We start from the raw sequence: 71,423 nt of genomic DNA on the forward strand, positions 1-71,423 counted from the left end.
TGGTACTTTTTACCTTTGTCGACAAACGTTTTGATCCCGCAAATCCGGCTTTTTGAAATAATGGCGCCTCTTCGATCTCTGAACACGCCTCTTCGATTTCTGAGCAGGCGCCCCTTCGATTTCTGAACGACGCCCCTTCGCTTTCTGAACGACGCCCCTTCGCTTTCTGAACGACACCCCTTCGCTTTCTGAACGACACGTGGTAGTGCAGATGCGGCTCCTTTTGACAAAGCTGCACGCGTCTTCTGAAAAGCTGAGAAAGCGTCGCCGAACTTTGCGCTTGTCGGCTAAAGATGTGTAGTTGCGATGATGGCCTCCACGTGTTGTCTGAAAAGAAGAAATCTTTTGACAAAGTTGAACGCGCCTTCTGAAAAGCCGAGAAAGCGTCGCCTAAATTACGCCGGAAATTCTGGCTTTTTGAATTGGTGGACGCGTTGCCTTGGCTTTTTTATTGAGCTATCGATCACCACAACAAACACACTCTGAAGATTTCCCATTCTTGAAAATTGACTCCGGCCCTTTGAAATTTAACTCCATCCCTTCTCTTTGAACACTTTTGAAAAATGGCAAACTCATCGAACCTTAGCTTGGAATTGAGCCTTAGCAGTGATACGGGCGCGCCGCGTCAAGGTAACGTATGGCGCCCTTCTTTCTTATCTTCTAACGGTCCTCTTTCAGGTGAAGACTCTGTGATGCAGGACGCCACAACAGCTACAATAGTAGCTAGGAACCTCCTCACACCAAAAGATAGTAGGCTGCTGTCAGGACGGTCCGATGAGTTGGCCGTTCAAGAGTCCCTTGCACTTAGTGTTCAGTGTGCGAGTTCTGTGTCCAACATGGGCCAACGCCTGCTTGCCCGCTCCCGTCAGGTGGAATCATTGATGGCAGAGGTGGAAAGTCTCAAGCAGGAGATCAAACTGCTTAAGCATGAGAATAGAAGTTTGCACGTACTTGCCAACAACTATTCGACGGGCATGAAGAGGAAGCTTGATGAGCTGCAAGAATCTGAGGGTCGAATTCACAATGACCGTCAAAGGCTTGCGTCTTATCTCCAGAGGCACCTTTTTCCTGGGTCATCCAGCGCTTGGCCAAGTATTGAGGCCTGGAATGCTCTAGCTCCGATGCCTCCCGCTCCGATGGCTTCCGCTCCGATGCCTCCCGCTTCTGCGCCTTCCGCTTCTGCGCCTCGTAGTGGGGCTTCACGTAAACAACCTTTGTGAAGCTCCACCTTTCTCCATGTTTAGTATCTTTTTTTTTTTTTTTTTTTTTTTTTTTTTTTTTTTTTTTTTTTTTTACACATAAATAAAATCAAACGGCATGGAATTTATCTTTGAATGGGCGGTGATACTTGAAATGATCCGATAATAGTTTAAATTCCAGATTGGGTGCCTGAATCATTAACCACATGTTAGTATAAAAGAAAATTGAAATTCGGGGAGGCGGCTTACCTGTGTGCTCCAAAATGAACTCCAGAATAAACACCCCTTCGAAAGTTATGACTTGTCCTGTGTCATAAAATCCAACTTCCTTGGGAATTGTGGTTTCAAATATGTCCTCTTTGATGCCTTCTACATCTTTTCCAGCCACTACCTTCTCTTGAATCATTCTTCTTGGTGTACAAAGTCCTTTGAAGAATTCAACACCATCTAAAACTTGCTGTGTTGCACCAAGAATTTGAATAGCATTTTGCTCCTTTGGGAAGGCTTCCACGATGTCCTTTTTACTCTCTTCTTGGTTGGGAATCAAAAACCTGCTAGGAAAAGGGACATTGGGTGGAATAACATCAGAATAACATGGAATTGGGACGTCCTTACTGGTGGTGGGTGGTTTAGAGGGCTTAGGGGGCTGCGGCAAGGGTTGTTCTACCCTTGCCGTGTGCATGTCTTCTTCCTCCTCCTCAATTAGCAGCTCTTCATCCACTTCTAGGCTATGTTTGGACATTTTTAGGTCAGCTCCAACCTCCATAGCACTTCCCAAAGTGATAGCATTATGGATTTCAAAATCTTCCTTCGAGTTTTCAATAGTTGAGTTGGAAAGTTCACTTTGCTCTTGAATTTGTTTCATGAACTCCATAATCTGCCCAAATTGCTCGTCCAATTTACCCAACTTCTTGTCCTGATTTTGTTCGTCCTGCGTCAAAGAGGTTAGTAATTGAAAATTTTTATCATTATCCATGGACATACTTGAACTTGATTGGAATTGTTGTGGGGGAGGTTGTGGTGGCTGCATAGGTGTTGTATTGAACTCCTCATATGGTTGCCAATATGCTTCTTGTTGAGCCTCCTTGGCTTGATTTTGTGACCCCTGCGCCAAAGAATTTATTTCATTAAGAATTTGAATATAATCTATTGGCGAATTTGAATTTAATTGAGCATATTGCATATGAAGTTGTGGTGGCTGCATAGGTCTTGAATAGAACTCCTCATATGGTTGCCAATATGCTTCACATTGAACTTGTTGATCTTCCCACCATATAGAGTTTGAATGATCCCTCCCATCTCTTTGTGGACATTGATTGGCTTGAAATCCTTGCCTATATGAAGCACCAAATGTAGGGACACTCTGCATTGTGGTCCTTTCGGCATATGGCAACAATTTAGAAGTAAGATTTGCCAATTGAGCTTGAATGCTAGCAAAATCCATATCTTACTTCTCTAGTACCTAAAATCAAAGAAAGAGAACTAAATCAAATATCAAAAGTAACAACAAACAAAGAAAACAACACTAAGTTAGAAACTAAAACGAAAACAACTAAACCAAAAAAAAGAAAAGAACCAAGGGATTAGCAAAGTTGCTAATCCCCGGCAACGGCGCCAAAATTTGATGCGTGATTTATACGCACACAAATTAAACCCTCTTTTTGACAATTGTAGTAATGATATAAGTAGGGATCGTTCTGGACCGGGGATTAGGAGGGATTGTTAATCACTTGGAAACTGACTCAAAAACGTAAAATAAAGTTTAAAACACTAAACTAGACTCAAAGAATGCAAAATTAAAGTTTAAAACACTAAGACAAACCAAAAACTCAAAATGCTTTAAAAACACAAACTAAATTGAATTCTAACTAAAATGAACATTAAAGCAAAAGGGGGATTGAGGTTTTACGAAAATTGATATAACGAAACAAGTTAATAAACTAGACAGAATGTAAATATGAAATTTATGGATGAATGCTAGCTAAGGGTTCTTTCTCTACACATGATATTTATGCATATGAAATTGATTTCCAGTTGCTTTTCGATAAACCATGAACCTCAACACCCTAGATTAACCGTGACATCACTAATTAACCCTCAGATTTTCCTTAAGTTATTGGATTGGATGACATCATACGACAACCCAAAGCATTCTTCAAAAGTCCCCTACATGACATCATAATAGAGATACAATCAAAGATCATTACGTTCTATGAAAATCATAAGTATTGACAAAGCACTTGTAACTATGACATCATGATACTCATGCTAGGAATTTACTTAACATGATTGTGAAAACAACCTTAACTACTTGTGAATATAAGTTTGTAACGATTATGTGAAACTCCCTTATATTCTAGCCCCAAATTCATGCATGCAAACTAAGTGTGCACCCTTAATCAACAAACAAGAATAAGTTATCCATCAAACGGTTAAGTAAATTGCATTCACAATTTATGAAATCACAACTGGAATTAATCAATTCATATTGCAAATATAATCATGGTTTCAAAGTCTCCCCTAGCTAAAACAAGTTTAGCTCCTCATGTTTACAACAAAACAAAGAGAATATAAATTAAACATTGAAAACAAAGATTGAATACACCTAGAAACGCTCCAACAATCCAAGCTTGAATAGCCAAAACGTCCAAGGCTTCTCCTCTCTTCTTTCTCCTTCTTTGTTGCGGCACAATAGCATAAGGTCTAGGGATAATTGGTTTGGGGGATGGAAGTGTGGAATGGAAAAATGGTGTTTGGATTATAAGGGGAGAGATGGGAAGCTCACGGCTAGGGAAGGGAGAATGTGTTTGTAATGTGTTGTGTATGAAAATGAGATGTTCCATGAATGAATGAATGCAAGGGTATTTATAGGAGTAGTGGAGGGAACATATGGCTATGTCATTTGTAGGTGAAGTAGGTGGATGTTGTAGGTGAAGTAGGTGGATGTTGTAGGTGAAGTGGATGTTGTAGGTGAAGTAGGTGGATGTTGTAGGTGAAGTAGGTGGATGTTGTAGGTGAAGTGGATGTTGTAGGTGAAGTGGATGTTGTAGGTGAAGTAGGTGGATGTTGTAGGTGAAGTAGGTGGATGTTGTAGGTGAAGTAGGTGGATGTTGTAGGTGAAGTGGATGTTGTAGGTGAAGTAGGTGGATGTTGTAGGTGAAGTAGGTGGATGTTGTAGGTGAAGTGGATGTTGTAGGTGAAGTAGGTGGATGTTGTAGGTGAAGTAGGTGGATGTTGTAGGTGAAGTGGATGTTGTAGGTGAAGTGGATGTTGTAGGTGAAGTAGGTGGATGTTGTAGGTGAAGTAGGTGGATGATATGTTAAGTGATAAGTGATAAGTGATATGATATGTGGTTATGATATGATAAGTGGTTAAGTGATATGATATGTGGTGATGATAAGTGATAAGTGCATGTGGGTTAACTAATGAAGGAAATGCATGTGCAATGACAATGTGTTAGAATGGATGTGTGTTATGCATGGCATGATTGGGATTAGGAAAGGTTTAAATGTCCTAAAACTAAAGAGAACAAGGTTCCAACACTTTGGCTCCAATTAGGTCTTCAATTTCGTCCAACACTTTGGCTTCAAGCATAAGCTATCCGTCCTTAGCCCAAAAGTGCTCCAAAAGTCTCCAAAATGCATCTTTTTGCTCCTTTAGCCCTTTGGACCTACAAACACACGAAAATAGCTTAAAGTACCAAAATAACTAAAGAAACATAACGTAAATGTACGAGAACAAGCCATTTAAGTCGCATAAATATGCTCCTATCAATAGGTGGCGTTTTAAATTTCTATGATCAAGAGTTTAAAAATAACATAATTCGTATTCAAATTTTATTATTCTTTTAGGTTAATCAAATAAGAAAATTCACAAATTCTAGAAAATAAAATTCCGTCATTTTAAAATTCTTGAATAATCTTAAATTTTCTCATCCAGACAGAGTGTTAATTCTTTTTGTGTGAAATATATATATGAGAATGTTCTGTGTAATTATTATACTTGGTTATCTTTTAAATCTCATCATTGCACGCCTATTAGGGTCGAGTTCCTTACGTATGCAGGAGATTAAGGTGAATGAGATTGTCACTACTATGTTTAACATTTAGAGCGACGATCACAAATTGGTTGTGCAAAGTGTATTTTCGTCGCACAAACGTCTGCGTGATGAAAACTTCGTCACGCATAATGCATTGTGCAAAAATCGTGAAGAAGGACTTTGCGCAACGAATGAAGACATTGCTAGCGGACAATAAGGCGTAATGGTTTTGCCTTCATCGCACAAAATTTTTAGGAATGGCTATATTTGTCGCACAAAATGCCAGGATACATACATGGGACAACTAATCTTCGTCTCTAAAATTAAATTGCAATTTTTTTTAAATTTATTTATTTTTTTCTGGTTTTAATTTTGTAATAAAATAATAAAATAAAATTGCAATTAAAATGTAATGAAGAGAAAAATAATTTATTTAAAATAAAAATAAAATGTATGTACAATGAAAAAGTTTAAAAAGTACGGGAGTAAAAAACTAAGAAAAGAAGTGGAATAATTTACAGGGTCGTCATTCGCAGGCGATTGGAAAGCTTGGGGCAAGAAGGTCTTAAGGTTGAGGACAGGCTTAGAGGTCGAAGGGGCGGAGTTCTGGGCATGCTCAAGTTAAAGCGGCTCAAACGTTGACGGGGGACAAATATTCGGGAGATGAATGCTGGACTGACTAAAGGCTTGTATGATCAGTGACATATGGCTCTTATATGAGGCGAGCTTAGTCCTAAGGCTGGCCACCTATGTTGTCAAAGATGTGACCTCGCCCTTCAAGTGCAAGGATGAAGACTCTCTGGGTTCTCGCTGCTGGGCATTCCCCATCCCCCTACAATACGTCTCTGGCCTCCTCTCGAGAGTCTGATCCAAAGTGTTTCTAAGTATTTGAAACCCCGCATCCTTGGGGGTATCCATAGACTCGATCAGAGTCTCGGGAGGAAGCTAGGAGGTGGACTCTTGAAGAACCGATTGCCTATTCTCCATCATTGTCGCTTGTGTAATATAACATGAAATATTAATAATAACATTGAAATAATAGCCATGATACATGAACGCATAAGATAGTAATTACAATTGAAGAATACTTACATGAAGGGACTTGGCCAACTCATCCCTAGGTCGAACATAAATGTCTGCAAAGACATGGATCTCTGAGAATTTTGAACCCCCCCTGAATAGAACAAGCTAAGAAAAATGTTAGTAAAAAAAAAAAATTAATATTATTGACATATTAAAAATGGAATATGAAAAGCTTTATTATTACCAGCTGCCGCGTCTTTATCCTATATAAGAAGGGCCTTAAACCCGAATGGTGGAGAATAGTCTTCTTCTCCCGATTGATCTTATTGGATTTTGCCTTCTTCTAGGACACGCTCCAACCCATATATCCAAATGACACCTGGATGGTACGTGCTGGCTGACACCCAAGGGTGACGAAAGCCATGAATGAATGAATATGCGAAAAATATGGAAGGATAAGTAACCAGAATTAGGCAACAACAATAATCACAAGGAATTTATAAACATAAAGAAGCAATTATAACAATAATCCAATTTAAACATGAACAAGACAAAGTATCCAACAATCAAAAATCTAAATAAAGATGTGCGGATATGTTCAGAGCATACCACTAAATGAAAATGCCAGAGAAAGGTAAGGCATCGAGTAACAATGATCATAAAAGGAGGCCATACGAGGGATGTAAGGTCATTGGTAGGGAAATGCCTCGATGCTCGGGTCGTAGTCCTGGTCATTATATCCTGAGGGGGCACAAAATAAAAAGGTGAGTGGACCATAATTTATATTAATACTAATAATAGGAAAACCATTTTATTGCGGAACATACTAGCCCCCTGTTTTGAAAACATATATAATACTACATATAGTAAGTTTTCTGAAAACTCTAGCTGCCATGAAATCATTTGTAAATAAGTATGAGTAAAACCATGCTCAATAACAGTGCTATCATCGTCCGAAGGCAAACATATAAATCTCAACAATACTGTACTCTTTAGGGGTATCATAGTCGCCCAAAGGCAGTACCTGTCCATCACCCGAAGGTGAAGCTATACAACATTGGTTTACGCCAGTGAAGAAACATGGTAGGCCCCATCACTCGAAGGTGAAACTGTACGACTCCAAGTTATGCTTGAGAAGAAATATATATATTATCACACACTGACACTAGCCCCCGGGCTAGTGAAGCTAATGGTATATCATCAATATCATCAACTCCTCATTTGCCCGAAGGTAGTACCTGTCCATCACCTGAAGGTGAAGCTGTACAACACTGGGTTACGCCAGTGAAGAAACATGGTAGGCTCTATCACCCGAAGGTGAAGCTGTACGACTCCGGGTTATGCTGGAGAAGAAATATATATAACTATCCTCAACTGTGTCTTACGGCCATAGCCATCTACATACCCGTGTTATGTGGATGAGCTGTATGATAACCCGCTAGATAAGCACCAAAAACATATCTCAAAAATCTCATATCCAAATCCGAAGCTCGCAAGCTCAAAGCCTCATTTCATAAATCCAAGATAATTCACATTCGTAAAGCCATAGATTTCTATATATGAAAATCCCATATGTCATAACCTTTAGTAAAACATAAATTCGATAAATCATCAATATGTATAAAAACAATTTTGATAAATCATAAATCCTTCATAAAGCATAAATCCAACAATCTGTAAATCATATCATAAAATGTAATTAATTCATGAAATATGAAATGCATGTGAGCCTAATAATTTATAAAAACATGCAATTTAAGAAGGATCCACTCACAAGTATTCCACTACCAAAGAGCCGCTTGAATTAGGGAGGACTAAATCACTTCCAATAGATGCACCTAAACATAAATGAAGACCATTTAATAAAACTCTACTAAAACAGTAGCATTTAGGAAAACAGACAATGAATTTGGATTCAGCACGTTAAATAACCTAATGAGGGACCTCAGATACCCCTACTCGTTGCCGCACACGTTACCACGGGGCCACCGCGGAGAACAGTACCTCCAATGGAGACGCGTGTGCTCCACGCACGCCCACGCGCCTACCGTGGAATTGGGTTTCAGACTTGGGCTTGGTCGAATCTGGGCTTGGTTTGCTGGTTTGGGCTAGTTTTAAGATTGGGTTTGGGCCTAGGTTATAGGGTAAATAGGTTGGGCCTGGTTTTGGTTTGGGCTTGGGCTATATAGGCACAAGGTTTGGGCCGAGTTTTGGATTGGGTCTCTGGGTAACGGGTCAGATCGACCCGGTTTCAGGCCATGGCTTCAGTCGGAATTAGAGCAGAACTCCCCGTTCTCCATTCAAGCTTGATTCTACACCATTTTCATTTATTCAAAATTCAAAATGAAGATACAAAGATAAAGAATAAGAGTATACCAAGATGAGATTAAATCCAGGTCGAGATCAGCCGGAAAATGGCCTACAACTCATGATCCTTCGTTGGAAAAATAGGAGAATGATTCCCAAGTTGGTTTCTGCGTCAAATGTCACCAAAATGTTTCAAAAACTACCTAAATTTACTCCTTAACATGATCTACGAATATTTAGAGTTGTTATCAAGCTTACCTTATCGGAAAATGGCGAGAACTCGCCGGATTTACTTTTTGCACAGTGAAGGTATTGTGCAATGAATGAGAGAAAGAGAGAGAAGTAGGGGGTTCTCCTCGTTCTGGTCACGTAGAACTCATAGGGGAGGAAATGGTGGTGGTGTAAGGGTCGTTGGAGGGAGAAAGGCTGGTGAGGGTGGTCTCGGTGACTGTTCTCGGAAAGGGTTTGAGGTGTGTGAGAGAGAGACAAGGATAGAGTGAGAGTGTTCTAGAGAGAGGCTTCACAGGTGGGGAAGAAAACACCCCATAAATGGGGTGGGGAAATGCCATGTGTCAGCCATGTAGAAGCCTAAAGTGGAGAAATATCTTTACTGGTGAATTTACCAAAATGCTCTTGTCGTTCAAAAATTCGTAAAAGCGTCATTTTAGCTCCGAATTCGGTTCCGTTCATGCCTACGCATTCACATCGACGAGAGCTATGAAAATAAAATAAACAAAAAATTCTAATACGTCAATGGACGAAAGTCAACGAAGATCAACTTTTTCGTCATTAGGGGTATTTTTGTAATTTTAACTAGTTAAAATGAAATTTCCAAAATGGGTCGTTACATTCTGTTATACACAAAATGAATGTATTAGTTGTAATTTAAATGACATATAAAAAAAAATCAATAAACATTAGTAAGAAAAGTATAATACTTTTAGACTTAATAAAAAAAAAAATAATACCACATAGTCGGGCTCCTGAAAATGACTGCACAGCCACACCTAATTTTCTTCGTGGTCCTCGAACTCCTTCGGGCAACCCTCCTCAAGAGCGACGTACGAATCATTAAATGTCTGAAAATATTGGTGCAAGTCAATTAAATGTCACATTTTTTTTTTCTAATATACCTCTGTGTGTTTTATACTACCTGTGTCATGGATAAATTGTATTATCTACCTATCACACATTATTGATAATCTATCCTCAAGTTAATTGTGTTTATCTACCTGTATCATAGGTTATCTTGTTCTATCTACCTTATACCATGGATTAATAGTGCGCACACACATTAGTTCTTGATATTTTAATTCAAATTAAAAGTATTTATCTACCTATACCATAGGTTTTTGTTCATTGCTTATATTACAGGTTTTTGTTCATAGTCTACCTATATCACAGGTTTTTGTTCATAGGTTTTTTATATATCATTCATTTCAACTTAAGTCGTGGGTTTATAGTCATACACATGACCTCACTTTTAAATTTTTTCCTTAAATTGTGGCTAGACTGAGGAATTCGAAGATTCAAATTTTGAAATTCAAATTTGAGTAAATAATGCATAAATTAGGAAATTTAAATATATATTTATTTTTACTATAAAGGCAAAATGGGAATAAGATGAGATCAATTAGACCTAAACTGGTAAGAACATCTAACTAGACTCAATCCAAAAGTAGCTGATTTTTTTGGACTTGGATCTAAATGCCCCTTATTTTTTTGTTAAAAATAAGAGAAAAACATAGAAGAAATGGGGGATATAGAAAGAAGGGGATGGTTAGAGACATACTTTGTTTTAATGGGATTAACGTACTGTCACACAGTTTTAACCACTAATCCCATATTATATAAATGGTTTGTGGACACATTTTCATATATGATAAAGTGAATGAACAAAATAGTGTTATATATGAGTTGAGTTGATTGATTATATAGTCTGATTAACCAGTCAACTAGTACTACAATTCAGTAATATTTTTCTCTAATTAAAAGGACTCGGATTCGAATCACATGGATAACAAGTAAGTATTATATTTGTTTGAGTTCAATATGTAATTAGTGGCTGACACATTGTATCCCTAGCCCAATCCTAATTTCCATTCGAGTACAATATATCGTTGTCACATCTGTTTGATTGGTAGTACATGCCTATAAGTTAATAAACATGATCCATAAATTACGCAACCTATATGAGTGATGGCAAAGCCAGAATAAGAGAACTGAAAAAGTGCCATGAGAGGTTGATTAGTAGTCGCATGATTTTGAATTTTGACAAACAAGCCACAGAGATAGTTGAGATTCCGCCATGTGTGTAGGTTTGTTGCGTGAAATACTGGCCGGGCTACCGTGAAGGAGATGGAACAAGTACTAGAAGGCTTGAATTGTCAGCTTCGATTTTCCTCATCCCCATCCATTTTCAATAGTAACTTATTCGCTGTGTGACTTGGTCTGCAAAGTTTTTCTTTTCTTTTGACTTTTTGATATTTTTCACTTCATTAAAAGGGTGATTGTCGCTCATATATAAAAAGTAAATCAAATTTCAATTTGTAGGGAACAAATTCCACATGTCCGTAGAATTACTTGAACATCCTTACAATCAAGAAATGATAAATCAGACCTGTGGTCGTACCATTGAAGATATATAGACTTATATTACGTAGTTTACTTTTAATTACACTAAGTTTTATTTTTAATGATAAAACCATCGCCCCATATCGTACCATATACGTAATAAAATGAAGATTTAGAGACAATATATGTGTGTGTAGTTATTAGTGAGCCGCTAATTCATTCCTCTCAAAATTTCATGGCATTCCTTTTGTAACATGCATATATTGTCTCTTACTTAGTAATTACTGCCTGTAGAATCCGTCAAGTGTGATTTTTATCATAAAATACCTCAGTATTAGTTGGTGTGAAATTGTATTTCAAAATATATACCAAGTAAATAAAATAAGAAGAAAATGTTGATTATGTTTTACGCGGTCGTATGGTTTGGCATGCAAAGACGTGGTAGCTTATAATCCCCTTCGTTTTATACATCCAGTAGATCCAATCCAAAATCTGTTTTATTTTGCATTTCATGCCAAGACTGTCTTTGTATGTTTTTATCATTAAGCCTCACAAGTCACAGAAATGTTTGTTTTTCATCCGGAATCTTTCTATTTTCACATTATTTTGGGGAAGGGAGAAATACATTCTGACCAAAAATACATTATTTTCACTTTATTTAGTGTAAATAAATATATCGCTGTATCCAAAAATATAACCACAAACTCAATGAACATGAAATATTTGGGGGGGCGGGGGGTTTTGCAACAGTAGAGTCGAGTTCAGCTTTGAAACGCATGTACTAACTTATGTATAATGCAATAGTTGTATTTGGAGAAATTTGAGGTTTCACAATAAAATCAATTGGCAATATGGGAGGAGGGATGGTGGAATCTCAACTTTCTTCATAGTATCAGAGCAGGATGGCCCACGTGTGAAGCCCAACGCCCACACTTGCTCTACGTCATCCCGTTTGTGTTATCCACATGTTAGGCTTGAAAATTCACTATACGTAAAGATCGGGGCATGTTGAGAATGTATCCCACATTGATGAGAGGAGGGACATTTCATGCACTTATAAGTAGCTGTATTACTCTCCATATTGCCCAGTTGATTTTATGATGAAATCTCAACTTTCTTCAGTATTGTACCCAATTAAAACCTATTTGACAATGGTCCTTGAACTAAAACCCTTTGAGCAGAGGTGCTTCTTCAAACAAGCACGAAACGTGAAGGGAAATCTATGAGGATGTGAAAGGTAAGGTCACACTATGGAGAATGACCAAGCTTTGCAATTACTTATAAAATGTTAGACCACTCCTCTTATTCTGAATTAATTTTACTGTAAAACCTCAACTTCTTCTAGAATCTCTAAAGCACAAACAAACAAGCATATGAATGGAACATTTGAAAGCAACAGAGCCGAAAGAATCAATCTAAGCTCTGGAGCCAGAGTCTTAAAGCCAAAATTAGGTAACACATTCGTAGTTAAGTTCCTTCACCATATATATAAACACATTATATGTAGAATAAACACATATGCTGATGACAAAAGAGAATAAAGATGCCTGCAATGCATATAAAGCACCGCTCATGTTAATTCATCTATATAGCCCTAAGTGAGAACTACCATTCAGTAGCTCAGAGAAAACCAAGAATTAACTTTGAAGTCAAGTGGTAAATTGTCTTAATAGATAGAGTATTTTTCTTCAATTTATTTTGTTATGGATTTAAACTCTCTTATCCTTTAGTTTAGACAAATTTAGTGTAAATTATTCTATCATTTGGCGAAATTTTTTGAAGAAGCGTATGACTAAATTTTTTTAATTAGATGGTCGGATTTTGGCATTATTATCTAAGGGTGCTATCCGTACAACCTTTTTACTTATCACACATCTTTCTCAATTTTTGGTCATCGGATTGAATGAAATGAAGAAGATCAATGACAAAAAATAGTAAGAGTATATGAGAGGTAAAACTAAGTGTGTACACTTTCCTTATCCAAATGAGCGTTCCAAGTCTGGTCCAACCAAGAAAATCTGTGAGTATGTGTTTAACAGAGTCGGGCAAGAAGAAGTAATGAATTCTCCACCATATAAGAACATCTTCGAAAGCCTATGGTACCATTATCCCTAATTTTCTAATCATTTGAAAGATTTTAACTGGCTCATTCTGTTTGAATGTTTTTGTAGAAACACTTTTCTTTTCAATTTTTTATTTTTTATGTGGGAATACTTTTGTGAGAAGCGTATCGAAATTTCAATGCATTTAGCGTTCCAGTTTAGTGATACTTATTTTCACTTATAAATAGGAGGTCTTAATTCAATTCTCATAAATAAAAAGTTCAGTACCAAATTATTGCGACTACCTTATTATGTGGCTTTGATAGGGATTTTTACGACCTGCGAAAATGGAGATAAAAACACTTAAAAAATATTTGCAAGAGTACAAGGTTGTCGTAGTATAGAAGTTCAAGCAAGGTCGTTTTCCATAAGAATTGAATGAATAATTTGTATTTAGACTAATCCTTAGCTAATTATTTAGAACAATGTTTGGAAAAAGTTGATTTTGAATTTAAAAATAATAAAAACGAATTTATTAAAAAGATTAAAGAAATTAGCAAAGTAAAGAAAACAAAGGAAAACATTTTGAAAACCAAATTGTAAAAGGCTAGGGTTCCGCCTACCAATTACTTATGAATTTCTACATCATGCTTTGAAGGTTAGGTTTTCCTAATGCATATTTTCCTCGTGATGTTCAAGCGAAAACGTATATCTAACATGCAACCCATCTGTGATATTCAAATCAAATATAAACATGCAAGACTCATTAAGTTTTGTGAAAACCCTTTGAAAAACCATGCAACCCTTAAGAACGTGATGTTCGCCTTAAGTGAACTTACAATTACTAATCACAAGAAGCCCTCTTCAATTTCAGGGTGATGTTCCACCAGAAATTGCATCAAATTACTTGTCTAAAAACCCTAATGGTCACGAATCACTAAGACAATTAGATAGTTTAATCACGGTGATTAATAATTCAAAGCAAGCATGCATCCATTCATAAGCAAATTAATAAAATCACATATTCATGCTAAGGCTCATGGCTTCGCCCTAGCAAACGGACATTAGTTGCGAACAACTATAAAAACTAAAGAAAATATATTAACTAGAAAAAAGATTGAGAAAAGTTTGAAGTTCTCTAAAATAATGCATGCCTTCTCCCCCAAACCCTAATGGCTAAAAAGCCTTATTTATACTACTCCAAATTAAAACCCTCATAGAAATGGTTTTCTAAAAACTAGGAAATAAAATAATAAAAGGATAACTAGGAATTACATTCCTATTATGACTAGGAAATCTGCTCAGCACAGAGATAGCCATGTTTCTGGACCTTCAGAGCACCAAAACAGGCCCAAAACGACTCAAATTAGAGATGAGGACCTCCTCTTCAAGTTTCAAGAAGAGCCCAAGTTCAAATCTTCCAGCCCAAAAGTTGCAAATAAGCTTTGCAACTCAATCTGCCAGCACTGCACGCTGGGCATAAATTAATTCGTCATGATTAGATGCTTGGGGATAAAATTATGAAATTTTGAGACAACCTTCTTGACAGATTCATGAACCCTCTCCAATTGGAATCACTAAAAATTTCCACCATTTGATTACTTTATGCTCCAAACAAGTTTGCATGTCCTACATTAAAAATACATATCAAATCATCAAAATCTCACAAAAATAATAACCAAAATATAACAAGAATAGAGAAATAATATATAATATAAAATCAACTCATCAGGCTTAACTCAAATTTGTATCCCTTAGTATAAATATATATTGTATAAAAGAAATTTGAGTTTTTTCAGCACTTGAAATGACTATTTCATGAATTGATTTTGAAATTTCTCCTCACAAAAACATTGAAAGTGTTGTATAACTTAACTGATCATTTAGCATTTTACGATGAATGTTCTAAAAGGCTTGTATCTTAGTCAGTTAGAGCATTTACTTATACACTGAAGATTTTAAGTTTGATTTCCCCTTCTCAATACTTCTACAAAAAATAGTTAATCTGGTATCTGATTTAGGAATTTCTCCTCCACATTATTCCTAAAATATATAAAAAATTGTTTAATATGGTTTCAAGATCCGACGTATGTCTTATTTCAGTTTAAATGAAATTAAAACGAAGGTGTGAAGTAAAGAATATTTGAAAGAAAAATTCAAAATGCGGGAAGAAAAGAATAAAGCAGATGGGTGGCGGATGGCGGTAGTTTCAATATCAAGCAATCATCAGGAGTTGGATTGTGCACAGAACCGAAGCCAGTCCTTCCTCTTTTATCTTTATTCCCTCTTTAAATCGGAATAAAATTAAAACTGCCTGACAACTACCAAAGTTTGCTGTCTCTCTGTGCCTTCCAAGCAAAAATTTCACTCTTCCAAAAATCGTAGCCAAGCCATGCATCTCAATTATTTGTAAGATTTTTAATTCTTAATCTCATGCTTTCTGTCTCTAAGAATATATGTATATAATTATATTATATATACACATACGTATATATTTGTATATGAAGATGTTAATGTTAGCTGCTGAAATTACTTGCATTTTGTTGAGAGTTTGAATCCCACATCAGGGTTAGAATGGATTTTGCACGTGCTAATAAATAATTGAAATTCTTGCAATTGATGAAGTGTGTGTAATTAGATTCTAGTTTTTGCTTAGAATTTTTGTTCATATTTGAAGAATAAAGTTTTATGGATTTTTGAAGAAATTGACAGAGATTGTGGTGGATGATAAATAGAGTGGTAAACAGGTGAATGTAGGAGAGTTTGATAATTGAAGAAGATTATAAAAGCCAACAATGTGTATGAAGAAGATAGGATTCTTGAAGCTAGTCCTTCCCTCAAGAAATCCCAGATAGATATATCCAAGGTACATATATAACCCCGAAATTTTTTAATTTTTAAATTTTTATACAAATGTTGTTGGTGAGTGAGAGAATCAAACTTGGGACCCTGCAAAGAGTTGAATGTTTTTAACCAACTCTTGAAACTACGGAAAAATCTCATTTCATAATCTTAGTTTTATTCACTATGTAAGCAAAAAACCATCTGCATTGCTTCTGATCTCCCCTTCTCTCTGTCTGTCGACCAATTTCATGTCAAGTCTTCAGCAATAGTGAGGGAACTTCATATGGCACGCAGGGAAATAGGTCGATTCAAAGAAAACAGAACGGACACAGACGCCTTAAGAACAAAGCGCAATCCGAGATGCTTGATGTGATGAAGAGAGCTAAGGATCTGTCTTCTGTAATTGAGGAATCAAGCTCCAAGGTGAAATCACATACACAAGAGATTGACGTACTAAAGAAATCGCAAAGGCACATAGGTAGGCGTGAAGACCAGGTATTGGCTATTGGGGATGTGGACAACAAAAAATATACAGAAGTGATGAGAGAATTGGAACTTGTGAGACAGGAACTAAGCATGCTTAAGCTTGATATGGCGTCGATTTTAGAAGAGAAATCGCGGGCAGAGAAGCAAACTGAGGCCTCAAATGCGAAGACGTTGTTTTATACAAGTTCAGTGGAGGCAATCAGGGACGAGATTGAGGAAGCAACTGAAGAGCAATTGCTAGCTGAGTTGGCCCAGATTGAAGCTGCAAGAGAATTTGGAGAAATAGAAGCTGAGAGAGAAAGGGAAGCCAATCAATTCTCATCGGCAGTGGACAAAACCAGGAAGAAAATGGAAGATGTTGTTAAACAGGTTGATAACTCAAAAGTCCTCGAAACCAAGTTAGCTGTCACAATGTCTGATGTGCATGTGTTACAGAATGAACTAAAGGTAGTTAAAGAAATGGACAAAAGGATTCAAAGGATTGACAGCTTGAGTCGTTTAGAACCCAGTTTTCGGAAAGAGGAAGACTTGGAAGGTTCAGAGCTGTTACAGTCAGTTATGGAAGAACTTGAGGAGGCAAAGACAGAATTGGCTGCAGTAAAAGAAGAAGGTTTTCAGTACATGGCCTCCATGGATGTTATGAGAAATGAGCATAAGCATTTAACAAACAAGACAGCTCGGTTGAGGAAGACAGAAGAGAAATCAAACTTGAGGGTTCAAAATCTTAACTCAAAGCTTCTCCGAGCAAAAGCCAAGTTGGAAGATGTATCTGCATCCGAAGAGAAAGAAAAATCGATTGCGTCCAATCTATCTCTCACTCTTGACAAGCTCAAGGTAGAAGCAGAAGCTGCAAAGAAAGAAAAGGAGCTTGTCTGCGAAGGGACTGCAAGCATCAAGTCCGAAATTCTGAAAATGGAATTGGAGATAGAATCAACCGAGGAAAAGTTACAGGCTACAATGCAGGAGCTCGAAACAGTCAAATCATCCGAAGCTGTAGCGCTTGAAAATCTCAAAACTCTGATTGAGAACACCGTACGAGCTAGAGCTTTTGAGTCACAGAGTAGTTCTTCAATAACCATATCCAAGTTTGAACACGAGTACCTGACTGGACGTGCGGTTGCAGCTGCAGGAATTGCGGATAAAAAGGTAGCAGCAGCTCAGGCATGGGTTGAAGCTCTAAAGGCCAGTGAGAAGGAAATACTGATAAGGACAGACTTAACTATGAGAGATCTTAAAAAGATGAGAGTGGACGAAAAGCAAGGAGAAGTACAAAACTGGGGACAAAAAGGGGAAAGAATTGTAGTCTCTGGAAACTGGCAACAAACCACACCTAGAAAGGCTATGAAAAGTACTGGATACCAGACTCCATACAGGCCGGCGAGGTATAGAAAATCTGCTTCTCCTGGAGCTCGGAATAATTTCCCCATTCAAAAGAAAAAGAAGGTGATGCCTAATCTGACTAAGTTATTCAGTGGTAAGAAAACTGCCAAAGATGAGTGAGCTGTTTGAAGTTTACTACATCTTAAATCTTAATATGGCAAAGTGAATCCAGTCCATCAATAAAAAAAATCGCACTGTCGTATTTTGCCTTGGGAGCTTGTAGCTTTGCTTTTTCTCCAATAAGTGCCGCTCCTAAAGCATTTGATTTACCCAAAAAAACATGGAACTCTGGATCAAGTGAGCTTTGGGCTGAGAGTGTAGATCATTCATGCTGTAACTGTAATTTGGAATGTTTTCATATCAATAAGTAGAAGAGACGGCCGTTTTTTGTTCTGTATCTCAATTTAAAACATGCTTTGTATACATTTTCGGTCCTTCTCGTAAGAGCTTTTTGGAGTCCAATTGTTGTCTAAGATGGAATCACAGCCTTCGGTAATTCACAGTGTGTTTCAGAACGTCCAATCCCCATTCTCTACTTCTTGTTAGCTTGTGCAGGATGTGATTGCACCTTCGTGCATTCACTTGAATCAAAGCAAACAAGCTTAATTCTCTCTTCATGCAACCACTACCATCCTATATTGCCTATATTGCTGTTCAGCCATATTTTGATCTCGGGCCATGGCTGCTTGTCTTGTGTGGCGGTTTCTGAGGGGGCGTCAAATATGTTCAAGGGCTGCAAAGCGATCCTCCAATCCATACATGTTGAATGCAACAACCAGCCAATAGCTTTCTGTATGAATTGAATTCCAAAGAATACATTAAGACCATACCTTCCAGCGGTTCCTCCTTGTTCCAGAAGGGTCAGTGTAATTTCTACCTTTTGGTGTTGGCGTGCCAACAGCCTGGTAGAAATTGTACCGGCAACAACTTCACAAGCCTCATCTCCAATGTTAACAACCTCAGCAGAAATCATGGTGAAAACACTGCCTGCAACTCCATGCCATCAGCAACAAAAGAGAAGAGAAGAAGCGCGCGCCTCTGCTGTTTTGTAGAATGATCTAACCAATCTCCTGTATGCCAAGCACAATCGGAGAACTTGAATTTTCAACTCGTGATGGTGTTTCAAAGATTACTTGGGGTGTAAGCAATGAAGTAGTGTGTTAAATACCATCTAATTGTCCTACTATTGTCGAAAAGCACGCACCATCTCTCAAATATTTAACTTGAAACACAAAATTTGGAGTTGGAATTTGTTCAAACAAAAATTTTATTTTTCCACACCTTGTGACGAACGCGATTTCGATTGGTGTTGGTTTATGGCTGGATAGGAAGTCGACCGATCTGTTTTAATGAGGCTTATGTGTTGTTCGCCGGATCAACAACGATTTGAATGGCTTGCTTCGATGCACCCACAGATAAATATGGGTATAAAGAAACAAATGAAGAGGTCAAATAAAATAACCAAGGGAAGTGATATATGCACGTTCTTTTTCATTTTCTACACACCTCGTATTAATTTTGATCGATGATTCTCTTTTGCTTTGTTCAATATAATAGCTTAGTGCATAGGAGGAGGTAAAACAGTGCACAAATAACATATCTTCTTGGAAATACATTCAACATAGTGAATGTCACTTAGTACTACGATTTTGTGTTATTCCCCTTCATTTGTAAGTGAGAGGTCTTAAGTTCGATTCTCACCAAAAGTAAATTTGAATCACATTATTGCTAGCCCGTGTGAGACTAAGCTCAAACCCTTCTCCTTAGTGTAAATATCGATTGTTAAAAAAAATGTGAATAATCATATTCAAGCAATCATCTCTACTAAACGAGGCCTAAGAATACCAAAATGTAAATTTTAAGGTGAGAATTAGACCATGCTAGTTAATGATATTGGGTGGTCAGTAAAACTGAAAAGAAAGAATATTGAAAGGAAAAATAACCAATGGAGTAGATAAATTAAAAGAAATAATCGTTTAGGGAAAAAAAAGAAAAAGAAAAGAAACATGATTACCCTTGCATTTTCATCAAATCAAACTCCATTTGCATGAGTCAATTTGTTGGGCCATGGAGGATCTACAATCAAATTGACCACACCAAATCTCCATTTGCTTGCACTTTCAGCGGCAATTCAATACACAAACGACGCCTCCAATTACGCTTAAACCAAGGGATGGACCACACCTACAACCACTAGTAAACTGCCCGGTTGTTTTCCTTTTAGCCTATGTCTGGGTGACGGATTTTCTAAGTCCCGGAAGATTGAGGTCAACCTAGTAAGAAATTGATCATAAAATATTAGATAAGAGGGATCAGATTTGCATCATACGAACATTACAAACGCATGATTGTATAGTGCAAATATAATCGTTTCTGCTTAACATTTTGTGTTTCCTTTCTTACTAACCTGACCTCAATTTCTTGGAACTTGAAAACGTATCACCCAATGTAGCTTAGGGTAAATCAGATTTCTCACATATCAACAAGTTGAAGCAAATAATCAAGGCTTGCATAATTGCCTTGACATATGACCGTTAATCACTCCTGTTGATAATAATGCACAGAGACTTAAGTTTGAAGAAGAGCACTATTTTTTTAATTTTTCCTGGTGCGTGCTGTTTTTTTTTTCTTCGATCTAATTGAAATTTCCGACAAAATTTTCTCTTTTCACCGCACCACAATCATTGACAATGAATTCGTTATCTTCCTAGATAAAAGAGACAAAAAGACATTGTGCTTATATCTAATTAGTTGCAACAAGGACCCACAAAAGCACCATTAAGGAGAACTTTTTGCCTTCTTTTTTGGCATTCCATCACAAATCCTCCTAAAACCCATTTTCTTCGTTCTGCATATTTTCTTTTGAACAAGAAGTTTGCTTTTTCCAGGATGGTTTTGCAAGTTCTTTGCTTGGCTTTCCTTGTATGCAACTCTCTCTCACTTGTCAGTTGTATAAATGAAGAAGGATCGGCTCTACTTTCGTTCAAGGAATCCTTAACGAAAAACGCCGAAAGCTCTCTGAGCACCTGGAACTCATCAGACCAAACCCCATGTTCATGGATTGGAGTTACATGCAGAGAAGAAAAGGTTGTATCTCTCAGCATTCCAAACATACAGCTTTCGGGGATTTTCCCTCGTGCTCTTGGGAACCTCTCCGCCCTGCGCCATCTGAATCTTCGGGAGAACAAACTCTCCGGAAGCTTGCCGTCTGAGCTTTTCAATGCAAAAGAGCTCCAGAGCTTGGTGCTGTCCGGAAATTCATTATCTGGTTCTGTTCCAGCTGAGATAGGGAAGCTCAATTACCTGCAAACATTAGATCTTTCGCAAAATTCATTCAATGGTTCGATACCTTCATCTATAGTTCAGTGCAAGAGACTAAAGATCCTTGTCCTTGCTCAAAACCATTTCTCTGGCTCCCTTCCACAAGGTATGGGAATCAGTTTTGTTCATCTTCAAAAGCTCAATATTTCCTTCAATATTCTCAGCGGTTCGATTCCTGAGGAAATGAGCAACTTGTCAAGTTTGAGATCAACCCTTGATATGTCTCATAACTTGTTCAATGGTTCTATTCCGCCATCCCTAGGAAGCTTGCCTGAGACAGTATACATTGATCTCAGTTACAACAATCTCAGTGGACCGATTCCACTGAATGGTGCTCTGATCAATATAGGACCAACGGCTTTCGTAGGCAATCGTTTACTCTGTGGACTGCCGTTGAAGATTTCATGCTCTTCAAACAGTCAAAGCTTAAATTCTCAAAATTCAGGTGGCAGCTCTGGTACGAATGGGAAACACAACAACTCAAGCAGAGGTATTTTTGTGATTACTGTTGCTGCAGGCGTCATCACTGGAATTTTTATTGCTGGGTTTTTGTTCTCCAACTGGTACAAGAAGGTTTGCACCTGCAAAATACGTGAACGTTTTGCTGGCTGCAAATTTGAACAAAAATTAAAAGTCGGAAATGACCTATTCTGCTTCAAAAGACATGGCATGGATACCGTACCAGAGAATTTGGAGCATTACCATTTTGTGCAAGTGGATCTGCAGGTGAATTTAGATCTTGACAAACTGCTGAAATCATCTGCTTTTCTTCTGGGTAATAGTGGGATCGGGATTGTGTACAGAGTTGTTCTTGAAGACGGAAGAACTTTAGCAGTGAGAAGATTGGGAGATGGAGGTTCCCAAAGGTTCAAGGTATTCCAAAATCAAATTGAAGCAATAGGAAAGATGAGGCATCCAAATATTGTGAATCTTTTAGCATATTGCTGGTCTGTTGATGAGAAATTGCTTATCTATGATTATATCCCAAATGGTGACCTTGCTACTGCAATTCATGGTAATTAGTATTATAGTTTTACTTGTAAAGTTTTTGCCGATTTACCCCGAACCTTGTACCTCAATGCCAATTTTCCTCCTAAATTAGACCAATTCCCCTCTTCAACTACTACAAACAGCCAATTTCATCTGATATTCATCAGATGAAGTGTTTGTAGAAGTTCGAAGGGTGAAATTGGCAGTGGAATACAAGTTCAAGGCAGAAATTAGCGAACTACTCTTCAACTTATCATATGTTTTTTCTTCATTTTATTCTTAAGTGTTTTTTTTTTTTTTTATGACACACTAAAGAATCTGATATGACTTTACTAGGAAAACCTGGAGTGGTATCCTTCACACCTCTTTCTTGGCCTGCACGTCTGAAAATCATGAATGGCTTCGCAAAAGGATTGGCTTATATTCATGAATTTAGTCCCAGAAGATATGTGCATGGAAACTTGGGGCCTAGAAACATACTGCTTGGACAAAACATGGAACCCCATATCTCCGACTTTGGACTAGGCCGCCTTGCTAACTTAACTGAAGAGTCCTTGTCATCATCGTCATTTCAACTGGAACAAATAATGGCTGAAACACCACCTCAGAATTCTCCATATGTGCAAAGGACATCGAGCTCACTAGTGGCACCCGGACCTTGCTATAAAGCTCCTGAAGCATCAAAAGTAACCAAGCCATCACAGAAATGGGATGTTTACTCATTTGGGGTAGTTATACTGGAGATGATTTCTGCCAAGATGCCATTTATGAGAATTGGTTCTTTGGAAATGGATTTGATACAACAGTTTCAGCTCCACGTTGAGGAAAGGAAGCCACTCTGCGATCTGTTAGACCCGTTCCTAGCTCCTGATGTAGACATGAAAGAGGAGATTGTTGCAGTGCTGAAAATCGCTCTTGCTTGTGTTCATAAAAGCCCTGAAAAGAGACCTTCTATGAGGTTTGTGTGTGATAATTTGGCCAGGTTGGCCTAGTATTGTGGACTAGTTCAAGGTTAGAAACATAATATTTGGGGTTCTATGGGTTATTGTACATCTTAATATCATATAGTGCATTTATTCCCCATCTTCAGAAGCAAGTCACCAACAACTAACTTATATTGCATCGATTGTCAAAGACTAACATAAGAACTTAGCAGACATGCCTAACTTATATGTGAATGCACATTCAAAGTAACTGGTAGGGCACAAAGAGAAGAACTAACCATGGTAAACGCCTTAAGCAAAAACTGCATCACTGTTTCGTTTTCCTCAAACATACGTCCACCTGAATGGATGATTTTTTTTTTTTTCCCACTTTGCTTTGGTTTCTTACATAGATTTTGGGTGTGAATGCATCTTAAATCTTAATGGCTATCAACATATGAGATTAAAGTGGCAAGACAGAGAACAAACCAGAAAACGGTTCAAATGACAAGCATCAATTTGCGGCACCTCAAATCATATCTAAGGAGGTATACTAACGACAATTGTATAATCATTAGAACGCTAGATCTAGGGCCAGATTCAGCAAACACTGAATCACAAAAAATAAGAAATTCTTGTAACAATTTGAGATTTCTATCAGTGGTAGTACAAGTAACAGAGGAAGAAGAATGTGATTCTGATGTGAAAGGGGAGTGACTTAGATCCTGATTGCTGATCATCACACTCTTGGACTCCTTTCTTACACCAAAGGGGCTCAGGAAGCCACACAAATGATGATTGCTGTCAGAGGCCAACCATCGGGGATTACCGAAAGGAGACCTTCAATTGACGGTCCTCATTTATGACAAGTTTGAAGCTTTTAAAAGAAATGACATTAAAATGAACTGTATCAGGAAATTATTGATCAAAATCCCTACCCGAAGTTTACATCTCAGAAGTATTTTCCATTAGAGACTATACTTCAAAACAACAGTTGATTTATTCACAAAATAGAACTGACAATACAAACACAAACGCAATAGATCGGTATTGAAAAGAGACCGACACATTCTTATAAATATGTAGATACCTTCAACAAATGACACAAAATTTACATTTCATATATGTGAGTACAAAGTTAGTATATATTCAAATATGCTATCAGCATACAACATAAAACACACAAAGAAAAACACGAACGAAGAAGAAAAAGAAATTCTCTGTTCCTATAACAACAGATAACACATTCACATGCCAAAATGAGAGCCAAAAAAGAAAGGTGAAGTTACCGTCAGTCATCTATCAAAATCATTTCTATTAGTCTTTTCGAGAGTATAAGTATTGTGGATCCAACTGAGTCGACGTTTCTGATAAACGTACTGTTGTATCTTTGGTCATGCTTTGGTACATTGAACCGAGTGGAGACTGAGATTTGTATATCTGGCCACGCACAAGATTGTTCTCAGGCGGATTACCGGACTCAGGAGATTCCTGGAAGCAATAGCTGTACGTTCGCGCTGCATGATTGTTGCCGACCTTCTTTATATGGTACATGGATAAGTGGTGCCCCTACACAATGTGTAATTTCTGAGCGGACTGGTCTGTGAACACCTGAGGTGAATTAAAATTTTGAAAAACAAGAAAAACAGAACTTCAATGGCCAAATTCCTCACCCGCTCAATCCAACAGGGCTGTGGAAATTTCCAATCTCCCTCCAAATTGTTGCAAATCCTACTCCCCCTCCCCCAACCCTTCTACCTATCTATAAAATCCCCCACCTCTCCTTCTCTCAAATCATCACAATCATTTTCCGGAGAAAGAAAAAAACGGAGAAAACATGAAATAGCTGCAAGTTAACACTGATATGAAAGCGTTCATAAAAGCTGTGGACATGTTCAAGCCAATCAAGCCACAGTTTCTTCAAGCACTCAAAGGCGTCTTCCAGTGGCTTAATGTGGGTCGAAACCCTCTCAGATATGGAGGCTGCTCAAAATCTCAAGAAACGGTTTGATTGGCCAGGCACCGCCGACGCCCATCATCTCAACAATGAGTTCGCGAAGGCAACGGAAGTCCGTATATACAAAGGATAACAAAGAGGTGAAGGCGAAGGCATGCTAGGACCTTGGCAACCAATAAACAATTTTTTTTTTTTTTTTTCAAACAAATAATTACTTTAGTGTAAAGCAACACTACATTTCTACATTTGCATGAGATAAATAAACTTAGAATTTGAATAAAAATTAGAATTTATAATTGACATACATAAATTCCCTTATTTGGATTCATAAACATAGAAATTTAGAATTTCTACATAGAAAAAAAATTTGGAATTTGGGACCTCAAATTCCCAAGTTTAAATTCCATGTAAATATGTGTCATTTCCCAATTTTTATGATTGAGAGTTTGAAAATAACAAATTTCATATTTAATTCTATTATTATTTTAAGTTAACCAAACAAAAAATTCACAAATTCTAGAAAATAAAATATCATCATTTCAATTCTCGCTATTTTAAAATTCTTTAATAATTTTAAATTTTTTCGTTCAAACATAGTCTAAAGGAGAATCAGTGTTTTGGAATGTATTCCACTTTATTTATAATTCTGCCATTGGTTTCGGGACAGGTGGCTTTTTTGTTTTGGCTCCGCTTGCCAGATTTCAATTGGGAAAGGAGGGGCTGCGATTGCGTTCGGTCGATGGGAGGGGGTGAGGTGGCTGTAGCGAGATAAAGGAGGGGCTGCGTTTAGAGACCGTGTTAGAAATTTATTATAGGGAACAATCTAAAAAATAATTAAGAAAATCTTAATATAGTACGATTTATACACAATATAATAATAAAGATGATTTCAAATAATGATACAACATAATTCTAATGTTAAAAATTTCATTATAGTAGTGGAAAGTGGCAAAACGAGTAAAAAATATTAATACATGATAGGCGAGAAGGGTAGAGATGAGTTTTTTTGTTTGAATGACAAAACATGAACACGTTTGCTCATCTAGTATTTGATATGGAATATATGTATTATGAAAGTATGTTGGATATTAGATACATATATTTTCTTCAAAAATAAGGCACGTGTATTATATAACTGTAGTTTACAACTTAACAAACGAATTACTTGAGTAGAGGCAGTTGCTCCTAGTGAGCCTGCATTGGCTCCTTCCATGGTTGCGCTTGCTTTGGCTCGATGGGGAGCGGGTGAGCTAGCTGCAGCGACATGAGCTAGGGGAGGAGGAAAAAGGAAAGAGTGGGGTAATGGGTACTGAGGGCCTCAAGTCGTTGCACAATATCATATATCATATGTTTAATTTTCGTTAGGTACTATTTATATTTAATTTTAAATTTTAAATAATTTATGATCGCACGATGTACGATAAACAGACACAATCACGAATTCTTGAAAAAGGAATCGCGAGAGATCTTTTTCCGAAGAACAAAGTTAATCTTGAGAAAGAAAAGCATTCCGGATCCTTTTCCGAAAAACAAAGATAATCTTGAGAAAGAAAAGTATTTTATGTAATTTACTATATTGCCCATCATTTTTATTTAGTCTTTTCCTCCTGGTTTTGAGATGAACCGCCTTACAGTTTTTAGACAAATGCGAAGTTTTCCACCGCCCATGCAACTCAATACCGCCACTGTCACTACAGCGTTCGCATTTCATCCCTCGCGAATAAATTCTGAAACCAGAAACAGTTGGTATTGTATCGTAGCTCTTGGTTAAGGTTCGTACAATGCCTTTGTGGGATCTTGGATTGCTTTCTCGTCTCAAAAACTTGAGTGGCGTCGTCTTTCAGGTCAGTGGCTTTCTCTTCTTTCTGCGTGTTTTACTTGATGTAAGATTGTAATCCGATGCATAGTTCGGAAGCATATGGGTAATTTCCATGGGGGTTTTGGCCCTTTTTGTTGCAATTCATTGTGGTTTTTGATGATTTCATGTTTTGGCTCAAGTTACCGTGTGATACTGATCCAACACCACAAAACCCATTTCTTTTTTATATTTTATATAATTATATGTATATGTATTTATTTATATGCGGTGATGGGTTTGTGCCATCTTTGTATTATATAAATGTTACTAGATGCAAGCAAAAAAGTTGTTTTTGGGACCTCATCAATTATGCAGACAGATGTAAATATCATGCCCTGGCACAGACATAGGGTTCATACATCTAAATGTTCAAACTTCAAACACAAGGGCATGCCACTTTATATGTGTACTTTTTGAAATTATGAAATCTGTATGGCTGGTATAAAGCCATAGCATAGTTGTTATATAAACTTCTTCCTTAACAAACCTGTTGTAACCGAAAGAAAATTAGGTAAATACTTCTCTGTTTGAGTACGTAATAATAGCAGTGTGTTATTTTCTTGAGAAAATGTGCAGTATGATAATTCTGCACTTTTTCTGGATGAATGAAGTTGATGTCTTTGTAACGTTTCGCGATCTAAGGTGTCCAATACAGGAAATGTCCTTCTCATAGGCTAGTACTTTTCCTGTCACTCATGGAAAGTTGAACCAAACAATAGTCAGACATTAATTTGTATCCAACGGTCAAGAGAATTTTCCTTCCCATATGTGGTATTGGTTCTTGATCTAGTAATTTCTTAAGCTTATTGGATGTAAAAGCAGCAATAGCAGTCCATACTATTTAACGAGGCAAGCATGCAGTTCTGTCTCTGGATTCTGACAGATCTATCCAGCTAGTCGTTGCTTACATAGAGATTGCTTGCTGCGATTGTGGGTCAAAATTGCATTTTGTTCAAGAATTTACCAGCTTATGCAACAGAGCTCATTCCCTGGTTATTGATAACGTTTTGGTCATTTCCCATGGTTGTTATTCCTAATTACCATTCGCCTTTATTGCACGCAGAGCTCACCTTATTGATTTGTCTTCTCTTCTGTATCTGTTTCAGTGTCATTTTCTTTTTGTTTTTTGGGGGTGCTGTAATTACTTTCTTTTACTTGCCTTTTATTGTAGCTTATTACAATTTTTTTCTTGCAATGCTATTATCTTATGAAAACATGTCTATAATGTACATATCTAGTACCACTATTACTATATTGGTTGTGTATGTTCGGTTACTGATATAAGTATTTGGTAGTTCTGTAATATAAAAACTGATAAAAAGCATTTTCTTTGGAATCTTCTCTCTTTTTTCGTGGCCATCGAAGTCTTTTAGTTATGCTGACGCACTGTAATGAGTACACATCTGATGTCTATTTTCATTAGCAGAACAAAATACAGGAAGTTCAGCATGGTTCGCATACTGTAAGGTCCCATGGAGTGACAGTTGCAAGGACACACATGCATGATTGGGTGATACTGATGCTTCTTGGGTTGATAGAGGTCATCCTTTATGTGATTCATCCATTTTATCGCTTCGTAGGAAAAGATATGATGACTGATCTGAAATATCCCTTGAAAAGTTGCACAGTACCTTTTTGGGCTGTCCCTGTAAGTTGTTACTGTTCTGTTCTATTCTAATGAGACCATGTTTACAAGTACATTACTTGAATTCTGAATTGATGTGATTTGTGATGCCTGCCCCCCTTGTCCCCTCTTTGGATGCTTAGATGTATGCAGTTGCACTGCCCATAGCAATTTTTGTTGTTGTCTATTTCCGCAGGAGAGATGTCTATGACCTTCACCATGCCATACTAGGTGACCAGTTTTCCGACTTTTGATTTTACAAAGAATGTTCAAATATCTTAAACACATTTACTGAGGAAATACAATAGAATGACGGGACCTGACGGTTAAATTTGCTAATGCAGGTCTATTGTTCTCTGTTCTGATAACAGGGGTTCTTACAGATGCTATAAAAGATGCAGTTGGTCGACCCCGACCAGACTTCTTTTGGCGCTGTTTTCCAGATGGGAAGGATGTACGGCATTCTAGATTCATAGTTATTGAGATTGTAATTGGAGGGCAGGGTTCTTTTAGCTTATTCATACATGATGCCATTGGTAGTCAACGTTAATAACTAGTTTTTTCCTCAGGTGTATGATAAATGGGGAAATGTTGTATGCCATGGTGTGAAGAGTGTTATAAAGGAGGGGCACAAGAGTTTTCCAAGTGGCCATACTTCATGTAAGTAGCACCGTAGTGTCTGGTATTCACTGAATATGGTTTACTTGCAAACAACTTGGTTGATCATGTCATACAAGCACTATATTTACCTGAATCTCTTGTAGACTTGTTAACATCGAGGAAATTTGTATTCAATATGCAGGGTCCTTTGCTGGTCTTGGATTTCTCTCACTGTATTTGTCAGGAAAAATACAAGTATTTGATCGCAAAGGCCATGCTGCAAAACTTTGCATTGTTATTCTTCCACTACTTGTTGCATCACTTGTTGGAGTTTCTCTAGTAGATGACTACTGGCACCACTGGCAAGATGTGTTTGCTGGAGGTCTCCTAGGTTTGTCCCGTAATGAATGGTAAGTAAGCTACTTGTTGAACCTTATTTGTCAATAACAATCAGGGAATCATTTTTTGCAGGCCTTACGGTTGCCACCTTTTGCTATTTGAAGTTCTTTCCACCCCCATACCATGCCCAAGGTATGCTACCAAGAAAATTCGATATGGGGCATTTTTGTTATGGGGAAATATTTCCTAGAGATGTTGTTTTGTTGGGGCTGTGACATTATGTCAGTTACATTTTCGTAGTCATATTTGTGGTGCTTATCAATGGCAATGCTCCTTTCTTGGTCTCTTCAGTGTTATCGATGACTCATGAAATATTTTGCACATAATTTAGCTCTATTGCATTTGTTTTGATGTGTGCGCGCTTGTGCGCGTGCAGGTCTGCCAAAGAATACAACAGGTAACACAAACTAAAAGTGTATAATTTGGAATCAACAATCCAATTTTTACAACATAATTTTTTAATTTGGCTTGATGTTTTAAGAGAATTTCCATCCTTATCTACGAAATTAACATAGATCTTGATTCACTAAATAAGTGTTTCGATCTTCCTTGGTTGGACATGCCTGTCTGCTAATTGACAAAGGCCTTTGTTCGATCAAATTGTTTTAGTAATGTTTCAAGGTGCGTTTTTATGCTCATCTGATTTTCAATACATCCATTTGTAGGTTGGGGCCCTTATGCTTACTTCCAAGTGTTGGAGGAGTTGCGTTCAGGGGCACAAGTAACCAGCACAATAAATGGGAGCAACGTGCAGGTCACAGAGGCTCGGGTTGAGAATCAAGTAGACGAAACAAGTAACCATGGATGTATGGGGTTAACATTAGCACGCGGTTCTGGTTCAGCATTGGAAGATTTAGAATCTGGGAGGAGGTAGTTTTGTGCATTTGTTTAGAGCTCGTGATAGATCCTGCCGGTGTACCTATATGTAGAGAAATGCCACAGCTTAAACTGATAGGAACAGTACCTTCGCTTCCAAGTTTGTTTATACAGAATCGTGTGGTTTCTGTTTATATTGTATGTGCCCCAGCCGACAGGCACGATCAGTGGATTAAATGTTTATCGTTTAGCAGAAGTTGTCCATCTGAAATGGCTTCAAAATCAATGAAGTTTCGTTTACGGTTTATTTGTATCTTTTACTAGAAAAAAAAATGTATTTGCCGAAATTTGATTTTAATTTATCGATGAAAAATTGGGAGGAAAAACACGGGGTAAACTCTATTTAAATTGGACTACGGCATTTCTCTGTGCATGCACAGCACAGTATAATTTTTAAATTCTGCGTGATATTTGGGATGTAGAGGATCGTTTCTAAGCAAATATGTCGACTGGTGACCGCTATTGCAATATTGAATTATCGGACATATTGATCAAATATTGACGGCATACTAAAATAGTCATACCGGGATTTGAAAAAAAAGTTTATATTTTGGCCAATTTTGCTTCTCTGAAAATATGGCTCTAAAAGAGATTGTGTTGATGTATACGCCAAGCCATCAAGTCCTCAATCTGTCTTTGGCCTCCACAGAATAGAGCAATTTGCCAAGATGCAGTCACGGCTCATTTGCAATTCTGTCTAACCAACCTTTTCCATTTCCCACAAAAAGACTACCTTCAAGCTACATCCAACATATATGACGTCATCTCAAGTGCGCTCTAGAAGAAACTTAAATGGCACACAGACCGCTATGGTGGTATCACGTGTCAATGAAATAGAGGCATTTAAATTTTTGTTCATATGTCATCGTTTAATTAGCACGGAAGGCGCCACGTGATGATGTACTCGTATTAGATAAGTTGTTCACATATCTTTATTGCATAGCACGGAACGTTGCCTAACAATGTGCCCGTAATATGTAAGTTGTTCTCGTGCTCTAGGCATGGTTTAATACCATAAAAAATTAAAAAAAAAAAACATTTACAATAGGATAATTTACTTGCAACAAAACTGCACTGCCACCGCAATGAGTCAATCACAAGTATGTATGAACTCACCATATGTATAAACTTTAAATCATCGCATTCGTGTGAGTCAAACTTAAATCGTTTCCAACCAAACCAAATGGAGATAACGATCAAATCAAATGCATTGGAATATAACAAGTATTTGGTCAAATGGTTGCGTAATTACATGTAGAAATGAAATTTGTTTGCAGCAATTTAAACAAAATCTAAAAATCCGACAAATGGAATTGAAATAATGGCTAATTGATTCATTTTCTTTTCAAACAAAAACTAATGGAGATAAGCATGTGCTATATAATATATATATATATATATATATAGCATGTAAAATTTGTTTTCTGTTTACCTTAACAAGAAAAATCATGAATTAATTATGATTGAATTTATAAAGGTGGTTCGTGCACCACCAAATAAGCTGGCGTATTCTACACTGTATAACTTTTTAATATAATTATTAATCAAATTCTAACTATATTTAAAGTATAAATATGATCATTTGGTGTACAAATTTAATGAACAAACTTGAACACCTTGTAATTGTGTAGGCTTTTGTTGGTACAAGAGTTCGACCACTGCAACTAGTTGCTTCCCAAGGCCACTCTTTTAATTGAGGCAATTGGTAAAAGATATGCTGTCTCTACAATCCGACTTGACAATATAAAGGGTAACGCTAGGGAAATCAAAATTTTAAATCAAATTTGCAAACCAAATGATCGGTCACTAATAGGAAATAAACACGTTAATTAACAGGATTTAGTTAGTTAATCAACACTTAAGTAATAATCTAATTATTAACAACCACATCATTTGATTTATAATAACCATATGTACATGTCATTAATCCATGTGGCATTGTATAATTGGTTAAGTAGTTAAGGTTATTAAAAGGATTGAGTTAGTTAGAGTAATGTTGTTATAAAGGGTAATTGAGTAATTTGCACTGAAGATTGGTTACTACAAAAGGTTGTTGTAAGATTCATTCACTGCATATTGTAATATTTGCTCTATTGAAATACACTGAGCTTTCTCTCCATTTTTCTTGTTGTTCAACCTTTCTACTTCCATTATTCTTTCTATTCCTTCATAACTTCATAGGTCAATATGGTATCATCGTCGGAAAAGGCTCTTCGCTGTTTCCGATCCTAGGTGTTCTTTTGTTGCTTTGGTGCTGGTTCTCAACAGTCTAGTGGTTCTTGGACGATTTGACTATTGAAGCGTCATGTTGAGTTTGTTGGATTTCTACTGGTACATTGATTCATATCATGTGATATCTCTTGCGATTTTGATATGGGTTTCTCTATGAATTTGTAGAATGCTGAATTGATATTCGCAAAATGGTTGATTTGGGATTCTGTCATGTTTCTCTTAATTTGGGATTATGTTATGTTTCTCATAATTTGGTGATTGAAGTCTGAGATGTATGATGAAATAATTGATTACAGTGATCTTTGAATTGTTGTTTGGATATAAAAGTTTCAAGAAAGTGTCAATCTTTCTTGTTTTGTCTAGAGTGTTAATCTCTTTAGTTTCTTAATCTGTAATTGTCAGAGTGTCAATCTATCTATCATGACTACATCATCTTTCAAAGTTGAAGGTGTTATGCTTACCATAAAGCTAAGGGATGATAATTTCGCCAAATGGGCTTTTCAGTTTTAGTCTATGCTAAGAGGGTATACACTGTTTGGACACTTTGATGGTACAACTGCTTGGCCACCAAAGTATGTAATAAGTTCAGATACTAGGGTTACTAAGGAAATTACAGTATCATATATTGAATGCGAAACAACTGATATGGACTTATTGAGTCATTACTTGCCACTTTAACTGATGAGGCAATGGAGTATGTTGCACATGATGCATGGACTATTCTTGTAGATCGATATGCCTCAGTTTCAAAGTCTAGGATTAACCATTTGAAAATTGAACTGCACACTATTCAGAAAGGGTCAAATACAATAGATACACATAAAGGAACAACTTAGTGCTACAAGAGAATTTGTCTCAGATAATGATATCATGATTGTTGGTCTTGTTGGGTTGCCTAAGGAGTATGTTGTGATTAGTACTGTTATATTGGCTAGGGAATCTATACTCACATTGAAAGAATTTAAAGCATTATTACTTAGTGCTGAGAGAGAAATTGAAGGACAAATGAATGCAATTACTCAGAATTTGTTAGCATTGTATGTTGTCCAGTTCAAGTTCAAGTTCTGGTTCTAAGTCTTCAGCATCAACTTCAAATCCTCATAGCCATGATCATATTCTTGCTATAACTGATGGTACTATCATTACTGTGCTTTATGATTCATCACCACCACCTCCTCAATTTCAACAACTATACTATCCACCATCTCAATCTCTAAGTGAATCATATGGTTATGGTTTTTCTGCCAACTCTAATGGTCAAAATGCACCTAGATCACAGTCTTCAAATGGTCAATTTGCTTCTAATAGGAACAACTACAGAGGTGGATACAACTATAGAAATAACAATGGCTTTAGAGGCATGGGTTATAATTCTGGGAATTTAACCAATTTTTACTTAGGTGGTTCAAGACAAGCCAGTAATAGGAATGGTACTTGGTCTGGAAATGTTGATACTAGAACTACAGTGGTAATTGAATGTTCGATATGCAACAAAAGGGGACACATTGCAGTTAATAGTTTTCACAGGAACACAAATGCACCAACCACTAGGCATGTAGTTGAATGTCAAATCTGTGGGAAGAGAGGTCACTCTGCATTGGATTGCTTATTAAAGAGGAAATTATGCATATCAAGGTTAGCCTCCACCATCATCATTGTCTGCAATGAATGCACAACAGACTACACAATTTCTTCCTCAAGATGCCTAGATTGTAGATTTTGGTGCTTCACATCACTTAACTTCTGATATCAATGCCTTAAATCAAATAACACCTTTTGAGGGATCTAAGAAGTTAACAATTGGGAATGGTACAGGTCTACTAATTAAAAACATTGGTTCTACTAAGCTTCAGATTCCTATACTATTTGATTCTTAATAAAGTTCTGCATGTACCTAATGTTGCTAGAAGTTTACTCTCTGTGAAACAAGTGTGTGTTAACAACAAAAGTTGGTTTATATATGATGAATTTGAATTTTCTGTGTAGGACAAGAAGACAAGGGAGATAGTGTACCAAGGAAAAAGTAGGCCTAAGGAATTGTTCCAAATCCATGTGGTTACAAATTCAATAGGTTCACAGCTCATTACAAAGTATCTAGTAGCATATTTGGATAAAATAGTGAGGTATAATGTTTGGCATCGAAGGCAAGGACATCCAACTCATGAAATAATGGCTTTAATGTTGAAACAGTCTAATATTTCAGTTTACACATATGATATACATAGTGTTTGTATTTCTTGCATTCAAGGCATGATGTCTAGGACTCCATTCAAGGCAAGAGTTATGTTGGATATCTTGCTTCATTACCTCAGTTTTCTTCTTGCTTCATTACCTTCAATCCAGTGGTGAGACATACTATTATTAGAATCATTCTAGCTTTGGCTACTAAATTCAATTGGCAATTAAGACAAATTGATATCAAGGATGTTTTCCTCTATGGAGACATGTTAAAAGAGATTTACATGAAACAACCACAAGGTTTTGTGGATGCTATAAGTCCTGATCATGTTTGCAGATTGGTTAAATCACTTAATGGATTGAAACAGGCTCCTCGAGCTTGGAACTCTAAATTTACAAGTTACCTTCCAGCTATTGGCTTTCAATCATCTCTTTCATATACAAGTTTATTTGTCAAAGTAGATGACGGAGATATAATCCTTCTCTTGCTCTATGTTGGTGATATAATTTTTATTGGTTCAAACTCGGTGAAAATACAAAACGTCATTGACGATCTTGTAGGTGTGTTTGATCTCAAGGATATGTATAAGCTAACATATTTCTTGGGGTTACATATTCAGTATAAAGAAGACGGGTCTTTGTTTATAGGTTAGACTAAATATGCCAAGGATTTATTGCGAAAAATAGGTATGAACAGTTGTAAATTGACATCAACGCCATCTAAGCCTCATACTCATATTCTTACAGGAGAAGGAACCTTATTATTTGATCCAAGTCACTACAAAAGCATAGTTGGGGCTCTCTAATATCTAACCTTTACTAGGCCAAATATTGCCCATTCTATGAACATGGTTTGTTAATTCATGACACAATCAACTGATATGCATATGTTTTTAGTTAAGAGAATATTGAGATATATACAAGGCACTATTGGGTATGGTCTACAGTATACAAAGAGGAAGGATTTTAATCTCACTGCTTATTTAGACTCGGATTAGGCAGTAGACATTAATACCAGAAGATCAATCACATGGTTTGTTGTTTATTTGGGAGCAAATACAATCTCATGGCAGTCAAAGAAACAATCTATTGTATCAAGAAGTTCAACAAAGGCTGAATACAAAGCCTTAGCTCATTGTGCATGTGATATTTTGGATTCGTTCAGTGTTCAAGGACATTCATCAACCTCTATTAATACCACTCTCTCTATATTGTGACAACTTGTCAGCTTCAGTATTGAGTTCAAATCCTATTTTTCACTCCCAAATAAAACATCCAGATACTGACTACCGTTTTGTATGTGAAAAGGTCCAAAAATGAGATCTTACGGTTCACTATATCTCTACTGATGATTAAGTGGCAGATGTGTTTACAAAAGGATTTCATAGTCTAGTTTTTCTCAAGCATTGCAGAGGTCTTGGATTGGGATCTAATTTTGCATTAACAACGAACTCAGCTTCAATAGCTCAGCTTTGTTTGAAGGGGGGGTAGTAATAACCATATGTACATGTACTACTGCAATATAGGCTATCACCGGCGGACCAAAAACCGATAAGAAATTCGATTTCTGTCGGAAATTTGGCAAAAATCCAACATAAAACAATGTAATGTTGGATTGGAATAGCGACACCATTGCTAGCGTCGCTAAAGGGCTTCAGTGTTGGTTTGTTCGATTAATCTGCCACTAAGCAGCATCGGTTAAAAGCGACACTGATGTTGATGTCGGTTTAAAGCGATGTATACTTCAACATACGTCGGTTTAAAATGACGTCAGATAACAATTAAATAAATAAAATATGCAAAATAGTGACGGTCTTAACCAACACCATCTTTGTGAATAATAATAAAAATATTTCAAAATTTGTCTCTACATTCGTTTTCAAGGAATTGCCAATCGACATCTTTTCCATGAAGTACCGCACTGGCGACTTGTCCGCTGAAAATACATCTGAGAGAAGAAGCCAAAATAAATATCAAAATTTGAAGAATTTGTACATAGAAATTGCACGAGGGAAAAGCAAAAGGATTCACAATTTGGATCTTCGGCCATGAGCCGCTTCTAATCCAATGACTCGACGGTCTGTAATTTCGGGATAGTGTTCCGATTGGGCTCGCTCCTTTGCTTACTCGCCGAACCACCCTCCGCCACACTTTCCTTCTTGACCTCACCTTCAATATGAGACGACGTCATTTCCATCTCTTCCACGGCTCCCCCGACGCTCCTAATGACAGTCTTTTGCCTCAACTCAACGGCCCCGCGCAAATTCTGAAACTCGGGATCAATGACCTCCGTCGTGACGGGCAAGAGCACGGTCTAGGCTCTTTTGAATTTGAAACGGCGATTGCTGTTGCTGCTGTTGTGGCTGCGAAGAAGGAGCTGTGTTCTCTTCCTTTATATTTAGAATTTTGTGTGGGAGTCTATTGGAGTGGTGTGAAAATTTCAAATTTCAAAATGTTTGAAATTTTGCAAAAGTTTAGTGACCTGCCTTTTTAAAATTTTTTAACTTAAGTATATATGAATTTGGTAGATAACAAAACAACACCGGGTTTTAAAATATTTAAAAATATTATTAGTGTCGACTACAACCGACACCGGGTTTCAAAATATTTAAAAAAACTAAAATCTATGTCACTCAGAACCGACGCATGCTTTAAAATATTTAAAAACAATAATTAATGTCGGCTAGAAGTGACACCCATACGTTATGTCGCTTAAAAGCGACACTGTTTTATTTAAAGCGACACCAGTATTTAAAAATTATTAAAATGTATGTTGGTTATAACGACATTAAATGTTTACGTCGGTTAAAAACGACATAGACAGTTTATGACGCTTACATGCGACAGTATATCCGACGTCATGTTCAGTAGGTGTTGCAAATGTTTTATCCGCCACTATATAATATTAAACAGACATCACCCACTGACACTATAAGGCCCTTTTGTAGTAGTGATGTCATTAATCCATGTGGCATTGTATTACTGGTTAAGTAGTTATGGTTGTTAAAAGGATTGAGTTAGTTAGAGTAATGTTGTTAGAAAGGATAATTGTGTCATTTTCATTAAAGATTAGTTACTACAAAAGGTTGATGTAAGATTCATTCACTGCATATTGTAATATTTACTTATCGAAATACACTGAGCTCTCTCCATCTTTCTTGCTGTTCAACCTTTCTGCTTCCATTGTTTTTTCTATTCCTTCATAACTTCATAGGTTAATAGTTTGCAAATTTAGTTTAAAAAATTTGGTAGCCTTCTATCTTTAAAGCCGCATAGTTTCTATAGTTTCTATACGAACAATAAAATTAATTAGTTGTTTAACCAAGGAAGCCACTTATACAAATACAACCACATTTTATTTAATGGTCACAAATAACAAACTTATAAGGGTGTATATATGTTAGTCAACAATGGAAAAGTATAATTTGACTCTCTTAAGGTCTTTAGCAATAAAAGTGATTCAATATTGTAGTGAAAGTTTAATCTTCATGAGTGTTATTTTTTTGTTAATTGGATGTCGTGGATAAAAAATTGTATCGTATTCTTATTGAATTTGTAAATGTAAAGTTGTGGTTTTTTTGCTTATGTGAGTCGTGTGACCACTTCATTACATTTAGCAATGCCCGCCGTATGTACATTCTTGATCATTGTTAATAAAGTTTCATTTTATCTGAAAGAAACACTAAAACTAGCTATTTTATTTTATCAGATGTATAATGACAATAATAACACATCCTTTTCTGAGGATTATTTTATTTTAGTACCCGCTCCTAGAACTAGCATATCACATAAACCTTAACGATCTGAAAGAATTGACCCAAAAGTAGAGTTCACACAGAAAGATAAAGTAACTAATTAAACAGTAATAGTCGTTAAACCATCTTGCTATTCATGACCAGAGATAATGGTTGACATCCTGGTACTGATCATCTTTGGCTTGAGAAGCACGCAATTGAACCGGATGAGATGAAATACTTGCTGGCATTACTGGATACTGCATGTACGGCACAGCGGGCTGCATTAGTCGAGCATAGTACTGCTGGCTCATGTATGACGATCTTGGAGGTTTAAGATTATTATTCACCATCAACATATTCATATTCGTATTCTCCACTGTAGAATGAATCATCATTGGATCACTGAAATTGCCTTGATTCCCGGCCACTGGAAATTGAGAATTACTGCCGCTGGCACCTGCGCTGAATTGAAGACTATAGTTGCTCTCCCTCAACATCCACATTGCCGTTGGACCCGGATTTGGAGCCAAAAGATTGCTCAAGTATTCATTTGAATTATCAAATTGAAGCATTTGATCACAAGGCTGATGTGGAAACTGCTGCAGCATATGATCTACCATGTTGTTACTGAAAGAGCTCATATGGTTTTGGTCCTCCTCATAGTTACAAGGATGCTTTCGGCTTGATGATTCACCAACATCAGGTTTTCCACCCATCAATAGTGTTGGTGCTTCTTTCTTCATGACAAGTATTTGATGCCCGGCAGCTTCTTTCTTTCTATTGAGTAATATTCTCTTGCCAGACTCGAGCTTCGCATCCAACGCATTAAGAAGTGCCTCCAGTTGACTTTCTGAAAAAGTGTTGATGCGTTCATCCCATGCTGGGTACTTGGTCTCATACATCTCCTTACGCTTTCTGTATATATCAGCATATACCTTGTTCTTTCTGTCCATCAATAGATCAGACAAATCGAAGGTTTTCTTGGCCGGTTTGCACATTGTGCTTGCCTTGTATTTGTTGATTATCCGACTTACCTCTTCCGGATTTTTGGGCCAAGTCTGGAGCTCTGGAGACCGATCAGTCAGTTTTGGTCCGTAGATGATCATGCACACATCTACTTCGCAAAGAGTTGAAAACTCATAAGCCTTCTTCATTATTCCCTTCCTTCTCTTTTGAAATGTTGTTTTCCGAGACCTCTCGTTTGCAATTAGTTCCATGTTTAGCCTTCCGCGGCCCATATTCATCTGCTGTAAGAATAAAAAAAGAAATAACTGTGTTTAATCTTTGGGAGAATATGGGATCGGTTCAAAGAGTTGTATATGATCATAAACAGTAATTTTTGTTTTGGTTGTTTACTTTTGTGCTGTGCAATAAGAACAACTAGATTCTCCACCTTCAAAACTAAACCCTAAAAGAGAAGAACAAATGATTTCACGTGTATACATGAACATATATATATATGACATGTGCAAAACGAAACCGAAAAAATAATAAATAAATAAACTTAAAGGTAAATACAGCATCTAGGAGACACTTCAAATGATTTTACCAGTACTGCCATGAATATCAAAAGCTTTTGAGGGGATTTAACTTAAATGCGCAACCATAAAGCCATAGGCAGTGAAACAGCTAGGGAAACTGCTATGAATGCGTACAATTACGTAAAGAGAAGAGCATAGATAATTAGAAAAGTAATCAACAACGTACCTTCTCCAAGAAAATGTTCCGTTTAGAAAATGGCTGGCTTCTTAAAACCCTCCTTTTGAGTTGGCTTGACCTAATAATAATATAGCACAGGAAATCGCTTGCCGTTTACTCAAGAATCTAATCATTAATTATAAACTCAATCATAATTTCTGATTATTTTGGTCAAGGTAAATAAAATATAAATATTACAAGCCATAAATAGATCTTGATCCCATCAAATCAATTAGCTCTTATTCAAATTTCATTTGTCTTCCTTAATTCTTTCGTGGTTCAATTCTAATTTTACGTATTGTTAAAAAAAAAAAATCGAATTTTACGTACAATGATTATTTAGCCAGCACCATTAGACTTTTGTCTTTTGAGTCCGTGGAGATTTTCTTACGTGTTTATTGGATGCGTGTTTTATTATAATAATTTTTTTTTTTTGAGGCAATTTATAATAATTTTATGGAAAATACTTAAAAAAGCTTCAATCAACATATTTTGACATTTGGTTTGTAGAAGTGATTATTTTTCAGTAATGATTAATCATATATTGATGACATAATAATCTCTACTAATTAATGAAACCCTCTTTGTCAGCCAAAATAGGGTGAAAGATAAATTAGTCTTCTATCACACAAAAAAAATGATGGGCAATAATGTAATTTCACAGGTCTAAATTTTACTGTTTTTTATTGAAGCTTCACCTACATGTGATACTAAAATACCTCCAATATTAAAATAAAAAAATAAAAAAAAACCTCCCACTCCCCCACGTTCTCTCTCCCTTTCTCCTTCTTATTTTCTAAAAAAATATATTCATTCATAAAAAATGTGTAGGCAAATGCTAGTAATTATAATGATGACGTAATAAACATTCATTAGTTCTCAAAATATGTTTATTGTAGTTAATCAATCTAGTTTTATTAGTAAACCGTGCTGAGTGAGAAGTCTACATTGGCAGTTTTCGTTGTTTCACTTTTGACGAAATTGTAAGCTACTTTTTGGACAGTACGACTATATTTTATTTTCTAAATTTTGTTTTGCTCGAGTATAACGATATTTTTATATTAAGAGTTAAGAAATAAGTTGGTATCAAACTTGCTATCCAGGATACTTTTCATTCAAGGTCCACCTTTTGAAGTCCTGTGAGGGACAAATATTATTACTGTCAAATTAATCTAGCGGTTGAAGCTTCTAATAATTTATTTGAATAAATTCACTTCACCCGATTAAGAACAATAACCCGATGAGTTCTATTTCACGGCAAAACTCTAGCCAAACTCCTCATCTTTTTAATGCAAAATCCACCCTGCTAACATATTTTAGATATATAGATCATCTTCGGCAGAAGAAAACAAAATTATAATTTTAGTGGTTTCTTCCTTCGAGGGATCGAGATGATTAAGCCATGAAGCCCTAAAACTAGGGTTTAAAAACCCATATTCTGAAACTCTGATTTGAATAGTTCAATCACTCCAAGATGGCTCCTATGAATCCAATCTGATTTTGGACGGATATTGATCAAATAAATAAAGCCGTGGTTTCATTTCTCAGTAGTCCACGATTTGTGCTCAACATTCAACACCCATTTACTTTATCTAGCTATTTCCGTCATGAAGCTTTAAGATATGGTTATGGCTGCTCATCAACACCCCGCCACCCTCACCTCCACCAAATCTTCTGCCTCGTCTGACCAATGAAATAAGATGGGAGTCATCGGATTACTTTGTTTGTTTTATGTGGGCGAATTGTTTGTTTGTTTTCAATCGGATGTAACGCATTAAAATGAGTTATTAAGAGTTTCAACCGTTGGATTAATTTGGCGGTTGCAATAAGTTTGTCCCTCGCATGACCTCAAAAAGCGGACCTTAGGCAAGCATCAATGCCCCTTTCATGATATTCGAACCCAATACTTCTTATTTACAAGGGTAGAGAAATACAACTAGATCATAATAATAAGTGGTTTTTGTTATAAAGTTTAATGTCTCTAGTTTAGTCCATATGTGTTTGCTCACTCCTCTAAATCCTGAAGATGCATCATCTTGCGGTCCAGATACACCTGGAAAAATTTATCTTGGTATGGCGCTACCCTCTTTTAGAACCGTGCCATGTGTCTAAAGTTTTTTTTTTTTTTTTGGACAAACGATAGTGTTATGGGGAGGGAATCATTGAGAATCAAACTCACACCATGGTGCATAGGCACGATTGCTATCGATCATTGCAGTAAAGTGTCATCTGCCATGTGTCTAAAAGTTTAACCATAGTTAGTTTATGCATTTAAATAATCTTTTTTGAAAAAAAAAATAGTTAAATTAATAAAATAAGTAACTTACCATTTACTCTTTATTTGATATGCCCTCATTGAGTAATTGATTGTAATCTTTAATACTTCATTCTCCTCCTACGTAAACTTTATAATCTCCCTTGGCTGTTTTTTATATGGCGGTGTTGTAACCATTCCTTGGCTGTGCGGATCAACCTCCTTAAACTCCGAATGCAAGTGGACAGTAATTGTGTTATGTGTGGAGCAGCAGAGGAGACGGAGCATCACTTGTTTTTCCAATGTGCGTTTAGTCATGTGCTATGGTACTGTTGCTCTTTGTAGCAGGACATGGCATCTATGGCAGGTAGGGATTTCCGTGAGTATTGGCAGGGACTATGTGGTTGTTTACGCGACAATGAAAGATGAGGAGTTGATGCAGGAGTGTGTGTTTGTTACGTGGAGAATATGGAAGAGCCGGAATGAAATGGTCTTTAAAGGAGTGTTGGTTAATCCCGTGGAGATGGTGAATTTAGTGCAGCGACACCTCCTGGAGTTTCGTGTTGGGCAATGCAGGAAGAGGAGAGATGGTGGCTGCGTGAGGAGGGGATTGAAGCAAGCTTCGCGGGTCAACGGCTTCGATGGAAGAGGCCACCTTTTGGTGTGATGACGATTAATTGTGACGGGGCTTGGTGTGGGAAGACTTGCAAAGGCGGTTATGGGTGGGTTTTAAGGGATTTTGCTGGTTTGTTGCAAGCGGCAGGTGGGGAAGGAGGTGGGGTTTTCAACTCGGTAGCAATGGCTGAAGCTGCTGCGATCCGAGCAGCTTTGAGGGTTTGTATCGAGTTGGGTTGTGCGGAAGTGGAGCTTGAATCGGATTCTCAGGTGCTTATTTGAATGCTTATGGGAGAATATGTGATTGATGCTACTTTGGAATGCTTTATTCATGATATTGGTCTTTTGGTATCTCAATTAGGAAGGGTGAGGTTTGGGTTTGTTAAGTGGAGTGGAAATGCCATTGATCATATTGTCGCCTCATATGTGTTATAGCCAATCAAATGTCAAGTGTATATTATATAACAATTTGCACAGTTTTATTTCAAATGGAAAAAACTCAACGACAAATACAATATATTAAAACATAAACACTTAATGAGATTATATATAAAATCACAAATCACTGACTTGTTTCTTGAAGATAGAGGCTTGCAGAAGCAATCTCCTAAGACATAAATTCGTCCCTACACCAGTGCAGCAGTTCAATGGACGTCTATCTTGCAGGATACAACTATCTAATCCAAGTTCTTGCACTCGAACTCGGATTCTTGGCGAATTGGTTGTGGTGTTTCTCTGTGAACTGTGAAGGATTTGATGGAAGATTGTTCTTCTTGTTTCTGATCCGACAGCCATATATAATGGCATAAATGAGCAGTTGAAACCGTTCATATTTATCTTTAAGAACGGTTACAACAGTTCATGTGATCGGTTTTATCATTTCAGAAAAAAAAAACTGAATGAAAAAATAAAAAACGTAAAAATGATACTTGGGTTTGTTGTCCATCCAAGCCCCAAGGCCCAAGGCCCATCTTTGACATTTAATATATGCACCCAAACTCTCTCCAAGTCTAAAGCCCAAGATCCATGGCTTTGGCTCAATTCATTTCAAACTATAAGTGAATGAACTCACTTATAAATAAGAAGTTATAAAGTGGTTTGGGCGATGTGGGACTTGGAGTCCCACATAAAACTCAAGTTCCAACAATATGTAACCTCACATGGAGGTATTTTCCATTGGGATGCGATTAGTCCAGAGTTTTTATTTAATATTCTTGCTCAAGATGTAAACGTTTCAATTAGAATCTAATAAAGTTTACCTTTGACCCAAAAAAAAAAAAAAAAAAACTCTTTAATCTCCCTCATTAATCAGACCTCCTGCACAATAGGTCCACAGAACAACAAAAACAGGAAGTGCACTTTAGCAACTAAAGAATTGAATTGCACAATTTGATTAAACCTCCTGCATAATCTGATTTAATATGGTTTCCCTAATTGTACAAAAAAAAATTGTCCATGAGGAGAGATTAAAAGGTTTACTGTCAACTACTAATATATTTATATTTACTAAAGATCTTAAGTTCGACTTACATTAGTTGCGAAAGCGTATTATATTTTTGTTTAGTCTAATACCTAATTAGTAGATAGTCCATTGTATTGGGTGGCATGGTCAAATCTTCCCCTTCCTTAAAGTTAAATATTCTTGTATATTAAAAAAAAACAAAAGTTACCATGGTGTGGGAGATGCTCCTTCGAATCTGCCATCAACTTTTTATTTTTTTATTTATTTTTTCTATGGTGCAGAGGTGCGCTGCAGTTGCTAGGGTGGGTGTAGTTCATTTTTTTCGTTTGCCAAAGAGCAGCAGAATGGGGTGTTAATCGCTGTAATCCATTACTTAGTGAAAGGATATTAAAGTATAATTAATGGTAAAGTTTATTATTTTACTAATTAAATTTTGTTGTAGTCTATTTTATCTGACAAAAGATAGAGAGCTGGCGGCAAGGGAAGAGAGAGAGGAGAGATGTGTTTGTAAAAAAGGAGAAGAAATCCTTCATCCCCCTACATAGTGCCTTTATTTATAGTAGTAAAAAAAGTATACGAAATCCTTCATCCCCCTACGTAGCGCCTTTATTTATAGTAGTAAAAAAAGGATATGAAATCCATCATCCCCAAGAAATACAAGTCCATATAGAAAAGAGTAATTAGAATCAAATTCAATCTAGGATTTACACAATCACACTTAAACTAGCTAGGAAAGTTCATAGCACTCCCCCTTGAGTGTGTAAATACTCAAGGTAGATTCAACATCACGCAGAAGTTAAGGAAGTCAACTTGTCTACACTGATTCAAAGGAACAACGCTTATTCTCAATAAGGTAAGAACTTGCATAAAGTAGTAAGTCTCATTAAAAAACCCCTAACGGTATGGCAAAAACCCGAATAGGGACAAAATCCAAAGTCTAAGGAAAAATGCGTGAGAAATGCAAAGTCAAAAGAAATGTCTACGGGGCGTCATCAGAGATATGACCAGCCCAAGGTGGGTGCCTAGTTAAAACCTACTTAGTTAGCAAAAATTCAATGGAAAAAATGCTCCAAATCATAAGGAAAAAGAGTACATTAAGATCAAGCAAGTATTCCTCACGATACTCCCTCTGAATTTGACACAATTCCAAAAAGAACTAACAATATTACAACCCAAAAAGTTTACGCATACCAATTCCTTGAACAAGCTTTCGAAACGTCGTCTTCGGCAGTGATTTGGTGAAAAGGTCGGCCAGATTGTCTAGTGAACAGATTTGCGTGACTTCAATCTTCTGATACTCTTGTTGTTGATATGAGAAGAAGAACTTCGGCGCAATGTGCTTGGTGTTGTCTCCTTTGATGTAACCTTTCTTGAGTTGTTCGATGCATGTTGCGTTGTCTTCATCGATCATCGTCGGGACATCAATGGCGGGGTAAAGATCACATGAGCTTCGAATATGGCCCACAACTGCTCTCAACCAAAAGCATTCCCGAGTTGCTTCGTGTAAGGCGAGAATTTCAGCATGGTTAGACGAGGTGGCAACTAAGGTCTATTTAGTTGACCTCCAAGAGATTGTGGTGCCTCTAATAGTAAAGATATAACCCATTTGAGAACGCGCCTTGTGTGGATCAGATAAGTATCCTACGTCGGCATAACCAACAAGACAAGAATCGACTTGAGAAGTAGGGGGTGCGGTATCACTCGAGGATCCGTAAGGATAGAAGAAGCCCAAATCAGTAGTACCATTAAGGTAACGGAAGATGTCTTTAACACCAGTCCAGTGTTTGCGTGTTGGTGCATTACTCTATCTTGCCAAAGGATTAACAGTGAAGGAGATGTGGGGTTTAGTGCATTGAGCTAAGTACAATAAAGCGCCTATTGCACTTAGATAAGGAACTTTAAGCTCCAAAATCTTTTCATCATCCTCCTTCGGACGGAAAGGATCTCATTTTGCATCTAGTGATTGAATGACCATAGTAGTACTCGAAGGCTTCACTTTATCCTCATTAAAGTGGCGCAACACCTTCCGGGTGTAATTTGTTTGATGTACTAAGATTCCATTTTAACGGTGCTCTATCTCGAGACTGAGACAATATCGAGTTTTACCTAGATCTTTCATCTTAAATTCTGACTTTAGGTGTGCAGCAGTTCTCGCGAGCTCTTCAAGAGTTTCGATGAGGTTCATGTCATCGACGTATACTGCAACTATCGCAAAACCAGAATGTGACTTCTTAATGAACACACAAAGGCATAGTTCATTGTTCACATATCTCTAACTAGTCAAATACTTACTCAGGTGGTTATACCATATTCTTCTGGAGTGCTTCAAACCCTAGAGTGAACACCTCAGTCGAATTGATAGCGTGTTCTGGGGTTTGGAAATATTTGATCCAGTCAATGTAAGTCCTTTGGGAACTTTCATATAAATTTCCATATCAAGATCGCCATAGAGATACACAGTTACTACTTCTATCAGCTGCATACTCAGTTTTTCAGAAACTACTAACCTGATAAGGTAGCAAAAAGTAATCACATCTATAAGACCAACTCCAATGGTGGGCTAAAAGCCAAATTACCCCCCAAAATTTCCCCCCAAACCCACTCCAACCCAAGGGGAAAATTGGGGCTAAATGCTAAATGCTAAACCAAGGCCAAATTCCCCCCAAAATTTAGCTCAGAAATTATAGTGGACTTCACCCAATATTTATCAGAATTTAAATTTTTTTAGATTAAAATGTTTATAAAATTAATTTACGATAGTCTACATATTTATTTATTTTTTAAATTTAATTTAACCAAAAAAAATAGCCTAAGTTCATTATTTAATAATCCCGGGCTAAAATTTTAGGCTAGAACGGTTGGAGTAGAAAAGTTGTTTCTAGGCTAAAAACTAAATTTTCCAGGCTAAAATATTTGACTTTTAGCCCGACCATTGGAGATGGTCTAACGGGTGAATAAGTTTTGCCATAGTCAATCCCGGGATTTTGTGAGAAACCTTGCGCAACAAGACGAGCTTTGTAAGGCACAATTTCGTTCTTCTCATTACGATTCCGAATGAAAACCCACTTGTAGCCAACGGGCTTCACATGTGGAGAAGTAAAAGCTACGGGTCCAAACACATTACGTTTTGCAAGCAAATCGAGTTCGACTTGGATTTCTTGTTTCCAGTTTGACCAATCGGTTCGACATTGACATTCATCAATGGAACGAGGTTCAATGTCATCCCTCAACATGATCTCAGTAGCTACTGCATATGCAAATGCATCATCGACGATCTTCTTATTTCTACGCCACACATCATCTAAGCTAGCATAATAAACCGAAATCTCACGATTCTCGGGAGGAGGATTCATCTTTTCTAGGATGTTTCCATAATCTAGAATTTCCTTATGAGTTAGATAAAATGAGTAAGCAACAATCGGATTCACGGTAGGCTCTTCAGAAGCCTGTGCCGTGGGTTTCCTTTTCCGGGGTGTGAATCATTTGAACCAAGATGTCTGTCACACTTTTGTGTAGGGGTAGATGAATCCTCCTTAACAAGGTATTTAGTTTGTAGAGTGTCATGAATATATCTTCGGATAAAGATCATAGCAGTGGCTTTCTTAGCTTCGCACAAGGTTATCCTTCTCATCATCAATGACGGGACGTAAATTCTATGCAGTGAGGTGGAGCTTTACATCTTGGAACCACTTGAGGTAGTTCCTTCCAGAGACCTCCAAAATGGTGAAGTCAAGTTTGTTCAAATTCGACATGTTCCTATCACAAAGTAGATGGACAAGATGTGATTAGTGTAATGGAGAAAAATCAATCCATTCATATAGGAGTAGAACATTTAGGTTCTAATAGACATGAATTGGTTAAATTTACATGAAAAAGCTTCGGGTTTTCATAGTTGATGTTTTTAAGTGAAAAACTTCAGGTTTTCAAACAAGGCATGTTTTTAGAAACTTTAGGTTTCAAAATAATTAGGAATTTCAGGTTCATATGTTCTCACAAGCAAACGCAAATATATACACAAAAAAATATGCAACAAGGAAATATGCAAATAGAACTGCAGGTCTATAATTATAATTGAATTAATTATTTGGACTTCAAGCCAATTAAAAGTATGGGCGAAAAAATATAAAACTCATTGGGCCTAAAAATATTTAGGCAATTGAACTTGGGGCCCAAAATGAGGCATAAGCCCACGAGTGGGCTTAATAAAAGCATGTTGTGCATCTCAGGCCCAAAACTGGGCAGGTTTGGTTGATTAGGTCGAGGGTGCTTAAGGCCCAATATATCAAAGGCCCAAGATGGGCGTGGATTAGGTGGGACTCGTGCAATGTATTGGTTCTCCAGTTGCAAGCTGGGATCTTATGCGGCATCGTGCACGGGAAGACACCGAAGCCATGTGGTTTGGTGTCATGAGTGGGCTAAAGGGGAATTGCGATAGGCTGCAGCATGCAAGCCTAAAACCAATGCTGGGTTTTAGGTTAGGTCGAGATGAACCAAAGCCCAAAAGGCTATGTCGTTGAACCAATAGAACAGCCCATCTGTGTGCTAGGTGTGCTTTGCTGGGGAAGAACACGATACCTGTTACTTCTAGCGGCGGTCTGGGATTATGGTTCACCGTAGAACCTCTTCCTAGGTGACGAAGAGTGAAATCTCGATGTCGTTGAACCCAGAAACCCTCGGGCTCGAGTTAGGGTTTTCGAACTTCGACAAGATTACGAAAATCTCAGCCACGATTTTGACGGGACGACTTCAGGTTGTTGGAAAAAGCAGCCGTTGTGGCTGGACATGGTTGCAGGCCATTCGTTCGTCGAGAAATTAGTGGTAACGCCGGTGGTGGCGTCAAGTTCTGGTGTTGGAAACAAGTGGGGCTCCATGGTCTCGGCTGGCTTGCCAGTGTGGGTTCGAAGAATCCAAATGGCCTTTTTTTCTTTATTCAATTCAATTAATTCAATGCATATTGAATTCAAATATTTTAATGCATGTACATATATTTGATGCAATTCATGGAAAATATCAAATTCACATAATTCAACAATTATGAATATAATAATGCATACACAATTTATGTAGAATCTAAAATTTGAAAAACGTAAAGTTGGGTCATGCATTATGGTGAATGTTCATGCTGTCAGGGCTGCAAAAATATCAAGATAAAAACCGTTGTTTTGGAAGAACCTGATTGCGTGAGTGATGATATGGATGAACTGGTTTGATGCATAAAATCTCCTCCTCAAATTCCGAAGCACAGCGGTAGGAACGTGCTGATAACGTGTTGTAGCCTATTTTATCTGACAAAGGAGAGAAGGCCAGCGGCAAGGGAAGAGATAGAGGAGAGATAGGTATGTAGAATTGTAAGGGAACTGTGTGTTAAGGATATGTTATCCCCCCCTACGTAGTGCCTTTATTTATAGCTATAAAATGGGAGAAGAAATCATTCATCCCCAAGGAATACAAGTCCATATAGGAAAGAATAACTATAATCAAATCTAATCTAAGATTTACACAATCACTCTTAGACTAGGAAAGTTCATAACAAATTCATATATTTTTTTTATGAGAATTAGGTAAATGGATACTAATTAACTATGATTAGTCTTTTTTATTTTATAAAAAAGTATGACATTTCATATTTCATTCATTGAATAATGGTCAAAGCAACAAGTAGACTTCAATCATTTTGTTGAAAACTGAGTTCATTGGGAATCGCAAGATTACAAAGATTAATATCATAAAATCTTGTGTTACACATAGATCAATGGTGGAATTAAATGGAGTCATTGGCTACCCATGATCCCAACAGCTTCAAAATCACTATGAATGTTTGATTGTGCATTTGTATTTGACCCCTATAAACAGCTATAACAAACTAAATCGTAACTTCCTCTGTCTTCTAATTTTGTTTTCTTTTATCATTTCTTATTTTTCTTTTGTCTCTTCTTGTGTGCAACTTGATTGTGTGAAGTTCGCAATGAAATGCCTCAGTTGACAAGCCTTGACAATTTTAACAATATTACTCGACAATTTCTTATAGCTGCCCTCGACAAGCCTTCACTGATCATAGTAGTTGTTGACATACGTTGGCATAAGCTTTTGGCAATTGTCGGCAGGAATCAGCAAGTGCCCACTAGGTGCTTGATGAAATGGTCCATTGAAGGATTTTTTAGTCGAAGTTAGGACCCAGTTATTTGAAAACCCTAGCTCCACCATTGATGGAGATCACGTGAGAATAAAAACTCTAAATTGTATTGGGAGTATGAGATAGGGATTACGATGCTCATAGGTCTAATTGTTTCACTTAATCACTACCATGACTCCATGATACCAAGTAAAGTAGATCCAATAAATCAAAACAAGTCCACCTCTTTCACTATTTCAAATATAGATCATAATTAAAAATTAAAAAGAAACACATCTCTTAACGACAAAAATCAACACCAACAAACTCCTAGTGAGAATTTGGGAATTATTGAACATAATCAAAATTAAAAGGACAATATAGTGTCACTCCAAATCTTGTCAATTTTCTGAAGAGAATCATAGTACCTTATTGACTAGACCCATAGTGTCGTATTAGCTAAATCTTAACCTGCGCAACCGTGTGGCTCCAAACTCATATTGAAGGGGCAAATTGGAGTCAAAACATCTGTTGGCTTTGTTCATGGGCTAAATGATTATAACTATCTTGTGACTACAACGTTTCACGATGACAATTTGACACAAAATACAAAAGTAAGTGGAAGAGATGAAAAAGAAGAGACCTAAAAGGATTTTTTAGAAGGTTTGACTGTGGATCGAGAGCCAAAGACTAAGGCCGAAGACAAAAGATGATTTCCTTTTGTTTTTGCCTTTAGACGGCCTCAGCCTTTGGCCTTAGAGTTGGCGGGCAAACCTTCTATGATTAGTATTTTAGACACATGTCATAATTATAGATAGAGAGTAACGCTCAGTGCGAGCAAAAATGGACTTTTCTTTTGAAATTTATTTCACACACTTTGAAAAATTCCTAGAACGTGCATTTAAGAGATGACGTATACAGGTACCGGAACTTGGACAGACAAAACAGATTTTATTTTATTAAAAGGGAGTTGGAAATATATGTACTTGACCAATTTTTTATTTTATTTCTATTAGAGTGATATTCGGCACTAATTATACTCATGTGATAGAAAAGGCGCAACATATAATGAGTTGAAAAAGAATACCTTAACTACCACAACAATTCACCTCTTATTGGTAATACATTAACTTTTCTAGCTAAAAGCTTTAGTAAATTTATCTTTCCACAAAACTCAAATTGATACATGATTGCAAACTTATCCACATAAATGATGGTTCTTGTATTTTCTAAAGTACGAATAAATTGAAAGCTAAAACTTGAACGAAAAAGACAAAATCTAAGGGTCTATTTGATATTTACCATTTCGGCTTTTGTCTTTGGTTTTCACTGTCTGTCTTAGTGATAAAGGAAATTTCACCCTCTTCATTATTTTCTTCTCCTCTCCTATCTCCCTTCTTTATCTCTCATTTCTCCTGTATAGTTTTCTCGTATTTCAAACGTAAAAGATAAAAAATAAAATCTAAAAGCGAGAAGGTGTTCCAAATAGAGTGGACATAAATAAAAGGGATAGTTTAGTTGCGGTCCTTGGTTCCTAACTGTTATAAACTCAAACCTTATACATTTTAAGTTTTTAATTAAAGTCCCTCCCCTACCACATAAATGAAATAATAATAAAAAAGATGCAATAATACCAATAAAAACTCAACCTTTTTTTTTTGCTTTCATTTACACTACCAATTCAATTATTCAAAATTGCTTATGGGTGTCATAAAACAATAATAATTGCTTATGGGTGCATTCTAGGTATAAAAAAATGGGATTTTATTTTATTTTTATAAAATATGGGTACATTTATATAGGCTACACTTTACAATTAAAAAACTGGTACATTGGGTACATATTACATACAAAAAATTGATCCATTTTATACAAAAAAAGGGGCACGTTTTATATAACAAAAAGTGGGTACATTTTATGTAAAAAACAATGGTACATTCTAGACTAAAAAAATAAATAGATTTTACATTAAAAAATAGGTACATTTTACATAAAAATGTTACTTACAAAAAAAAGAAGATACATTTTGCAATAATAAAGTGGTACATTTGTAATGAAAAATGGGTACATTATAAATAAATTATGAGTACAAATAAAAGGTTAAAAAAATTATGAATACAAATAAAAGTTTAAAAAATAAGGGACAAAAAGAAATTAATATATGGGTGCAAATTAAAATTTAAAAGAAAATTGGTACAATTTAAAAAAAGGGTTGCAAATTAAAAATGGGTACAAACTACAAATAGAAATATATGATAAAAAGTTTAGCCATAAATATAAACATACTAAATGTAACGTTTCTAACACTAAATAAATGACGTTAATTAAAATCCAAAGAACTTGATAAAAAATTGAAAATAAATAAGATTTTAATCAATGGAATATAAAAAATAAGGATTAGAGCTTAATTTCTCCTAAATAAAATAAGAATATCTTTGTGAGAGTGAGAACAGGTTGGTTGTTTGGTTACACATGAAGCTAAATGGACACATTGAATATTTGATTGAGATGCATGGTGCCAATTACCAAAAGGAGGGGCCATATAAGAGAGTTTGTTAAAGTTGTGATATACAAGCAAACCATCCAGATACAATTATTATGAAACCTTACTTAGAATATAGAACTTCTTCTAACAACGCCCGTCTTAATCCAACCAACCTAATTAAGCTATTAATCTCTCTTCTCTCTCTCTCTCTCTCTCTCTCTCTCTCTCTCTCTCTCTCTCTCTCTCTCTCTCATTAAGCTGTTAGCTTCTATCTTCACCTCACACACAACATACTTCAACACCAAGCCAAACATTACCTTGCATTGCACCGCCTCCACCAACAGCAACAGCAACAGCAAACCCCTCTCTCTCTCTCTCTCTCTCTCTCTCTAACTGCACAGCAACAAATAACATATAAATTCAGTTATGGCCTCTAACTGTTTTGATGCTTCCCCTCCACTCTCAACTCTCCTCATTCTCTTTCCCTTAATCCACATCTAATATAATATATTATATGCATGGAGCCCAACACCAACACCGCCTTCCCCAACTCACCCGATTCTTCCCGAGGTTTCTGCTCCGATTTCTCCTCAAATTTCCAGCCTATATACACACTTCCGAGCTCCCTCTCTCTGACTCCGTCCACCCGCTCCTCCTTCTCCGATACCGACTCCGACGAGCACCACCACAGTACGACGTCCCTCAACCAGGCTCAGCTGGTCCTCGAGTACGAGGAGCTCCGCGACCACTATGATCTATGCAATTCTCACCTCCGCAACCTCACTAACGAGCTCAACTCGATCCGCCGCGAGAACGCTCAACTCCGGTCGGTGAACACCGACCTCGTCAAGCTCCTTTCTTCGCAGGCCGCCTTCCAGAGCTTCCTCCCCTCGTCGTCGTCATCGTCCGCGTATCAGAGTCCGACGGCGACGTCGTTTCTCGATGACTTTCGGCGACTAGGATTTGGATCTCTCGGTCTCGGTCCTCAGGACGGCGTCGTTTCCGAGGAATCCTCCGATATCAGTCCGACGAGCGTCATGGAGCGAAACAGATTCATCGACGCGGACCGGATCTCGCTCCCCAAGAGCATTTCCGTTCGCTCCTCGAATCGACCACGTGTCCCGAGCGTTTCTAGACCGATGACTGTGAGTTAAATTAAATTTACAAACTTTAAATCACTTAAACCGAATTAAATGAATTTTGATTAAATAATTAATTGTAATTAAGATTATAAAGTGGGTGATGGTAGTATGTGGGAAAGTGCAGCAAAGCCAGATGAAGGTGTTCAATCAGGGCATGCTGAAGACGGAGCTTTGCAACAAGTGGGAGGAGACAGGGACGTGTCCGTACCGGGATAATTGCCAGTTTGCTCACGGCGTTAGGGAACTCCGTCCCGTGATGAGGCACCCGCGCTACAAGACTCAGCTCTGCCGGATGGTGTTAGCTGGTGGCGCGTGTCCTTACGGTCACCGGTGCCACTTCCGTCACTCGCTTACTGAGCAGGAGAAGCTGCAGTTGGCCGTCTCAGACTCGTTTTGAAACAAAAAAAAAAAAAAATAATACCATTACATTTTTCTTTAATGTAAATATATTGTTTGTACAGGAAAAAAAAAAAAAAAAAAACCCGCAATCATAAAAATTGAGACAGCAATAATGAAGGAATTAAGTAAATTACTTTAGTGGCATGCATGCTCCATGCATTGCAGGGAGGGAAATGTGGATTTTGATATGTTACTTTAGGATCCCAAACTTAAATGTAGAAATTCGGGTTCCATTGTTTTACTCGTATTGATTTTTTTTTCAGTTAATTAATTAATATATATTTGAAATGTCCATGGTTGTACGCAACGTTCAATTCAAGTAAAGCTTCATTACTATTCATTCAGCCAACTTTATACATATGGCTCTCACAAGTCACCAAATATGCAGATGTACAACATTGAATTGAAGGTGAACGAAAGACTGAAGAGAAAGCTAGCAAGCAATGGAAGAAAAAAAGAAAGAAAATTACTACGATTAAGGAAAGTAAAGATTAACAATATTTTCACGAATTCGAAATTGAAAATCCCAAATATCCGAAATTCAGAACAAGTTTGCGATAGACACCAAGAAGTCAAGAAGTTGATCATTCCGAATAGCCCTGGATATGTCACAATGCTGAAGCGTACGCCTCTTGCTTTCTTCGGTGTGCAACCATGAACGAAGTGTGAGCTCCATGATGAAAAGCTCACATGCTTTGGAGAACAAGATGGGAGTCTCCGAGCTAATCAACTGAAATTAGGATATTCAATCTAATTAGTATTTTAGAAAGTTTAGTAAATTACAAAGGAGTTTGCTTATATACTAATCAAAACCTTAAGTTTGTTCAAACCTTAACTTTTCCATCTGATTTCATTATTCGTTTTACCCTTGCAATAGGAAATTCGTGATGGGTTTTCCTCACTGTGGATTATACATTATAAGAAGCCAACAGATGGCCGTTAGAAACTTAAATCAATAAAAATGAAAGATGTTGGCGAAAGTCAGGCATGCGAGCGTAGAAGATACTAGTCGTGATCATTATTGCAAGACAATGGTTCATTTATCACGAACAATCTACCACGGATGGCTTGTCAATTGTGTATCATGATGTCCGTGGTGGAAATGGATTTTTTTTACCATTAGCTCTTCATAACCGTAGTAAATGACATGTGGTAAATGACATGTTTTCTTCTAGTTATAGACAACAACAAAATAAGAACCTGGTGTATTTTGAATCTCGAACAACTGTTGATTCCAAAATAGATCTATATTTTCCTTCTGCAGTTGAGTAAAACTAGAGCGTTTCGCCTCATCATCTTCCTCCTGCATAATCAAACGATTTCAAGAAAATTAAATAATTAGAAGAATAAAGAAAAACACATGATCATGTCTACCATAAGAAACTAGTAGAAGGAAATTAGCTAGGTTCACCTCTTTGGTAGAAAGATGAGGGTCGCAATCGGGTAGCATGAAAGAATCCCATGGAATGAAATCATCGAACGGGGAAGAAGTGCTCGAAGACGATGAGAAATTGATAGAATGGTTCAAATCCATACGTACGCTAAAGTATTTCAAGGGCTTCTAGCTAGTTTCTAGCAACTTAATTTTAGATGAGGTGCATATTGAGTCGTTTAAATAGAGAGACGTGGGTGGAAAAGTAGAGTTTTTTTTTATGAAAACTAATGAAAAAGATTTGAAAACTTTGATTTTTAATGATAAAGACAAAATAAAGGGTAAAGCGAATAATACAAGGATTGACTTTTTAGTGTAAAAATGTGATTTTTCGTTAAAGTGAACAGTACCATCGGCTTTTCGTTAAAACTCCTTTTTTTTTTTTTTTTTTTTTTTTTTTTTTTTTTTTTTTTTTGCTTTCAATCATCTTCTTAATTGTCTTTAAGGTAGAAGAATCCAAGAGCAATAAGTTTGAAGTCATGACCATTGAATATGAGGTAACTGAAACTGGATATTACTAATTAATGATCAGGATATGATGTGTAATTAAGAGAGAATCTAGTGCTATATATGAGTGTTTTTTTGTTTTAAATTTTGGAGGCCTTTACATACGTGAATATGAAAGATGTAAAAGAAGTGTGCTCCTACTCAATGACTACAGTTGAAAGCATATGTTTTTCACACAACCATATATATTTGAGTTTCACATGCTACAATGTAAAAACCCCACATAAATCTGCGACAATACGGATTTTATGCTCCGATGGATGTAATGATGGATTCTGTTTTGGGCAAGCCAATTTTTTTCATACACAAAATGCATCAATTTGTTGTATGTGTACGTAATAAAGCATAATGTAATGTTATAGGTTCATGATCCAGGATGATCCACGACAGTAAATATTAATAAATATTGAGAGATAAGTGAACTACATAGAATAACAAACTTATTATACACAAGTTCCTCTGAATTTGTATTCTCAACAATGTTAAAAATACAACATTTTGTTAACGCCTTGTATTGTTTATATTTTTGTAAGTTGGATAAAAAAGAGCTTTTTGACAAATTAATCCATGCACAATGAGATGCATTGGATATTTTTGGTTTAATATTGTTATTGGTATAAAAAGTCCAAGGCAATGATATGGATTGGTTGGAGACATTCTTCATAACCTCCAAGCTTAATGAAAAAGTGCAAGTTGCTGTTGTTTGAAGGAAAAAATAAAAACAAATAAAAAAACTCACGGTTGTCGTGTAAATTAGGATTTATATATTCACCCTACTACAGCAATAGGATTTAATTTGTTTTCATTTTCCTATTCGGTTTTCTTTATTTCTATATGCATGTTTTAGGAGGATTTCCCTTTCTAATTATATTCCAACAAGGAATAGGACTTCATCGATGACTATATATATATATATAAAGCCTTGGTTCCCTCTTCCCTGCTGTACATATTAAGTCACAGATCGTGTTCTTGGTGTGTTTCAAGCTTTAGATGCCGCTTTCCCTGAGTTTTCCGCCGCTAAGCTAGAGATAAGGTTGAAGGATGTTTGTGGCTGTGTGTGGAAGAAAGAGGTCCATCTTCGAAGACCAATCGCCGGCCCTCAGAAAGAGGCTTCGCTGTTCTTCTTCTGCCTACTCATCCATAAAACTCTTCTATGCTCCATCTCTTCTCGATCAGCTTCAGTCTCTTTGAATAAAGTTGAGGCTCCACCATAAAACCAATTGACAATATAAGGAGTAGCCCAACTTACTTATAAGCTTATGTAAGGTTCCTCCTCCCTGTTGAGAATGAATCCCACATTGATGAGAGGAGGGACCTTGAATGTGCTTCTAAGAAGTTAGGCTACTCCCCCATATTGCCAATTCGTTTTATGGTGGAACCTCAACTTTCTTCATAGTATTAGAGCAGGTTGTCCCACGTGTTAAGCCCAAGGCCACATGTGCTCCACGTCACCCAAGTTGTGTTGTCCACGTGTCAGATTTGAAATCCCAATGGCCACATGTGCTCCATGTCACCCAAGTTATGTTGTCCATGTCTTAGACTTGAAAATTTGCCACACATGAGGGGGCGTGTGAGAATGAATCCCATATTACATTAACGGGAGTGAAGATAGCACGTCACCCCAAGTTGTGTTGTCCACGTGGTAGACTTGAAAATCCAACTATCACATGTGCTCCACGTCACCCAAGTTGTATTGTTCACGTCTTAGACTTGAAAATTTGCCACACGTGAGAGGGTATGTTGAGAGTGAATCCAACATTGATAAGAGAATGGACCTAAAGTGGAACCTTAACTTTCTTCACTCCCATTAATGTAGCTTTGAAACAATGCTACAACACTCTCGCAAATCCCTCGCATGCTCACGAATCCATCTCTTAGCCATCATCTGGTCATCGTTTCATTCATTGTTTGGTGATCGTCTCAGCCACTAATATGCTGCTCTAGATTTTTTGTCTGATTATGATGTTTGTTTGCTCGGTGACAATGGTGTTGATTTTTCAATTTCGTTCCATTTCTTCAATATGTTTCAATTAGTTGGGAGCTGTGTTAATTGGTGAAGAAAACAACCTAATAGAAAGGTTGACAAGAACATGAAAATTGCACATGGATGAAAGCATAATTCAAGCTTGTCAACAACCACTAGTACCATGTGAAAAAGATTAAACTTTTGGAGAACCAACTCTCTCACCTACTTCCTCACTCTCCTTCTTGTTGGGGCTGTAAACCTTTTAAAAAATTTGGAAATTAGAAGAATAACTCTAGTTTTTCTATGTGAAAAAAAGTCAAGGTAGGCCTGGGACCATTTTGGTCCCTTTATGGCTCTGCCCCTACCCTCATGTGTGGTGAATTCTCAAGACGACAACACAAACAAGGTGCATTGGCTAATGATGAAGCTACTGGAGCCACTACTGAGAATCCATCAGTTGGAATAAGCAACCTGCGTATAGATGATGTGGAATGGGTGAATTGTTTGTAAGGGAAATGAGGAGTGCCATTAGTGTGGACGATGCTAAAGCTCGTGTTGCGAAAGTTCTAGAACTTTTAGAAAATCCATCACTTATTGACCAAATTGTAGAGGTACAGGATGAACTTCATATTGAATTGGTGGCCAAATTGTAGTGGGCACTTGTTGACCGAATAGCCCATTAAGTGGGCCTTTTATTTAGCCCTTTTTTTGAAGAGCCACAGGGTGGCTAGGGTTCTTTACGAGGCAGCTGATGCTTCCTTTGTTTGTAGCTAGGCCTAACAATTCTTGACACGACCCGATAACCTAACACGATACGACACGAAATTAACAGGTGCTCGGGTAGACACGATAACGAATCAGGTAACCCGATAAGTACCTGTTAAGATAACGAGTTGGTTCGGGTATACACGTGGGTAACCCAATACACGATAAGAAAAATATTAATGTAATAATTTTATAACCCTAAAAAAAATACTATAATAATTATATATATATATATATATTAATTTAACAATTTTACACCCCTAAAAACTATAATAATTATATATATATATATATATTAAATTAAATTGAAAAAATTGGTAACCATTGGATTGGCTGAGAATTAATCTCAGCCGTCCATTGTGCATTAGGTTGGAGGCTAATATATTTTTATATGGTATAGTGCTATTGTTTTATTTCTTTTCATAATTATTTTGGTAAACTTCTCATTATTTGAATGTTTTTTAATGTTTGGTTTTTCTATACTTAGTTTATGCGGAAGAGAGTTTTGACATGAAAAACTTTACTGAAAACATCATCAACATAACTCTTGAAGGCAATAAATCAAACCAAAGTTCCAATACAATTTCCTCATGATGATCGATGAAAATTGAGTATTTTGTAAAAGGAATAACATGCAAGCTTTGAGTTCCATTGACAAGATTTAAACTTTTGAGAAAGGCTTTGACACACCTCGACCCGGAATGTCCACAAGGACTTCGAATCGAGCTGTGTTGGCCGACACCTAGGTGATGAAGCCATAATGTGTGATAGTGTATAAAATGTGAATAAATTAAAACCTAAAAGTGCTTAAGTGCACAAGTGCGCGATGAGCGGGTCTGGACCCATTTCACGCGTGATATAGAGCATAGGTATAGTACAGTAAGGTAAGATAATGATTATACCATCATAAGAAGACATCTATATTGAAAAGTGCCACGAATCTTCGTCGATATGGAACTCTGCTACTAAAACCTGGAGGGGTGAAAAAATAGAAAATGTGCGTGAGCGAAACAAAACTTTTCAAATCAATTTCAATTACCAAAGGCAGTAACCCCTCGCCGTAACACCTGTATAATTTCCCAGAAAATAACAGGCATGACTATAACTCAAAACCATAACCAAAATAACAGTCTCATAGCTATGTCGTGTCAAATATCTCAACAAGAATAAGTAACCCAGGTGAAATAAATCAATATGAAATGATATGTCAGCCGGATCCACATATTATGGCCTATACAACTAAACCAATAACTTATGAACATGCTAGCCAATAGCTCATCAACATGTTAGCTGGAGTCACCTCACGTGGCCTGTACGACTGAATCAATAGCTCATCAACATGCTAGCCAATATCTCATCAACATGCTAGCCAATAGCTCATCAACATGCTAGTCAATAGTTCATCAACATGCTAGCAAATATCTCAATAACATGTTAGCCAATAGCTCAATAGCATGCTAGCTAATAGCTCATCAACATGCTAGCCATGCTAGCCAATAGTTCATCAACATGTTAGTCAATAGCTCATCAACATGCTAGTCAATAGCTCATCAACATGCTAGCCCATAGCTCATCAACATGCTAGCCAATAGCTCAATAACATGCTAGCCAATAGCTTAATAAGTATACCTGCACACAAGTCGGAACCACCTAAAGTGGTTTGTAAGACAGGACTGAGTGTAAATAAATACGCTCTAGTGCTACAATCACGTGAAGACTGTGCGAATAATCGCGGGTCACCTACGAGTCGGAACCACCTATTGTGGTTTATACGATAAGACTGTGCACCTACCTTAGATCCAAGGTGAGCGTAAGGTGCAGGAGGTGAACATCACGTGAAAGACTGTGCCTTGGCCACGAGCGGGAGTACTAACACCAAGGTGCAGGTTTATGAACCAGGATCCTCGCCGGATCCATTCCCTAAGGATCCTAGGGATCACGCAATCGTGTCCGTTTATCGTATATCGTGCGACCAGTTTTCGTTAGGTACTATTTATATTTGAATTTTAAATTTTAAATTTTAAATGATTTATGACCGCACGATATACGGTGAATGGACACGATTGCGTGATCCCTAGGATCCCTAGGGAATGGATCCGGCGAGGATCCTAGTTCCAGGTTTATGAGCTCTAACTGCATCTAATATAACATGTACGACTCATGGGCAACCTGTATGACAAGGTCGGAGTTGCCTATTATTGCAACCTGTACGACAATGTCGGAGTTGCCTAAAACATATGTGTAGTCATGCCATAACTCCATCATTTGAACTAGTACCATAAACTCACCTGAACTTGCCTGTGTGTCCTCCGTTCACCCTTGCACTTCAAGGCATTCACAATAATTATGTGCAGATAATATACATATGGATATGCCATAATGCAATCTAATAGTCAAGCATAACATAGTGTTTCCAAATATATATACAACATGGCGTGAAATGAATAATCTATAACGCCCCACTTCCAAACTATTTATTTTAGGGAATAATTATCGGTGCTAAGCCCAACTAGACACTAGTTTAATTAACTATCATTACTTATGTTTCCTACTTTAATTTCTTGATTCTTCACACATTGATTTATGACCAACATTTAACCACCAAATCATAAGGTTAAATCTCACATTTTCCACTAATGTCCCTCACATTGCTCAATTCCCCAAACAAGGCTATTGTCTCAATTATTTAGTCTCATTTATTATATGGCTGCATCTAACGTCTCATTAGACTGTCTACGTACCCTGAACATGGATCAAGCCATTCATAGTTCGTACTAGTCCTCCAAAGCATTCACAGAAATTATATGAAATATTCAATTTATAAATGTTTGTGAAGATGTCAATCTTATATATATATATATATATATATATATATACAATAGAAGGGAAAAGACCCACTCACCTTAGTTCCGCACTACAACTCCCAAGCACAAATATCGAGACGTCACGAACAATCCTCACCTAGAACAATTAATCAATCACGTCTCAGAACTCTTATCCATAGAACCCATAGTTTACATAAAACACATCTCAAGGATGTTCTAGAATGATTTGAGATCCATTGACCAAAAGTCAACCTTCGGTCAAAGATCAATGGTAGGGTCCACAACCATACGTAACTCAATCTGAAAGATCCGCATCTTGGATTTCAGATCCGAAACTTCTAAAGATCCACATTAAGCTTCTAGAACATAATACTAAAGTTTCATTACGAAAGAACGGTTGGTTTTCCGCCAATTGCCAATTCAAGTGGCGGTTAACGTTTTATATTACGAACTTACAAATCTAATTTCGGAAGATCAGTAAGTCAGATTTCTAATCCGTAAGTTTCTAATATCATTAAATATTACATACCATAATTTATTAAAATTTGGTGACAATCCAACGGTCGGATCGTCAATTCATGCAAGGACCTCTTAATGGCCAACTAGGTGGTCAACTATGAAACTATATTAAACATCATAATTTCACTAAACCGATGTCAAATGTGGACTTGGGGCTTCAAAATTAGCCTAGGAAGTTCAAGTGGAGTCTCGGCCCACGCATCGCCACACACGCCGCCGTGCGTGGTGGCTGGCCGCCACGGTTCGTCGGAAAATTCCACTATTTCTAAAAATTCTCAAATTTCACAGAAATGAAGATCTTAAGGAGGAACAACTTTCATACTTGCCACAAAGTGCAAAAATGAACGGAAGATGATCAATTTTGCCCATGAAGCCGGCGGGTGCCTAAAGCTCCCCATTTCTTTAAAATTTGCAAAGAGGAAGGGATTGTGAGACATTTCAATGTTTGGGGAACTTCACAACAAAATGGAGTTGCAGAAATATTGAATCAAACCTTGCTTGAGAAGGTTAGATGTATGTTGTCTTAGTCGAGTTTGAGTAAGTCATTTTGAGTAAAGGCAATTACTTATGCATGTCACATTATCAACCGTTTACCCTCAATTGTCATTCAAGGTAAGACACCAATGAAAGTATGGACTGGAAAACCTTATTCTGATTCATATTCGTTTTTTTTGTTTAACTGCTTATTTTCATGTAACTGAAAATAAACTTGATTCTAGAGCCAAAAAGGCTATCTTTGTTGGTTTTAGTAGTGGTGTCAAAAGTTACAGGTTGTGGTGCCCGGAGATGAAGAAACTTGTAAGCAGTAGAGATGTGACATTTAATGAAGAAAGTATGTTCAAAGAATGTGAAAGATGTCCAAAAGGTGGAGCTTGAGAAAGTTGCCTCTAGTACTTCAAATCTTATTTTCGCTTATGTCGAAGCCACTACAAGTGAAGAAGTGGGAGACCATGAGGATGTTGAAGAAGTTGAAGTTGAAGACACTTTTCAAGATGAAGAGCAAGTTTCACCTCAAGAGTCTTTTGCCAAGAAAAGAGGAAAGAGACATATTACCAAGCCAACTCGATATAGTTATTATGTTCCTTTTGCTCTTCCAATTATCACGTATGAGACTCCATCCAATTTTGAGGAAGCCATTGAGAGTGAAGAAAAGGATAAGTGTGCAATGTCATGGGTGACGAGATGAATTCACTCTTGAAGAACAAGACTTGGGAAAGGGTATGCACAAAAGTGGGCATTGACTACAATGAAATCTTTTCTCTAGTTGTGAAGCATTCCTTAATTCGTATTATGTTAGCTCTTGTTGCACAATATGATCTTGAGCTTGTGCAACTTGATGTGAAGACGGCTTTCCTACATGGTAATTTGAATGAAAAAATCTATATGTGTCAACCGGATGGGTATAAAGTGAAAGGGAATTAGAATTTGTTTTGCAAGTTGAAGAAATCACTTTATGGCTTGAAGCAATCTCCAAGACAATGGCATTTGAGGTTTGATAAATTTATAAGAGGCCAAAATTATTCTAGAAGCCATTATGATCATTATGTGTACTTCAAGAAGTTGCTAGATGGGTCTTTCATTTATTTTTTTATACATGTTGATGATATGTTGATGATATTTTGATTGCCTCAAAGAATGTCGAAGAGATTGAGAAATTGAAGAAGTAAAAGAAGAATGAGTTCGAGATGAAGGATCTTGGTGAAGCGAAAAAGATCCTTGGCATGGATACCACTCAAGATAGACAGAAGGGTTTGGTATGCTTGAATCAAAGGCAATACATTGAGAAGTTGATTCGAAGGTTTGGAGTTCATGATTCAACCAAACTGGTTAGTACCTCTTTGGCTCCTCTTTTTAAATTGAGTTCTCTACAATGTCCTAAAATTGATAAAGAGAAGTTGTAAATGAAAAATATTCCAAATGCAAATTTGATTGGTAGTTTGATGTAGGCAATGGTATGCTCTAGATCAGATATTGCTCATGCAATTGGTATGATGAGTTGTTATATGCACAATCCTGGTAATGAACATTGGTATGTAGCTGAGTGGATATTGAGGTATCTCCATGGTACTCGAGATGTTGGTTTATGCTTTGAGAGGCATGACTCTGGTATTGGCAACTTTGCAGTTGGTTATGTTGATTCAAATTATGCAGGTGATTTAGATAAAAGGAAGTCTACTACGGGCTATGTGTTTACTATGGCTAAAAGACTAGTTTGTTGGAGGTCCATTTTGCAGTTGTTTGTGCCTTGTCTACTACAAAGGCCGAATATATGGCAGTTGCTCAAGTTATAAAGGAGGCTATTTAGATACATGGACTTATTAGAGATTTGGGGGTTGATCAAAAGCAGGTGGAGGTGCATTGTGATAGTCAGAGGGCCATTTATTTGGCTAAGTATCAGGTTTATCATGCGAGGACCAAGCACATAGATGTGTGTTATCACTTTGTGCATGAAGTCGTTGGTGAATGAGAGATCATTCTCTAGAAGATTCCGACAAGACAAACTCGCTAATATGTTGGCTAAGGTTATTAGTGTAGCCAAGTTTGTTCATTGCTTGACTTGGCTCAAATTTTGCCTATATAAAGGCGTTGAGCAGTAGGAGTTTAAGAGCATTTGGCTTGGCATGAATGGTTGTCTTGCTAGTATTTGAGAGTGGTTTTTTTTGTGTGTTGATTGTTGATTATGTTAGTTTGGCTCGTCATGGCACTTTTGGAATTTGGCCGAGGTGGAGATTGTTGAATTGGTGGCCAAATTGTAGTGGGCCACTTATTGAACCAATAGCCCATTAAGTGGGCCTTTTATTTAGCCCAATTTTGAAAAGCCACGAGGTCACTAGGGTTCTTTATAAGGCAGCCGATGCCGCCTTTGTTTGAAGCACAGCAGAGAGAAAAAAAAGGTTACTGCCGCAGGCCCATTTGTGAGAAGGAGGAAGAGTTGTTGCTCCTCATTTGTTAGCAATCACTCAATCAAAGTTGTAATTATTGTATTAGCTTTGTTTTGTATAGAGAAGAAATTATTCACTATATTTTTTTCTCTATTTGTTTAATGTGTGTGAGAGCTATTGGGTGTATTGAGGTTTTGGGTTGTGAGATTGCCAAAAACTTTGTAAACACTCCCATTTGGTTGATAGTGGATTATTGGGTGAGCTCCTACTGCTTCGAGAATGTACTTCAATTACACTGACTGTTAAGGAACCTCGTTAAAATCTTGGTGTCTATTTATGTTTATGTTCTTACATTTCATTTAATATATTTCTTGTGAGTTAGCTTGAGTTGGTTCCATTTGGTTTGGTGCTATCCAAGCACAACTCTTGTAATTAGTAACGTACCAAAACTTCTGGCTCGCTTTTAGGAGTGTGTATATACTCACTAAAATTTAGTTGGTGCTATAATTTTATATCAAAGAGGAAGCAGCTGTACAAATCTAGATGTGCCATTGCATTTGACGATGCCACTGTCTCATATGAAGTACATTATCTTGCTCAATTTTCTTTCCACATTTATAATATTGTTTCTTAAATTTCAAGTACAACTATGTCAGGTAATGATAAGAAGCAAGCATTACGGTGAAGCTGGAGTTAAGAGCGCTGTAGGGGGAATTCAAGTGCCTATATGGTGGTGGAGGACATCACTAATTCTTTTGCTAGTTTCCTCTCATAAATAAATAGATGAGATAGTTGGCAGTCAGTTGATATATGTAGAATAAAATTTTCAATCATATTGCTGCACACCATGCAATCCGTTGTTGGACATTTCTCGTCCCCCCTTCCATCCTCTCCTATTTAAACAGTTATAATTATGCTACGTTTACATCTTGTATTGAATTTCTTATATAGAGAAAAAGAGAAAAATAAGAGCGTGGGAAGAGGAGATGGAAGATGACGGTAATAGAAGGGAAGAGAATCCTACTCCGGTGCAATGTGGTTCCCGTCTTTCACCTTATTGAATCTCAAATTTTAAGCATCACACTAAACAACAACAGACATGCGCGCGTACACACATATTCTGGTCACCAGTACTTTAGTTACAGCTGAAGTTTCATAAGGTACTTGTAGTATTCGAGTTTCATTCCTCTTTTGCTTCTAATCGATTTGGGATAATGGCTCGTTCTAAGATAACTCCATACAAGTGTTTTTGAACACTGATCATTTAAGACTTGGGGGGTGATACGACTTAACCCATTTGGGAATGCTAACTTCACATGCGAGCCATTTGCAAGAGCAATGACCATTTTAAAGATGATGCTATTCACTTCTATTTTTACCTCTCACAACCCTCTCAATTTTCGCATATTCACATGATGCATACATTTTCTCTAATACATCCATTTTCTCTAAACTTCTTGAAAAGTTATATTTCGCTCAGCAAACCATATCTCCTCATTGGATTTTACATTATTTATATATTACCATCCGCGCCTTCATAAACACACCACAAACTAGGTGATTTACATTCTGTATGTTATTTCTTAGATAAGGGTTACATATTAAAATTTCAGAGGATACTAGTCGGAATCACTATTCGCTCCACCTATTAGACTCTTGCACAAAATTTCGAGACTCTAATTGGAGTCACGCTCTAGAGCAAATATGTATATGGATAGAGTGCTTCCTTAAAATTGCTCAAAGTTTATTTCTCAGTAAAAATGGGTAGCATGGGAGAAAGCGGAGTGTTGAAAATCGTCGTATTATTTTACTCGTTATTTGCTTTAACATCAGTTTATGAAGATAAAATTAATTTGGGTTAAGACTTGAATCATAGTTTCATTTCATTTTCACTATAAAATCAAAGCGGCCAATTAAATTTATTTTTCCATCCGTTTTTCGTGCAGAGCATAAACTACTGGTGTTATATATGTGTCATTCGGCAGCATTGTGTATGAGAAATTTTTTCTTTTGTTAGTAGAAAATTTGCATATGAATTTGATTATTTAATAGAAAAATTGCATAATGTTGCAATTCTATTAAATTAAGAATGAGATTACGTAAATCCTATCATATCTGGGTTATCCTTTTGGGATTGTACTTTGTATCTTAGACTAGACATTATCCTATTAAAATTGTAATCCTATTGGAGTAAGGAATTCACCTTCCCTACTACTATAAATAAAGGCACAATGAGTGAGATAATACACATCTCACAATTACGCATCTTGTTGTTCTCTCTATTGCCGCAACACCCCCTCTCTGTCCTTTATAATGATTCAGTAAATTAGGCTTACAACAAGTTATCAGCACGCTCGTGATGCTGCGTTAAAAAAAGTTTGATTTTCAATCAAAGGAGTATTATGTTTTAATCATTCTTTTTATGATTAATTTATTATTTTATTGAATTGATCTACAGGCTATTGATTCAATTTAATTTTTCTTTGTTGAACGTGATGCAACTCATTGGAGATGCAATTCCAAGAAGGATCTTCTACAAATTCAAAGACTTTAGTTGTTTTCTGCCAATCAAGTACGCTTAAAATAAATTAAGATATTTGAAACAATCATGAAGCATAAAAACATTTCCCATGATGTATGAACCCCTTACATTTACATTTACTTTCCAATATATATGTTTCATATATTTGAAAAAAAATATATATATTTTTATATAAATATATATATGTTTCATGCATTACACAATTTTTGTTATATGAAATTTGTGAGTCAAAGAATAGAAAGAAATTAGAAACAATAAGGATTTTTCAAACCCTAGAGTAAAAAAAAATTAAAATTAAAACTTGGGATATTTTTGCGGCATAAGCTGCGACTCACAGTCGCGCCGCTGGTGCCACTGAGCCTAGTTGGCTGGCCTGCAGTAACGCCACCACCTTGGATGACGTCGTCTAGACGCTTTTGACCACATGCAGCATCCCCATGGGATTGCTGCGCGCCACGGACAAATAGGCCCTAGGCTTGGTTTAGGGTTTTCACGGGCCTGCAGCCCACAACCCACTCCAGCAGGCCTGCTACTTATGCTGAACCTATCCCCTGTGCCTCTGGCCCAAAACTAGCAAGCTCGATACTTGCTGGGCTTGTCTATTCATCTCGGCCTACTTGCAACAAGCCCGAAGCTTGCTGGGCTTCACCACATGCCTCAGCCTGTTTCCATTAGCCCCTGTGTTATTAGGCTCGCCTTGGCCCGACCCAAAATCAAAGCCAGCCGCCGTACACCCACCCAGGCCAGTGAAGTGCTGGACCTGCTCCCTGCTTCTGTTTCGGCCTAATTCCAACAACTCTTGCTGCTGGGCTCATCCCAGACCCACGGCTCAGAGGCTTGCAGCCTCCCCGTGACCCAAAAGGCCTGTAGCCGTGCACTACAGCCAACCCAATCAAGCTGGTCTGCATTATTTTTTCAACCCAATGCCAATTTTTGGCATTCCTGCTTTATAACCAGACCCATTTAATATTTGAGATATTTTAATTAACGCTAATTAAGTTATAATACACTTGTCACTTGGCCCATCACCAACCGAATCTAATATGCCCGTCTGTCATTATTTGCTTCCACGATCAATTTCGTATGGTCCCGATCTATTGAATTAATTAAAAGTGACTAGCAGTCTATTAATCTAACAAGAAATCTCAAATTATTGGCCTGCATATCACTTTTATACATTAACGATTCGATAATATATTGTTCTTCTTTGAACCGATGATATCCTTTTGTAGTCCCAAAGCGCTTAACTTGAGTTCCCAAAGCAACCCAAATCCACTGCACTTAAATCAATATCTTGTATTCTGTGTTCTTGCAGGAACCTCCTTTTTATGGACCAGAAGTACATAACTAAACTTGAACATGTAGTTTCGAATTTAGTGCCTTTGAAACCCGAAATTTTCATAAAACAATACACCATGGAATCCCGAAGTTTTTCATGTATGCCATGCCTTAGAACCTGAATGTTCTAACATTGATGCTTATGGATAATTTATTTCCCATAGCACAAATCACAATCTTATTCCCCCCATTCAATGGATTGTCAAACTGTTACAAGTTCAATTTCACTAATTTAGACGTTTCTAATAGAAACCACTTTATGTGAGCACAAGACATGAACCCCACTTGACTATCTAGAAGCTGAAAAATCATTGAAACCAACAATGGACCTTATCTAAAGACATCTTCATTTCAAACAAGCAAAAAGGTCCAGTTTAATCGAAGTATACAAAACTATAATACAGTTAAAATCAGGTCTCCCTAGACCCCCACAGTTCCAAGTGATGCACTTCATCTGTCAATCTCTTGTGACTCCCTTCTGCTTCAGCAACCTCCTCTCGGATACGCTTACTCAGACTTTAGACTCCCCACTTTAGGCCTAGGTAAACTCATCACAGCTTACGCCGCCATAATGGATGCGACAGCATCCTCAGCAGCAGAGCCACATTCCTTAACACTCTTACTTCCTTTCATACCTACTACATCCTCATGCTCTCTGTTAACACTCATTCCAGTCTTCCTCCAATTTTCGTCTCGAGTTTTAAACATATTTTAATATTCTTTTGAACATACGATTGCATAAAAGTTATATGAAACTTTGTTTATCCAAGTTTAACTATGTAGTTGTTTGCCCAAGTTTAATTTGACGTCTCCTCGTTTTGGCTAAAGCCAACTAAAACCATTTCTTTGCGTGTGGCCTTTTGTCAGCTAAAGTTGGTAAGAAAAAAAAAAAAAATTTCTTGCCTTAACTTACCACTAAGTTGGGTACAGCGGGGCCTATTGATTGCCCTTCAATTTTTGGACCAGTGGAGCAATGTTTTTGAGTTTTAGGCTATTTGTGCCCTTGTCTTCCACCGTTGGAAGTTCAAAAATTGGGGGTGCATGGGAGGCTGCGTTGGGGTGTTTGTGGATGATGTGTTGATGTTTGACGGTATTTTGGAAGAAATGTAATGAACTTAGAAAAGGTTTAATTTTTTAATTTTAACCGCACTTAGATAGAAATTGGGGTAAACTTAATTGCGAAATGGTCTAGTTATGTGATTATATTTCTAATGAAAAAATTAGCTTAATTAATTAAAATTTGTGTGAATACATGAATTTTTCTTTCTTAGTTAATTAAAATCGTGTGATTTTATATGCTGGCTATACGGATATCATGCTTATCATCTTATCAATTTAATGTAAAGCTAAAAGACAAAATTCGAATAGTTATTTTTAATCAATAAAAAAAATTGGCAATAGTAAAATTTGAATTTATGATCCTCCAAAAAACTCGAAAGTGACTGGGTCACCCATGTTTTCTATAGCTAAATATGTTGTGGTTGTGGAACTCCAAGTTTATTTAGTACTGTTGAATTTTGGCGTCTTATGTGGTAATATGTTTAATAATTGGACCTCGATCTACCAGGCCTTAACGACCTAGAGTTTTATTTAGCTTGTCTCTCAAACTGGTGGTGTTCTTTTCCTATGTATATATACATGTGAAGATTTCTTGTGGAACCAAACTGCCGAAATGTCTCAGGTGCGTGAAAGTGAAACTCCTGAAGATAAGGTGGTTGAAATTTTGTCCAGGTTGCCACCCAAGTCTCTGATGCGATTCAAATGCATACGCAAGTCTTGGTGCACTCTCATCAATGGTCCAAGTTTTGTGGCCGAACACCTCAACAATTCCATGGACAGCAAACGCTCGTCCAACACTTGTATCCTTCTCAACCGTTCTCAGATGCCCGTT

General features: G+C 37.0%; 6 protein-coding genes, 1 long non-coding RNA gene and 1 pseudogene across 11 annotated transcripts in view; 5 read left to right on the forward strand and 3 right to left on the reverse strand.

The window, feature by feature from the left end:
* The first annotated feature begins 15,345 nt into the window (after window positions 1–15,345).
* LOC137707769 (protein PLASTID MOVEMENT IMPAIRED 15-like) lies at window positions 15,346–18,356 on the forward strand (annotated as a pseudogene). The gene is made up of 3 exons (XR_015958150.1): window positions 15,346–15,387; window positions 15,961–16,050; window positions 16,285–18,356. The product of XR_015958150.1 is annotated as a protein PLASTID MOVEMENT IMPAIRED 15-like (transcript).
* Window positions 18,357–20,783: 2,427 nt separating this feature from the next.
* On the forward strand, window positions 20,784–26,161 carry LOC137708418 (receptor protein kinase-like protein ZAR1). 2 transcript variants are annotated; one of them, XM_088689378.1, is made up of 3 exons: window positions 20,784–22,230; window positions 22,542–23,237; window positions 26,022–26,161. In XM_088689378.1, exons 1-2 carry the CDS (start codon window positions 20,784–20,786, stop codon window positions 23,195–23,197), a joined length of 2,103 nt encoding a protein of 700 aa, XP_088545504.1. In that variant the 3' UTR covers window positions 23,198–23,237; window positions 26,022–26,161. The 2 variants fall into 2 exon arrangements, with proteins under 2 accessions (XP_088545504.1, XP_068303593.2); XM_068447492.2 differs by lacking the exon at window positions 26,022–26,161 and having other exon boundaries at window positions 22,542–23,288.
* On the reverse strand, window positions 23,002–25,255 carry LOC148689719 (uncharacterized). The gene is made up of 3 exons (XR_015958584.1): window positions 24,418–25,255; window positions 23,428–23,532; window positions 23,002–23,141 (listed from the first exon to the last, which is right to left on the reverse strand). It is a non-coding gene; the product is annotated as an uncharacterized LOC148689719 (long non-coding RNA).
* Window positions 26,162–26,264: 103 nt separating the features above from the next.
* LOC137709430 (lipid phosphate phosphatase 2) lies at window positions 26,265–30,687 on the forward strand. 3 transcript variants are annotated; one of them, XM_088689380.1, is made up of 9 exons: window positions 26,265–26,450; window positions 26,720–26,929; window positions 28,370–28,591; window positions 28,711–28,798; window positions 28,912–29,021; window positions 29,137–29,227; window positions 29,370–29,558; window positions 29,639–29,698; window positions 30,232–30,687. In XM_088689380.1, exons 2-9 carry the CDS (start codon window positions 26,867–26,869, stop codon window positions 30,438–30,440), a joined length of 1,032 nt encoding a protein of 343 aa, XP_088545506.1. In that variant the 5' UTR covers window positions 26,265–26,450; window positions 26,720–26,866; the 3' UTR covers window positions 30,441–30,687. The 3 variants fall into 3 exon arrangements, with proteins under 3 accessions (XP_088545506.1, XP_068304620.2, XP_088545505.1); XM_068448519.2 differs by lacking the exon at window positions 26,265–26,450 and having other exon boundaries at window positions 26,701–26,929; XM_088689379.1 differs by lacking the exon at window positions 26,265–26,450 and having other exon boundaries at window positions 26,723–26,929; window positions 28,367–28,591.
* An 8,054-nt stretch (window positions 30,688–38,741) lies between these two features.
* Window positions 38,742–39,806, reverse strand: LOC137707568 (uncharacterized). Its single transcript, XM_068446464.2, has one exon. It carries the CDS (start codon window positions 39,804–39,806, stop codon window positions 38,742–38,744), a length of 1,065 nt encoding a protein of 354 aa, XP_068302565.2.
* A 13,703-nt stretch (window positions 39,807–53,509) lies between these two features.
* Window positions 53,510–54,997, forward strand: LOC137749505 (zinc finger CCCH domain-containing protein 14-like). The gene is made up of 2 exons (XM_068489604.2): window positions 53,510–54,360; window positions 54,482–54,997. Exons 1-2 carry the CDS (start codon window positions 53,734–53,736, stop codon window positions 54,752–54,754), a joined length of 900 nt encoding a protein of 299 aa, XP_068345705.1. The 5' UTR covers window positions 53,510–53,733; the 3' UTR covers window positions 54,755–54,997.
* A 209-nt stretch (window positions 54,998–55,206) lies between these two features.
* LOC137749508 (nuclear transcription factor Y subunit C-2-like) lies at window positions 55,207–56,290 on the reverse strand. The gene is made up of 4 exons (XM_068489607.2): window positions 56,168–56,290; window positions 55,957–56,059; window positions 55,587–55,657; window positions 55,207–55,486 (listed from the first exon to the last, which is right to left on the reverse strand). Exons 1-4 carry the CDS (start codon window positions 56,288–56,290, stop codon window positions 55,298–55,300), a joined length of 486 nt encoding a protein of 161 aa, XP_068345708.2. The 3' UTR covers window positions 55,207–55,297.
* A 14,914-nt stretch (window positions 56,291–71,204) lies between these two features.
* The window catches only part of LOC137708148 (putative F-box protein At5g15660), a 1,462-nt gene continuing 1,243 nt past the window's right edge, over window positions 71,205–71,423 (forward strand). Inside the window, exon 1 of the mRNA XM_068447152.2 lies at window positions 71,205–71,423. This exon is cut by the window's right edge and continues 1,243 nt beyond it. Within this exon, the coding sequence (XP_068303253.2) occupies window positions 71,205–71,423 (219 nt within the window).

This window comes from Pyrus communis, chromosome 17, assembly GCF_041283825.1.
Source record: "Pyrus communis isolate YQ-2024b chromosome 17, ASM4128382v1, whole genome shotgun sequence".
NCBI lineage: Eukaryota > Viridiplantae > Streptophyta > Magnoliopsida > Rosales > Rosaceae > Pyrus > Pyrus communis.

What these genes read in the sequence shown, in the direction of transcription:
- LOC137708418 (XM_088689378.1), top strand. Translation starts at nt 20,784, where the DNA reads ATGGTTTTGCAAGTTCTTTGCTTGGCTTTCCTTGTATGCAACTCTCTC. An exon ending in CCTTGCTACTGCAATTCATG is followed by an intron (nt 22,231 to 22,541) that starts GTAATTAGTATT and finishes TGACTTTACTAG; the next exon opens with GAAAACCTGGAGTGGTATCC.
- LOC137709430 (XM_088689379.1), top strand. Translation starts at nt 26,867, where the DNA reads ATGCCTTTGTGGGATCTTGGATTGCTTTCTCGTCTCAAAAACTTGAGT. An exon ending in TCCAAGTGGCCATACTTCAT is followed by an intron (nt 29,228 to 29,369) that starts GTAAGTAGCACC and finishes TTCAATATGCAG; the next exon opens with GGTCCTTTGCTGGTCTTGGA. An exon ending in GTTTGCTGGAGGTCTCCTAG is followed by an intron (nt 29,559 to 29,638) that starts GTTTGTCCCGTA and finishes CATTTTTTGCAG; the next exon opens with GCCTTACGGTTGCCACCTTT.
- LOC137707568 (XM_068446464.2), bottom strand. Translation starts at nt 39,806, where the DNA reads ATGGAACTAATTGCAAACGAGAGGTCTCGGAAAACAACATTTCAAAAG.
- LOC137749505 (XM_068489604.2), top strand. Translation starts at nt 53,734, where the DNA reads ATGGAGCCCAACACCAACACCGCCTTCCCCAACTCACCCGATTCTTCC. An exon ending in GCGTTTCTAGACCGATGACT is followed by an intron (nt 54,361 to 54,481) that starts GTGAGTTAAATT and finishes GGGAAAGTGCAG; the next exon opens with CAAAGCCAGATGAAGGTGTT.
- LOC137749508 (XM_068489607.2), bottom strand. Translation starts at nt 56,290, where the DNA reads ATGGATTTGAACCATTCTATCAATTTCTCATCGTCTTCGAGCACTTCT. An exon ending in CTCATCTTTCTACCAAAGAG is followed by an intron (nt 56,060 to 56,167) that starts GTGAACCTAGCT and finishes TTGATTATGCAG; the next exon opens with GAGGAAGATGATGAGGCGAA. An exon ending in AATCAGATGGAAAAGTTAAG is followed by an intron (nt 55,487 to 55,586) that starts GTTTGAACAAAC and finishes TCCTAATTTCAG; the next exon opens with TTGATTAGCTCGGAGACTCC.